General features: G+C 31.9%; 4 protein-coding genes and 1 non-coding gene across 6 annotated transcripts; all 5 read right to left on the bottom strand.

Moving 5' to 3' along the window:
- Positions 1-2,358: 2,358 nt before the first annotated feature.
- LOC149486747 (15-hydroxyprostaglandin dehydrogenase [NAD(+)]-like) lies at positions 2,359-3,419 on the bottom strand. The gene has a single exon (XM_089697856.1). It carries the CDS (start codon positions 3,402-3,404, stop codon positions 2,649-2,651), a length of 756 nt encoding a protein of 251 aa, XP_089553982.1. The 5' UTR covers positions 3,405-3,419; the 3' UTR covers positions 2,359-2,648.
- Positions 3,420-4,093: 674 nt separating this feature from the next.
- Positions 4,094-4,165, bottom strand: TRNAE-UUC (transfer RNA glutamic acid (anticodon UUC)). The gene has a single exon. It is a non-coding gene; the product is annotated as a tRNA-Glu (tRNA).
- An 8,052-nt stretch (positions 4,166-12,217) lies between these two features.
- Positions 12,218-23,905, bottom strand: LOC149486745 (cytochrome P450 9e2-like). Of its 2 annotated transcripts, none has more exons than XM_089698401.1 (11): positions 23,812-23,905; positions 23,038-23,240; positions 22,497-22,660; positions 20,316-20,453; positions 16,494-16,693; positions 15,648-15,783; positions 14,620-14,718; positions 13,863-14,084; positions 13,382-13,482; positions 13,131-13,299; positions 12,218-12,830 (listed from the first exon to the last, which is right to left on the bottom strand). In XM_089698401.1, exons 2-11 carry the CDS (start codon positions 23,235-23,237, stop codon positions 12,664-12,666), a joined length of 1,596 nt encoding a protein of 531 aa, XP_089554527.1. In that variant the 5' UTR covers positions 23,238-23,240; positions 23,812-23,905; the 3' UTR covers positions 12,218-12,663. The 2 variants fall into 2 exon arrangements, with proteins under 2 accessions (XP_089554527.1, XP_089554528.1); XM_089698402.1 differs by having other exon boundaries at positions 23,808-23,826.
- Positions 23,906-26,344: 2,439 nt separating this feature from the next.
- On the bottom strand, positions 26,345-36,882 carry LOC149486744 (cytochrome P450 9e2-like). Its single transcript, XM_089698403.1, has 11 exons — positions 36,810-36,882; positions 36,246-36,448; positions 34,915-35,078; positions 33,493-33,630; positions 31,539-31,741; positions 30,330-30,465; positions 29,392-29,487; positions 28,680-28,901; positions 28,216-28,316; positions 27,356-27,524; positions 26,345-26,645 (listed from the first exon to the last, which is right to left on the bottom strand). Exons 2-11 carry the CDS (start codon positions 36,443-36,445, stop codon positions 26,479-26,481), a joined length of 1,596 nt encoding a protein of 531 aa, XP_089554529.1. The 5' UTR covers positions 36,446-36,448; positions 36,810-36,882; the 3' UTR covers positions 26,345-26,478.
- Positions 36,883-49,442: 12,560 nt separating this feature from the next.
- Positions 49,443-68,675, bottom strand: LOC149486743 (uncharacterized). The gene is made up of 2 exons (XM_089698377.1): positions 67,717-68,675; positions 49,443-51,441 (listed from the first exon to the last, which is right to left on the bottom strand). Exons 1-2 carry the CDS (start codon positions 68,625-68,627, stop codon positions 51,195-51,197), a joined length of 1,158 nt encoding a protein of 385 aa, XP_089554503.1. The 5' UTR covers positions 68,628-68,675; the 3' UTR covers positions 49,443-51,194.
- Positions 68,676-72,089: the final 3,414 nt, after the last annotated feature.

Genomic DNA, 72,089 nt, shown 5'->3' with positions numbered 1-72,089 from the left:
AGCACAAATTAAACTTGAATCTACTGGCAACGAATTTCCTATTCAAAGAGGTGTACGCCAAGGAGATCCTATATCACCGAAGTTATTTTCAGCAGTGCTGGAGATGATTTTCAGAAATCTTGACTGGACCGAAAATGGCCTCAATATAAATGGAGAAAATCTCAACCACCTGCGCTTCGCGGACGATCTAGTTTTATTATCAGAAGATGCAGGAACTCTGGGTGTAATGATGCAGCAACTATCGGATGAAAGTGCTAAGGCAGGACTGACAATGAACTTAACTAAGACAAAAATTATGACGAATTCTCAACGAACAGTAACAAACGAACTAATAACAGTAAACAATGAACAAATAGAATTTGTAAATGAATATATATATTTGGGCCAACTTATATCGACAGTGGATTGCATGAATAAAGAAATAGAACGAAGAATTAATAATACTTGGAAACGGTTTTGGTCTCTACGGGAAATAATGAAGAATAAAGATATACCTATGAAAGGAAAAAAGAAAGTGTACGAAATATGCATTATGCCATGCTTACTATACGGGTGCCAGACATGGGCGTTAACAGATTTACAGGAAAATAAATTAAAAGTCTGCCAAAATTCAATGGAACGGAGTATTCTGGGTATAAAACTAAAAGATAGAGTGAAATTAGAAGAAATTAAAAATAAAACTAAATTTAAACATGCACTCACAACTTACAGACAGCTAAAATGGCGTTGGACAGGACATATGTTTAGAGAAAGTAGAGAGAAATGGACTAAGTTAGTAACGGAATGGTATCCAAGAGATAACAAAAGGAATAGAGGTAGACAAAGCAAAAGATGGGAAGATGAATTTAAGAAAATAGCCGGTCCTGTATGGACCCGCTTAGCAAAAGATAGAAATATATGGAAATCTTTAGAGGAGGCCTTTGTCGACAGACAAGCTGTTCCTTATAAACATCCTGTTGCCGATAATATAAATAAAAATTAGAATAAGTAGAATTAACTTAGTTTTTAAGAAATTGGCATGTAATAATTTTAAGAAAAGTAACAGCAATAAAGGCTATTTTATTTTATTTTATTTATTTATTTATTTGTTTGTAACGTTACATTAAACAACTTGACCAGTTGTCTAGTCATTCAATTAAATCTCGTTATTCAATGAACGCGCTAGTTAATCAATTAAATAGCAGATTGATACAGATGACTGTGACACATAATAATAATAATAATAACGTAACAACAGATTAACGTAATGTTTTTCATAGAGATTTATCGTTAAATGATATAGAGACGTTTTCAGTATTAGCACAAATAACTAAATAGTTTATTGGGAAAAGCTAATATTAATCTGCAAATTGAAATATAATAACTAGAGTTTTATGGTAGACTAGCTTTCCGCCCGCGGTTTCGCCCGCTTTTTCAAAGAAAAACCGGCATAGTTCCCGTTCCCGTGGGATTTCCGGGATAAAATCTATCCTATGTGTTAATCCAAGTTACCCTCTATGTGTGTGCTAAATTTTATTATAATCGGTTCCGAAGTATTTGCGTGAAAGATTAACAAACACACACACACACACACACACATGTACACATCCTCACAAACTTTCGCATTTATAATATTAGTAAGACAGATATAGGTATATACCAAATTAACGAATTTCTTATTTCTCATTATAAGAAGTAAAATAAAAGCAGCGACGTTTATTAGGGTTTTTTAGATAATATCAAGAAAAAAATAAACTTCAATAACAGTGGCATTATTTAATAATTGTGTAATTATATTATTATTGTTTCATAAACTCATGCTTAATCTTTCGTATATTTTGGCAACTTTGGTGATAAAGATTTATCTATAATTATACCAATTATATAATTTTGTGACTTATCGTTGTGAACATATCCATTAATATGTATAATCTATATATATATATAAATGAAACCCGTTTCGTTGTCACGGCATCACGTTTGAACGGCTGAACCGATTTCGATAAATCTTTTTTTACTATATTCCTTGAAGTACGAGGATGGTTCTTATGTAGAGAAAACGTAAATATGTACCACAGGCGAAGCCGGGGCAGACCGCTAGTAATATATATTATGTCAACTAGTATTTAATAAACAATTACGTTATTATTTATGTTTAGTTTGGGATTTTAATAAAATGTATTGAATTCAATTGTTACATAACATACTATTATTATGCATAAGATTATTAAAATTGTCACTACATTACTTTCAAGGTAATAATAATTAATAGATAATAATAAAAATAACATAAATAAAACGTATTTACTCCACAAATCGTGACATGGTACCTAATTATTAAATTATTAATAATTTAAAAATATATTTTTTTATTAGGAAAGACTCATAGAATATGTTATAATAAAAAAATATAGTCAATTAAATTATTTTAATGTTACGTATATATTGTTTTCATTTCTAGTAAATTATTTTATCTGGAGAGTTCACTTTATCAATAAACTTCCCGCTGATTCATAAAATTGCACTCACATAAAATTATAGACTACATAATGACAACAATGATTGAAATGTCCACATTCCCAATATTTTACAATTAAATACAACACATAGATATATTCACTGTGCAATGCTTTATTTAATAAGTAGACTTATCTAAAAACTAACTTAAACTAAAACTCAAGTTTTTCAGCCGGCCTTCCACCCTCTACGAGCCAAACGGACCCGGAATCAGCTTTCTGGAATATCTCCACGGTACCTCTTCCAATGTCTTTGGGCTCTTGCCATTCGGTATCCTTAATCTCTTCCAGCAAGTCATCTAAAGTTTCATCTTCCCTCACGTTGGGATATTTAGCCATGTTCGTCGTCGTCAGACCCGGACATAGAGTAACAACTCGTACTCCCGTCCTTTTATAATTATATTCTTGACCCAGAGATTGCGAGAAGCCACGAACAGCAAATTTAGAAGCGTGATAATAAGGTATGAGCGATGTTATCCTATATCCATAGATAGAAGATACATTAATGATAGTTCCACCTTTGCCTCCCTTATCCTTTCTCATGTGATCGAAAAATTTCATCGTCCACTCCATAAGAGCTGTGACGTTTACATTGATTGTTTTTTTAATATCTTTTTCAGCTAGGACTCCAGCATTGTTTATGACAACATCAACATTTTTGGTCACACCCAAAACCTGTTCGTAGACTTTGTCCAGATCTTCTGTAACATCACATTTGAAGAATACAGCTCTATCTTTTCCGAATTTGGCCTTTATTTGTTCAAGGGATTGGAGTCCTTGTTTTTCATTGACGTCCAGCATGATGGCTAGTTTGGCGCCATTTTCTAGGAAGTGTTCGATCATGGTCAATCCCAGGCCATCGGCAGAGCCGGTAATAAGCACGACTTTTCCTTTCACGTCTCTGTCCATGATAACGTTTGATAGAGCACTAACTAATCAAAGCTTGCCCAATGCCCGCATCTATATATAGACTGATGATATTATGTCAATATTATTTTAGGGTTCAGCTAGAGAAAATATAAGCATGGTTGAATTAAGCTCGTACATAATATGCATAGTGAATTTGTTATAAAAAATGTTTTCTCTTATCACCCTATTGGCTAAATACATAAACGTAAGAATCCATCATTATTTATCTATCTATTGATAAATAATTACATCATAGGTATTATTCATTCAAATGGTTGGAGTAAAATATTAATTATCATTATCATTAATTACACAAACGTAAAACGCTTAATAGGATTATAATATAGGAGCGAAATAAATGAAATCTTGATATCTTATTTCAGTTTAATTGCTTTTTTAAGACGGATAGAAACAAATAATATGCCAAAAATATAAAAAGGACAATTATTATCTTTTAAATTATAAAATTAGGTACTCTGAAGAGTGAAGAAAAGTTGTAGTTGTTGCTTACCTTAAATTATAAGTAAACTTCTTACTCTTCATCATTTGTTTAAACGGTTTTCTTTTAACAGCAAATAGATTTATTACTTACATGTAAAATATTGTACGGAACTCGTAGATGTTATACAAATTAAAAAAAATCAACATTAACTCTTAACTAATTGAAGATTAAATAAATAAAAAAATATTTCCCGTACCGGGAATCGAACCCGAGCCTCCTGGGTGAAAGCCAGGTATCCTAGCCACTAGACCATACGGGAGATGAGAATTGAGAACAAAATGTTTCATCTTTTTCGTGCTCCACTGGCCTCTGCAAGAACAGAATTTATTTTGACCTTCAGTATATTGGAACATTATAATAGATATACCTAATCTTTCTAATATATATAAATCTCGTGTCACAATGTTTGTCCTCAATGGACTCCTAAACCACTTAACCGATTATAATAAAATTCGCACACCGTGTGCAGTTCGATCCAACTTGAGAGATAGGATAGGTTTTATCCCGGAAATCCCACCCGGGAAAGGGAACTATGCGGGGTTTACTCTAAAAACGCGGGCCAAGCCGCGGGCGGAAAGCTAGTACATATATTATATAATCGTTGATAAATCGTTTCTACTGTTTTCGTTATATTATTATTTATTATGTTTATTTTTACAAATCGATCCCAGATGGAAATAAACCTAAGGCGCGGGTCAAACACAAGCGGCGCGGGCGCGGGCGTGCCATAAGCGCACCTCTTGAATCTGTTTTGCACCACGTCCTTCTTATACATTTTGTATGAAAGAATTTTGGAAAGGCGACGAGGCGGCACGCCACGGTTGCGCCGCGGGCGTACCGCAGGCGTACCGCAGGCGCGCTTCCCCCATCGCATCCAAATAGAGGTCAATTCACGGTCATACACAATCAAAAACAAATCGGGTGGTAGTAGACCGGGAGATACTGACACAAAATTTCGAGTCATTTTTCTGTTACAATTTTTACAAAAAAAAAATTTGCAGATTTTCGGCGGTATGGCGACCATTTGGAATCGTCCGAAAAGTATGGCATGGCGATTTTCATAATTGGCTGCACGACGATGGTTACCTGTGCAAAAGTTAGCCTGGTACAAATGGTTGAATTGTTTTTTTTTAAATCAACACATTCGCGTCGGTATGGCGGGCTGTAAGTCACACCGGAAAAGTATGGCATGACACTACCGCCTACTTCTTTTTTATGGGCTATCGGTAAATTCTAAAATTTTTGTGTTACAAATCGTTTGACTTCGCTATTTTTCCGACGAGTTCGACTAACGCCCACGCGACTAAGCCGCCCGCGCCGGTACCAGCGTTCACACCATCGTTTTTCTTTTTGTCATTGCGTACTAAGACCCCTGTAGAACCGCCATCCTGTTACGAATGACTCGAAATTTTGTGTCAGTATCTCCCGGTCTATAGGAGACGGTAGCCTGTCAGTCAAAAATGTGTTCTCTCTGTGTGGAATTATATAGAGCTGCTATTACATACCCTTCTTCGTTTTGTTTTTAAAGGTGAATTGAATTAATCGATGAAATGATTTACACAGGTGATGGCAGTAGGGAAAGTGAAAATGAAGAAGAGCATAATGAAAGTTCCCATGTATTTACAATGTCAGAAATAAAGATAATCCTGATTTTGATTGTGTTTTTTATTTATTTGTAATTGTAATAATATTGTGGAATGATCAGTACTGTAAATACTTTTGAACTGAGATTTTAATGATAAGATTTATATGGTTTAAATGTAAACCTGTGTTTGAAAACCATATTTTATCTATACTAATATTATAAAGAGGAAAGGTTTGTATGTATGTATGTATGTATGTATGTATGTATGTATGTATGGTTTTAGACCCTGAGAAAGAACATAGGCTACCTTTTATTGCGAAATATGTACCACGGGCGAAGCCGGGGCGGACCGCTAGTACAATATAAATTTTGTGTTATTTTAACCTTCTTTTCTTCCATCATTACACCAGTACTACTTTAAAATTACTTTAAAAGTACTATAAAATTTTCCAAGTAAATTCCAACATTTTCAACAAAGATATATTTGCAATTGTGGGGTTATCCTCGCTATTTACTTACAAGGAATTATCAAAACAAAATCGTTACTTTCAAATTAATGTTAATCTCTTTTAGCACAAAAAACATAATTTTACTAAATTATGCATGAAGAAAATGCATTTAACCACTCTATATAAATATCATTTTCGGACGCCAACAGCGCGCCCGATGCGCGCCGGCAGCGCGCCCGAGGCGCGCCGGCTGGCGCGCCCGCGGTGCGCCCGATGCGCGCCGCGCCGCTTGTATATGTCCCGCGCCTTATACAAACTATTTTTATTGTTTTGATGACCTTGGAATCTTTACTGTTAATGACGTTCAAATATAATTAATATAATTCAGAGATTTTCTGTTTGGTGTATTACTATTCAATGAAATACTATTTATTTATTTATTACTATTTATTTATTTATTTATTTATAGCATACCTAACATAGAGCTAGAGCTAGAGAAAGAACATCTTTATTCAGTGTAGTTCAGTATTAGAATATTGCGTAGAATATTTTCGAACGTACTAGGAACAACGAAAGAATGCTCTACATACACAGAGTGGGATTAGAATGAGCACTCGCTCGTTTGATGTAAATGCACCGTCTTAAATAATTTATTGTACTACTAGATTTCCGCCCGCGGCTTCGCCCGCGTTTTCAAAGGAAAACCCGCATAGTTCCCGTTCCCGTGGGATTTCCGGGATAAAACCTATCCTATGTGTTAATCCAAGTTACCCTCTATATGTGTGCTAAATTTTATTGTAATCGGTTCAGTAGTTTTTACGTGAAAGAGTAACAAACATCCATACATCCATACATCCTTACAAACTTTCGCCTTTATAATAGTATTAAGATGCTTTCTCAAACCTTAATCAAACCTATATTCTCAATTCAGAAACCGACTGTTAGAAAGGATGGCCATTTACATAATTTCTATGACCTAAAGGCTAACATTATTTCGTATCTATACTAATATTATAAAGCTGAAGAGTTTGTTTGTTTGTTTGTTTGAACGCACTAATCTCGGGAACTACTGGTCCGATTTGAAAAATTCTTTCGGTGTTAGATAGCCCATTTATCAAGGAAGGTTATAGGCTATTTTCATCATGCTACGGGCAACAGGAGTGGAGCCACGGGGGTGAAACCGCGCGGAGCAACTAGTAAATAATATTCAGAGGCATACATACATTGCCCGATAGTAATAAACAACATTAACTAAACTAGATTATTATTTATTACATACGTAGATATTATGTATGTTTAATCTTATAATAGTTAATAAATTAAAAAAATATAATTATTTACCGATAACATATCTATTTGTTTAAATTTTGTTTATCATAATACACAGTGAGGTGAAAGGTGATGTAGCTTATCAGTTTATCTTTCTCAGAAAAAGATTTACGTTAAATTAATACATTCAGCCACCGGATTATTTAGTTATTCGTTTATTTATTTATTTAACTCTTCAATACATACAGGAAATTTTGTTAGAATTTTACACATTAACACAGTAGTATCACTACATAGTATAAAACAAAGTCGCTTTCCCTGTCCCTATGTGATATGTCCCTATGTCCCTATATCCCTATGTCCCTTTGTACGCTTAAATCTTTGAAACTACGCAACGGATTTTGATGCGGTTTTTTTAAATAGATAGAGTGATTCAAGAGGAAGGTTTATATGTATAACTTTTTTTTGTCATTTACTTTTTACGACAAATAATGGATAATTTTCGAAGCGATTATAACCAATACAGCATTAATCCTGAACCAATTAAATACCTTGAATACATTGTTCATTTAATATACATCTATATGGCCCTTTACACCGTATGATTTAAGTGAATATTTTCGAAGATATTACAGATTTAAAAATTCCGGAACGTAGCGTTTGCGGCGGTACCGGCCGGCCGCCATTGCACCCGTGCGAAGCCGGGGAGGGTCGCTAGTAGTTTATAAGGCGGCTTAATTAGATATGATATCTCTTTCAAGACAACCAAGGCCTTGAACCCTATATCCATACTTAATTTTATAAATGCGAAAGTAACTCTGTCTGTCTGTCTGTTACTCAATCACGCCTTAACTACTGAACCAATTTGCATGAAATTTTGTATAGATATATTTTGATACCCGAGAAAGGACATAGGCTACTTTTTACCCCGGGACATAGGATAGGTTTTATCCCGGAAATCCCACGGGAACGGGAACTATGCGGGTTTTTCTTTGACTGCGCGGTCGAAGCCACGGGTGGAAAGCTAGTGTAAAATAAAAGATTCAGTAACTGACAAATGACTTGGTTCTATAATATACATGTATAAAATCTGTGTTTGTTTCATATTTTAAGAAAAATATTTTCATAATATCTCGGTATTGTAAAAATGTATTCAAAAAGTAAAAAAAAAAAGTAATGTTTATACAATATATTAGTATTTCTGGAACGTTCGATTTTAATACAATTCGATGAGATTTTAGACAATTCGGTGCTTCAATACGCGTCAATACTATTTTTAAGCTATTGCATAGCTTTTACCTCAGACTTAGAGCGCAGCGACCTAATGTAAAATTTCCGTAACGAAAATACTTAACACCCCCCACTCCAACCGGCACAGCGATGCGATACTATACTATAGCTTTACCGCGGCAGTCCTCGAGTGCCACACGTATTTGTTTTACTTAGATATTATCGGCTTGCATATAAAAGATATTATTTCATCTTAATTTATGATTGATTTTAATATACAATATATTATAATATTTGAATATTACTGGTACAATTAAAATGCGGCATTGTTAAAAAAGGAGCAATGATTGATCTACAATAATTTCAAGATATTGTGCACGTATTGTATGTTTTCTTTGTTCTTATTTGGATCTAATCGATATAAATTGTATACTGAACTCATAAAAATTAAATTCGAAAGTTTAAAATCAGCATCAAAATTATTAAAAGTCTATCATAAATAGTATAATCTAGATAAGTAATTTTTAATCAAACAAAAGATAGATAAATACTGGTGCATATCATAATATCGTCGATACCGATATGCATTTATATACTCTTTTCATTAACCGACTTCAAAAAAAAGGAGGAAACCGAAAGAATTTTTCAAATCGGACTCTTCAGGTTTATAACATTAAACTTTTTTTCACTTTTACTTACAACAACTTATGGTCCTTACCTACAACATAATATGTATAACCATGTTATCACACGATTATTGTATAAGAGAATAGAACAAAGTTACATTATTAAAGATATTTAACATAAGATAATCTATACTAATACCATAGACAAATATAACCTATGCTAATACCAATAATATTATACAGCTGAAGAGTTTGTTTGTTTGTTTAAACGCGCTAATCTCAGGAACTACTGGTCCGATTTGAAAAATTATTTCGGTGTTAGATAGCCCATTTATCGAGGAAGACCCACAGGAGCGGAACCACGCGGGTGAAACCGCGAAGCGCAGCTTGTATTAGATATAATACACATTATTAATTATTATGTAGCTTCCTACACGTAGAGACACTCATATTAATACTTCTAGAAGCCTTTTCTTACCACACTGCTTTTCACGCCAAACCGATGTTCATAATATAAATAACACCAACCCACATAGCACGAATATATCAAAATTGCGAGCCAGAACCATTTTACAGCCATAGCACATAATAACAACTATTTATTGTTTTTTATTCTATTTTATTTTTTATTTCTTATTTGTTTATTTCTTTATTTGTAATGTTCTGTGTTTTGTTATTATTTTTGTCAGTTGTTGTGTGTGTTATTGTTTGTAAATAAATGTGTGTCTAAAATAGTAATACACCTTTACATTTATAGATATGATTTTAGAAATGCATGAAATGAGAAATGCACCTGCTACGCTATCAGCTTCAGGAAAAATTTATAGTGAATTTTTCAATACGTGTAATACATTGCTTTTATTGTACTATAATTCATTATTCCTTGTGATTTTTAACCAGCAACGTACAAGATAGTCTAAATTATCTAGTTAAATCACTTCTTATTATCAAAGGTAAATAAATATTAAGCTGAATAGCATAACTTTAAGTACCATTGATTTATGGTCGTTTTTTCTAAGTTTAAGTTTCATCATTTTTTGTAATTAATTTGGTTATATGTATTTTTGTTATATCAAAGGTGACTGATATAGTGATCTATCAACGCACAGCCCAAACCACTGGACGTATCGGGCTGAAATTTGGCATGCAGGTAGATGTTAGGACGTAGGCATCCGCTAAGAAAGGATTTCCCGAAATTCTTGCGGGAACGGGGAAAAACGGGGATGCACGTACAAAGTCGTGGGCGGAAGCTAGTTTATAATAAATGGTTTAATTTCTGTCTACAATGAAATATTCATATTATACTTCAATAAATATAATTATCTATAAGGAAAACAACATTACAGATAGATGAGCAAACATATTATAGGTAAGTATGTGTTTCTATATTCTATATAATAAATTTGTAAATAATATGAAATCATCGACGATAAGAGGAAAATGGTTGATAAAATATAGGTAATATACTATTATAAACTTAGACTAAAAAGTTAAAATTTAGGGTAGGTTAGCACTATTTATTTATGGTTAAGTTAAATATTTTTTAGTGTCATTATATTAAATTATACTAGCTTACCGCCCGCGGCTTCGCCCGCTTTGTCTAAAACCTAATAAATTATATACTAAAACCTTGCTCTTGAATCACTCTATCTATTAAAAAAACCGCATCAAAATCCGTTGCGTAGTTTTAAAGATTTAAGCATACAAAGGGACATAGTGACAGAGAAATATGACTTTGTTTTATACTATGTAGTGATGTCTACCGCGTTGTTCCGCTCCTATTGGTCTGAGCGACGAGCGTGATGATAAATATAATATAGCCAGAGATATAGTCTTGCTCTATAGATGGGCTATCTAACTCTGAAATAATTTTTCAAATCGGATTCGTGAAAGATCTTTGTAATTGCTAGCATAGAATAAGTAGGCGTTAATAAATCAAATAAACAATCATTACTGCATCTTTCATCTTAAATTTACATTAAAGAAATTTTCTATTTTATTAAGTACTAACTAGCTTCCGCTCACGACTTTGTACGTGCATCCCCGTTTTTCCCCGTTCCCGCAAGAATTTCGGGAAATCCTTTCTTAGCGGATCGATCGGATAGCCTACGTCCTAACATCTATAGTCCATTGAAATTTTACATTTTTTAGGCCTGACCTTGCGTTTTTTAGAGGACGCAATTTTATTTTTTTGATGTATAGGGGGGGGTCAGTGTGAAGCTAAAACCAAGTTTGTGGGGTCGCCACCCTTGTGCCATGGCCGCCATCTTGAAAATAGCGGTTGAAATGGTTTTAACGATATATCTCTTAAACTATTTATCTGATAATAAAACAATATTAACATTATTTGTTGCAAATTAAATCTCTACAACTTTGATTCAGTAACTTTTTGTCGTAGAACTATAAATAAAAAAGTTATAAACGAAAATGTTCAGAAATTATATAGCTATTTATATTTTTCAATAACACTTTTTTATCATTTTACGAAGAAATGATATAATCATATAAGACTATTTTTGTAGATTGAAAAATATAAACATCTCTAATTTCTGCACATTTTCGCTTATAACTTTTTTGTTTATAGTTCTACGACAAAAAGTTATTGTATTATTTTATTTCACGAAGGTCCAATAAGTAGACAAATTCACAGTACAGTCATTTATTCATAACGCTTATAGTAAAAAATAACAAACTTGAAGAAATTATTATTAGTTATTACATTATATCTAACTAGCGACCCGCCTCGGCTTCGCACGGGTGCAATGCTGATACCACAGACTAATAATAATATACTACGCTGATACTAAATACACTACAGAAAAACTGTGAACGTTGTATTATAAATTAGTACCTACATTATTTTGATAAAACTCGAAGGGTTCAGCCTGCGTTTGCAATGTAAGCGGAAAAAATGTAATTTTTTTACGACATCACATTAGAAACCTCAAAAATAACAGTACTTCTCCACTATTTGATGGATGTTATTATACATAATTAAGTATAAACCTTCCTCTTGAATCACTCTATCTATTAAAAAAAACCGCATACAAATCTGTTGCGTAGTTTCAAAGATTTAAGCGTACAAAGGGACATAGGGACAGAGAAAGCGACTTTGTTTTATACTATGTAGTGATGATGATACCTAATAACATCCTTATCACAGCATAATATAAAAATATTTATTTATTATTTATAAACAGTATCTTGTTTTTTAATCAAGTAATGATATTTACCCCCCTGGTGATTTTCACTTTTTGGGGCTTTACACTCTCAATTCCCACCAATATACATCCATTGATAAAACAATATACTTAGGTATACAAAAATAAAAACTCGTCATAATATTATAATATTATCACCTCTCTCACCCTTGATTTATAGTGATTTTTGCAAATTCGAATCTCATATGGAACGATCTTATATTATCTAACTATATCTAAGCATAAAAAACACCTAGTTTAAGACTACCGTTTAAAACTTTCCAAAACAATTTTGTCCTTATGTCTTTAAAAATATATTCCTATATAAAGAGCAATTTCTGCTCCATGTAAAATGAATTTAAACTTTACACACTTAACAATAGAGTTAATTTATCCGTTCACTGCCTTATTTTGAAATTCAACCAATGTCCTCCAGCAAGACCAAGGTTAAAGTTTGCCAATGACAGCTTGCTTGGGATACACGTCTTACTGCAAGGTGATACATCCATGTGTAGAATAATTTGATAAATTAGCATTTTTAGTTCCAGCAGCGCAAATCTTGAACCTGAAATGAACGAATATGGTCATTAAGGTAATGGTACTAAAGTATAAAATATATCGGCCATTATTGTTCGTGGAAAATGATATACCAACTGATGATATATTACTAAAGAATCAAGATTTAACATTACACTCATACTATCACTAAAATATTAGGAATGCTCATAATAATAGCACAGCCGGGTCCCGGGACAATTAGTTCCCAATATAACAAATGATAAAGTTTTTATTAATAATAAGGCTACCTAATATTTCTGAATGCTTTATTTACAACGCAATCAATATTAATTATTAATTAATTTACCAATACAATTCCTGGGTCCACCACCAAACGGCATATACGTCATTGGATTGATTTTGTCTTTATTCTCTTCTGAGAAGCGTTCAGGGTCGAATTTTTCAGGATTAGGGAAGAATTCGGGATCGCGATGGATGCACCACATTGGTATTAACACAAACTCCCCTTTGCGGATCTAGAAGTTGATAACAATTTTACATAAGAATGCACCTTTATTTGTGCTGAAGAATAAGAAGGTATGAAAAAGGTGTACTCACAATGAAATCTTTGGTTGATTCGCTATTAGGCTTTCCCATGTTGTAGTCTTTTGCGCAAACTCTGTCGAGCTGGAAACCAGGGGGCCACAATCTGAGCACCTCTGCAATTTTTAGGAAAGTTTGAATTAGTTTGAAAATTAAACGCCCCGTAACTAAAACTTTATTTTGTTTTTAAGCTATTGCATAGCTTCTATCGCGGGCCTTGAGCGCGGGGACCGAATCCAGAAATTCCGTAACGAAAAATCCTCACGCTCCCCACTCCGACGGACACGACGGTGTGGCTTGAAGGCATAGCATGCAATAGCTTTACCGCGGCAGTCCCCGAGTGCCACACGTCTTTTTTTAAAGTAGCTTCTAAACTTGCATTCAGTAAATGATTAATCTCTTATTTTGCAAGTCTTTCTTCCTTTAACTACCCCAAATTGTTAGTTGCTATCATATACATTATACAATCGACTCGTTTCGTTTACAAATAGAATACCTGAAACCACCATATCCAAGTACGGTAAGGACTGTATCGAATTGTATTCTATCTTGCCGTTATTTTTTGCTGCGTCTTCTTTTATTTCCTTCGCCAGTCTCTCCTGAATCTCTGGGTGTAACGCGAGTTCGTGCAGAGCAAATGACATAGCAATAGATATGGTTTCAAAGCCAGCTATGAAGAAGATCACTGCTTGGGCGATCAGATCGTTGTCCGTCCATTCTGGAATGGGCAAATTCGTGAATATATTGCAAGTTTTTAAGTATTTAGTTTGGACAAAAGTGCTAAAATATGGAACGTTTTAGCACTTTGATCCGCTGGTCCCTTAAACGGTTATTGTAATGTCGTAATTATTATTTAGAATGAATAAAGTAATTGTAATGCTTTTATTCACAGTTAATTGTAGAAAAAAATCTTATCCCCAATTAGGTAAGGAGTATTCAATTTAGCGCATAAGCTCTTTTAAATGCGTTTTGAGAGTTCGGCCTATGAGCGTTCTAGTGAGACATTATTTTTTCAAACATTAAGTGTTCGTTATAATATATAATCATACTTAATATTATAAATGCGAAAGTAACTCTGTCTGTCTGTCTGTTACTCAATCACGCCTAAACTACTGAACCAATTTGCATGTAATTTGATATGGAGATATTTTGATACCCGAGCAAGGACATAGGCTACCTTTTATTGTGAAATATGTACCACGGGCGAAGCCGGGGCGGACCTCTAGTTGTAATATAATTTTATTATAATTTACCTCTTTGTATTGTTCTCTTTCCAACAGAGGACTCCTCCACAGTAGCAAAGCCTGCGTCACGGACAGCGTCTTTAGACTTCTCTTCATGATTCAGTCGACCTTTGAGTAAAACAATAATAAATGATTACCGAGCTTAACGTTATATATTTTTTCGAAATCTAATATTAAATTGTAAAGTGTAATTACTGTAGCTCTATGTACATACTTGATGTTCATTAAAAACTTTCAATAGTTTAAAAAAATCCATAATAAAAACGTAAATAATCATTGAACTATATAATCGCATTTCATGAAATTGCTGAAAATAGGTATCTAATATTATTGCGCAGTAATATATTACCACTCTATAACACAAACATACATTTTATCTCATAATTACTCTAATAGCACTTAAAACAAATTGTTTGCTACGAGATTTATTATCATTGTAAATATTATAAGTTATACACTTCAAATAGATGACGACAATACTCAAAGGTAAATACTATTAAATATTATTTGTATAGATGAGGTATGTAAATGTAATATTATTTATCATAAATGCACTCTTATTGCAATAGAAATGAATTTACCCCAAACTCCAACCACTAAAGTACTACTAGTTGCTCACTTGTCGAGAGCTGAACTTATTTTCATACAAATTATGTGGAGTTCGCAGCGGAGTTATTTCAAAATAATGCTGGCTTATTATTACATTTTACGTTTGTCCCATATAATTTATGATATTGCTGGATAAAATTGCAACTTTTCCTACTACAGCTATCTAATTCTTATCACCCACAATATTCTCGTTTTATTTTGTGATTTCATCAATAAAAAAAATTCAAGAGTCGCGAGCGTTAGAGGATTCTGAACCAATTTTGATTCTTTGCTGATGTTGGAAAGCTGTTACTTCCATACAAATTTGGTCTAAAACAATTCTGACAATTTGAGGGTGGATTCGTTTTTTGCTAAAAATAAAATATTCTGAGAATTTGAATGTGGATTAGCTTTTTTTAAAAAATACTTATTGTAAATTGTAAGGGTACCTTTCTTGGCTTCCATGAGGAGATGTATCATGTCAGGCCGGATTATTTTATTAGCCTCTCTATTGCTCATGGTGTCCATCACCAATTGTGTGAAGAAACGTGTAGTTGCTTTTGAAAACAGCGTCATTTTCAGCCTCTGAAATATCATTATTGTATCAGTATAATTTACAATGAAACGGTGAAGGAACTTATAATAAAAAAAGAAATTGTTCTTACTTTCAATTCATAATTACATTCCGGTATTTCATTGACAATAATAACCTATTTTCCTTAGCTACGCCATAAATAACTTCGCCTTAATAATTCACAAAAACATCAAGAAAATGTTTACAAACAGATTCGTTTCAACTTCAGCCAATTATTCGTATTCTGGCGTTTGATTAATGTCCCCAGAGGTCAATGACTCATCAAGGTTAAACGGACAAATTGTTTTTGGGACCGTCAATTTCTGGCGGATTGTTTTGACGGTCGAAATCGCGATTGAAAGGTCAACGACCTTTATGTAGATTCATACCCGATCCTCATCATGCGTATTCCTGACAGGATTTTTATTGGAATATTTAAAAAGTCCCAGTAAATGATTTGAATTCTATTAAAATTGAATAATTTCGGATCACAATTTTTTATACAAGTAATAAACATGATGTTTAAAACTTGAAAAACGAAATAAATTAACTATCTAATACTCCATAATATTATAACAAGGTTTCCTCTATTCAAAATCAGGCCAAAAAATGGAAATACTGAACAAAATTTCTTATAATATACCTTGTAAGCGTGAATAAATACACAAAATTTGCTACAAAACATGTACAAAATCTATCATATATCTAAAATATGTCTCACTTTAACAAGGCCAGGGAAAGCTGTGTACGCAAAGAACATCATCATCTGACGTATCTTGAATTGGGATGCTGTCTTGCCCATCTCATAGAACTCATTGTTTCCTTCATAGGAATCCACTTTGAGACCAAAAGCGCATGACGCGATGACGTCATTGGTGAAACGAGTGGTTATGTCCTTACAGTCGACTTCTATTGCACCACCTAGAGACAAAGAAAAACATAATTTGTAACCACCTTTGATGTGATGTTAGTACTGCTCATAGAACATGATATATACCCTATACTACTGAACTAAAAAGTAAAACAATAACGTTGCGTTAGTAGTTGCCTCGCAAAACTTTTACAACGCTACTTTTACTAAGATATTATCTCAGTTTTAACGCGCTAATTTCAGGAACTATTAATCTGATTTGAATGATTCTTTCAGTGTTAGATAGCCCATTAATCTAGGAAGGTCATAAAGCATATCATCACGCATAGGTCAAAAGGAGGTGGATAAAGCGGGTAAATCCGCGGGGCACAACTAGTTTAAGTTAAAATAACCAGGATATAACTGTTTAAAAAGGGGTGAAGTATTATCAGAGTTCATTTTATGTGAATTATTCTAGAATAACTTTTAAATGTCTGGAAAGTTCTGAATGTATTACAATCAATACAATATTATCTTTAGAAATGTCACAGTTCATAAAACTCTTTTATTGGCTTTATATAACGTACCTAATATGTAGTGATTTTTCAATGTAACCAATAGGCTAAAATTAGGACCGTCATAACATAAATTAAGCTCTTTCGAATAAAATTAAAGAATGTGTAGGTATTCACGTACAATCTATACTATTATAAGCTGAAGAGTTTGTTTGTTTGAACGCGCTAATCTCGGGAACTACTGGTCCGATTTGAAAAATTCTTTCAGTGTTAGATAGCCCATTTAAGTATCGAGGAAGGTTATAGGCTATATAGCGCGGAGCAGCTAGTATTATATAAATTGCTTTCAAACATTATCTTCGTAGTACACTACTATAATGAGATATAGTATACCTACCATTCTACATAAATTATGGGCTAAAATAAATATAAAAACAAAATTTAGAGACACAAGAATAATTGAAGACGAATAATGAGCTCACAAAAAATATCACTGCAAACGACTGCAACAACCGGAAATAAATAAACATAATTTGTATATTATAAACAAAATGTCCGATAAGTATCAGTCATTATTCATTATAGAAACGTAAATAATAATATGAAAAAAACTGTTTTCATTGTCCACTGCGCAGATGCCGTGTTTTGATTCAAAGGTCGTGTTTATCACCGACAGGCGACATGCTCAAAAAAGTATCACGTATTAGTTTTTACCGCGCAAATTCGTATGTAATTTGAACCTTCTGTATACATTGAGGTATTATTACTACGTATAGAGAGGACACCACGAACAAAATCTGTGCGACAAGCGCGGCGGCCGGCGCGGGGCGGCTAGTGAGTCATATACATTCAGTTTGTAGATAATGATAAAAAAATATGAATAAACTTATCAATTAAAACCAATCAATGTAACAAAAAAAATGGTTTGAGATGATTGACTCTAACTCGTGATAAAAATAGTGTAGTAGCGATGCCCTCTCTAGTACGTAGTACATAGTAACTCAATGTCTGTTTATTATTTTTTTTAGTATAGCAAAAACAAGACAATATTCAATGATTTGATTCTATGAAAACGATGATACTTACATGTAGATTGTAGATAGAGGTGTTCAATTCCCAAAAAAAAAGTGTCTGACTTGAAGAATTGACGGAGACAAAAACTATATCGCGATAGTTCTAAAGTTACCAGAATACTCAATACTTATAATTTTAATGTTTTTAAATGACGTTTATTTACTCCTAATGTTAATGTAGATTTATATTTATTCTTTACTCGAAACATAGTTACAAGTAGTAAAAACTTGATCAAGCGCTACGAGGAATCTTGTTTCAAACCGGCTCTACAACTTAAATATAAAATCAGCTGTTATTTAAACTTTAATACGTACTTATACAATGACTTTGCATAATTTATAGTAATATCAATAAAAAATAATAACATAACGTCTTACTCAAGGACACAGAATAATAAACGAACACATTGTAGAAAAACAAGTCTTCTACCAAACAACTAAATGAATGCTTTACATATTATTTTTCGTATAAGTACTATTTCTGAATAATCTGTTAATTTTTATACCAATTGGATTTAAGTAAATAATATACCTCTTCTATATCTTTAAAAATATGTGTATATTTTTGTTTTAAGAGTACGATGTAAGAACCGGTTATAATGAGAGTAGATACTCGATAATTTTGAAAATTGTATGGAGGTCACTATAATCTTATATATAAAATTCTCGTGTCACAATGTTAGTCTGCATACTCCTCCGAAACGGGTGGACCGATTCTCATGAAATTTTCTGTGCATATCGGGTAAGTCTGAGAATCGGCCAACATCTATTTTTCATATGTACCACGGGCGAAGCCGGGGCGGACCGCTAGTCTGTATATAAAATTCTCGTGTCACAATGTTAGTCTGCATACTCCTCCGAAACGGGTGGACCGATTCTCATGAAATTTTCTGTGCATATCGGGTAAGTCTGAGAATCGGCCAACATCTATTTTTCATATGTACCACGGGCGAAGCCGGGCCGGACCGCTTGTAATAATATAAATTACATAATATGAATCTAGGGGATTTTTCCTCAAAATGATGTCATTTAAAGACAATAGATGCATGTTTGTCTCATAAATCAGAGCCTGCGATCATGAGCATACAAATTTTATTAATTATAAATATATGCACATATTTCACCCATTCTATACAAGACTTGAATCTTAATTTCAATTATTTAGAATAAATACCGTATAATAATAAGTGTTTTCTTTTATTTTTGCAATTGTTCTTATTAAACTACCAAATTATACACAGCTTTTCAAAATCGAATAACTACAGAATATTAAATATACATACAGTAATCCATAAACATATCTAAATCTTATAGCAGATAGTTTTTGCATTGGAGGCAAAAGGATAACTCTATGGTATTGGCATTTTAGTTTAAATAGGGATAAAATTGAGCTTTTATAAGATCTTTAATAATACACCTCGTTAATACATAAGAAAACGGTGATTGCTCATTGGTTTAGCACAGACAAACTGCATGTGCAGTTTTGTGGGACTTAGACTTAAGTTATTGTAATAATTTGTAAGAATAATTTCAATAAATAAATAAATAAATAACGACTCCCTATAATATGGAATGCAATCGAGTATTAGTACGCGCTAATATCATATAGAATTGCATATACTAAATCCCCGTATTCATGGTAAACATTAGTTTAACAGCACAGTTGCAGAAACATATGTCAACAACATGTATATCAACATAATATGTCAACTCTGTTGTTGCTGGCAACACTGCAACTTTCTGAGTTGATAACGCATGTTGAAAAGTTGAGCGACACCGCTTAAACATTTTCCAGCTAGATTTATTTATTTATTATTGGATAAAACTTAGAGTAGTTACTTACTTTGTTTAATTCAAAAACTATATACCTACCTACTTTTGATACAAAACTTGAAATGTCAAAAGACCAACCAGAGCCTTAACAACCTGCCTTACCTACTGAATAAAGAATTTCTACCAACATGACTACAACGAGTGTCATAATTCATAATTATTTATTTGCTCACAAACATGGTATAAAAAGGATACAGAAAACATAAACACGTTCATCAACTATTGCTTATGTTTACGAAGCTTTTCACAAATATATTTATTAGAGATCTTACCTCCAGCAGCTTCAATCCTCTTCTTCAAAGCGCGTATCATCTGGTTCCCGACTTCCTCCATGAAGGGAACCATAACTTTTATCTTCGAGCTGGTGAACGCTGGACTCATTGTAGATCGCATATCTTTCCATTCTTCACCTTTAATAAATTTGTTATTACCTTGTTGTTATTTTAATTTTTATTATCGAATTCTCATTAGAATTTAGGATGTATTTAGACTAGCCGCTTGCCCCGAATAAATGATTAGACTTATTCTTGAAGCATTTTTGAATCACTACAGTTTTACCATTTACCCATATTATGTTCTGCTAATGATTCAAACAATATGAAGGTCTTTCCTCTTTATCGTATAAGGAGACATGTGTTTGAAAACATCCTTTATTTGGTAACACACGAAAGACTATCGCGACATGTTTTATTTTATGATAATTTTATAGTTAAAATTAATTTTGTTTATTAATTAGTAGTATTTAATCGCTATCAACGATATATTAATTAAAATCAAATAAATAATACGATCTAAGAATACGATAAATATTGTGACCTATGTCAATTTAATTCTTAAAATATATTGATTTCTAAAAACTATTAAGTACTTATGCAATATTAATTCAAAATATGCATACGGTGTAAATAATACTGTAATTAATATTATTGTAAATAGATAGCTAACATCAAATTTGTTTTGCTTGCAAAAGCTTTTTAAAAGCTTCGCTTCTACAGCTATTTATTACAGTCTTTAATATAACAAAATTTACCTGGGTCATAAAATAAATAATAATTAGATAGGTAATTATTAATGCGGGTGAAGAAAAGGTGAGTGAGAAATTATAATATTAAATATTATAGGACATTAAATATATAAATAAATAAATAATAAATATTATAATAAATATTAAGTTTAACAAGTCCCTTGTTTTAAATATGATTAAGGTTTTCTTTATTTGTGTAGTGAAGCCTACAACTTTCTATGAAAATATCACAACGAAAACAAAATATAATGAGTTCCGCTAATGCAAAACCTTGAAAATTTCACGAGCGTACTAAAGTACCAAATAATTATTGACAATCTGGAATTGACACCTTTTTGGAAAATTGATACTTCATTATGCTTTTTAATTAGCTTGTTAATTATCGACTTAATTAGGTCAAAGCCACGATCAAAATTGAAGAGCACTTAAGTGCCTCGAGTAAAATTTTAATCAATTTTTCTCATAAAAATGATATTTCTAGAGTAAATGGGCAATAAACGTAATACAATGAGAAATTATTGTAAAAGTTTTAAAAGGTTCCTTCTACAAAGAAAATAGCCTAGATTTTCTCTTATATATCTGAAATTTTATCTAAAGAAGTGAAAGGTAAGGTAAAGGAAATATTTCAATATTTATAATAGCTATTTATCTATGAATAAACACATCACTAATTTAAATTTGTTTGTTTAGTTATTACTTATTGTCTAGAAATTAGAACTTAGACTCTAGGTATTGGAGTGTCGCATATACTAAGTACTTATGTTACCTACTCGTTTTATTTTAATAATAAATTTACAAATGTTTTTACAATGATGATTAGATAACCTTTGCTATATTTAAAACTTAGATAGTGAAATAAAACGGGAATATTATTCATTGTGTTTACAAAAATAAATATACTAATATTATAAATCTGAAGAGTTTGTTTATTTTGCTTGGCTGTACGCGCTAACCTCAGGAAACTACAGATCCGATTTGAATTATTTCAGTGTTAGATAGCCCACTAATAGACAGGTCCACACATATAAAAGCATCCTCGCGAAGCATTTTCCACGGGAAACAGCTCAGTGCGTGTGCCACGTGCCTCGACTAAGGAAAATGGCGGCTGTCGTTTTCCTAGGCTAAGCCAAGTCCACAAAGACCGAACTGGTTCGCGCAGCAATTGTGTGAACCTGCCTATTATTTATTACTAGCTGTGCTCCGCGGTTTTACCCGCAGTGCTCCGCTCCTGTTTGTCTTAGCGTGATGATATATAGCTTATATTCTTCCTCGATAAATGGGCTATCTATCACCGAAAGAATTTTTCAAATCGGACCAGTAGTTCCAGAAATTAGCGCGTTCAAACAAATAAACTCTTCGGCTTTATAATATTAGTATAGATATCATAAAATACTGCATGTATTATGCCTAAATAACAATTATATCTTACCTCTCAAAGAGAAGAGGTTTCTCGCGAATATAGGTTCTACCTCCTCGTCTGTGAACCCGCGATGATCGAGGAAATAGTCAAAATCCTTTATAGTTATCTTTTTTATCAAATCAATGTCTTTTACTAGTACAACTGGATTCATAAACTCAAATTTACCAACGAATCTGTAACAATGATGAAATACAAAATTTTATAACCTAATAGCATGCGATTTTTAACTAATGTCAATAATAAACACAAATATTATAATCGAAATAGCATAAGGTATAAGCAAATATAGAACAGTGTTTTCTCTATTGCACAATAATCGAAACGTATTCAACTTTTTTCCAACCATTTTGATATAATAAGAAATTATTTATTTCCTTCATAAAAATTCTAAGTTTTCATTTGTTAGGACAATTAGCTCCATTGTAATTTTAAAATTAAACAACTTAAAAAGTCTATGATCTAAACAAACACAAAAACATGAAAACAATTCTTAAAGTTATAAACCGTATATAAACTTTTAGTGTTATAAAGATTTAACAGCTTAACCAACCTTTCATTAGGGAATGTATTGTAATATTTCTCCAAATCATAAACAAAATGGTACTTCCTCGCTATGACTGGCCACATGTTCCCAACAAGGGGAATCGGGTCGATTTGCCTAACTCCATTTGCTGTGAATCTTGAATAAATTTGCCGAAGATATATGTAAATTATGGCCAGGATCACACCCGTCCATATTATAAAAATCATGATCTGTTGAAATAATAATACTTTAGTATTTGCGAAACATTTGCACAAAATTTCTGAAAAGACCAACGTTAAGGTAGCACCTCACTTAAAGAGAGCATTACATTTTCTCAATAATTGCTTTCATTCCTATACGTAGTATCTATACGTCTTATTCTTTTGAATATTATAAAAAAAACTTGTGTTAGAGCGCTGTATCATGTAACAAATAAACTCGGTGACCTTCTGTGACCTGTAAATTGTGATTTGTGCGCAGTAGTAATCAAATAAGCATCTAATCTGATATTATATCTAGAGATCTAGTTAATGTTTTATGTTTACTATAGTTTACAATAGCTGCTAGATGATTGTTGTATAGACAATTTTGTTGAGTCTTGTTTCGAAACTGTGGGAAATTTGCACAAATTGTTCATGCATTTCCCACTTTCCAGTAAGGATAAATAGTATACAAATTGATTACAAATTATAATAGCAAATAAAGTTTTAAAATACTTGATTATAAAGGATGCTAAAAATGTACAGCGCTACCAGATTACTAATTAAACAAAGAATAAATCAATAATCATAAAAGACTTACTGCTTATCAGTACGTAATGTTTGTTTACACGAATACCCAAACGAGACACGTTGGCAATGAATTACAACACGTAAATAATACAAACCAGACAGCGACAACCTGTTTTATTTGAATGAATACGTTGACTTCGTTATCGTAGTACAGGGTGCTTGATTTTATATATATTTATTTGCATTATTTTATAGATCTTTCGTTATATAGAGTCAGTTAATTCGATTTGACATTTAATGAATATGAATTTTTTGTAATGAATATGATCAAAAACACTATGATACGTGCTCAAGGATCAACTTGTTTACCAATAGCTAAGCAAAGATAATTTATAAATAATAATTGTTATTAATTACGACTAAGTCAAGGCCAAGGATATACATCAAATTATTGCACAATCACTCCTTTATAATGGACCTTTCTTATGATTTATTATGCTTTCTTAACTTTCGAAGAATGAATGAATAAACGAATGAAAAATTTACTTATTATAAATATAAAAAATGTTCACAGTGTTCATGGTGACCTCGTCGCTAAAAACGATATCTGCCAGCCAACATATAAAAGAAATGGTTCACTATTTAAAAGGGCGTAGCTATTCCATACTATGCACATTGTACATGGCAATAGGTACACGCTACATCTTTTTTTATTAGCACTTCATAAACAATTTCATCACAATTTCTAAATAGTTTCTTCAAATAATATTTTGTTGCGCAACAAGAAAGGTTAACCCTAATAGAGAATGTCCCCTAATAGGATTTAGAGGGATTTAATAGGTTAGGTTTATGTTAGGTCATAAAATATTGTATTAGGCTCCTTAGCTCAAATTGACCCGTAAAATTGTATGAAGACGAATAGGCCGGGTTCACACAGAGCGAGTAGCCTGGCGTAGCAACTCAAAAGGCAGTAAGGGTCCACACAGTGCAGTAAGTAGATCCACACTAAAATTGTATGAAGACGAATAGGCGGATTCCCACAGAGAGAGTAGCCTCACGAAGCAATTGCAGCACAAAGCAGCTGAGTTAGTGTAGACGTGCCTTAGCCGCGGAAAACGGTGACCCGCAGAAAATGCTTCGTGAGCCTATTGAGGCTTTTCGCTTTGTGTGAACCCGCCTATTGAGTAGTAATTCAACAGGCGGATTCGCGAAGTATCGCTGCTTCACGAGGCTGCTCACTCTGTATGGACTCGCTTATTGACAAAGACTGCCTTGTCTTGCCTAAATTTCATCGATTAACGTCTGCTATTTTAGATTCTATTTTAATCTCCTTACTAAAACTAGTGCCAGCTTTAATTTGATACACAGTTATTCAGTAACAATCTAAATACAAAATATATATCTTCTTACCTATAGGTTGCGCACTATACAATGACTGCAATGCAATCATCCAGTCATTCTCAACTGTGTTTGTACGCAGTACGCAATCAAAATTGGTTTCAATTGGTTTAGGGGAGAGTTAATGAATACGTATTTGCGAAATATATTTATTTTTATATATATTTTAATCAAAAACCTAAACTTCTTTCAAATGATCAGATGTGCACAAAATGATAGATAAATTACAAAAAAAAATGTATACAAAAAAATACATCCTAATTGAGAAACTCCTCCCGTTTTTGCAAGTCACTTAATAAAGATAAAGAATGAGACAATCAACCTAACCTCTACTTTTATTCACAAAATGAAAAAAATATTTACTCCTCTCTATACTACTTAAATTATAAACAAAAGACTAGCACTGATTGTACGATTCATAAGAAAAAACTGGGCAAGTGCGAGTCGGACTCGCGCACCGAGGGTTCCGTATAACCTGTTTTTTATAGGTATGTTGCAACTGCAAATTTATACTATTCACAATTTTTTATTTACCTGTGCTAAAAGATGTTACTTCGCGCCAAATTTTAAGATTGTGTGTTCGCGGGAAGTACCTTTGCAAACATGAAAGGCTGTATCTTTCGATTGCATTGGTTAATAAGTTTTATTTTCATAGCTTAATTATTCAATATCAATATCAGCTTGATACCTCCACGCGTTCCTGAGGAACGGAAAAAGGATCTTGACAGACTGACAATGAAGTGATCCTATAAAGGTTCAGTTTTTTCCATTTGTAGTTCGGAACCCTAAAGATGCTAAAATGCTGCATCATGCTGATGCGCTTAACTAGTGTCAACACTCTTGATATGAAATAAGATTAGCTTTATTGTTATTGATTTGTGTTTGTTTAATTTAGCTCGTGAACGTCGCAATTGTCTAAAAATAAAACAATTAAATTTTATTAACAACGATTTATTGATAAGCAGAGATAGTAACAAACGTTTATCCAAAGGCATCATATATTTTCATTCACTTTGTCTCTTAATATGCATACAAAATAACAAATATCAAAATAGTAACAAACACCTTTCTTATTTCGCAAATTCATGTTCTCATCTTTGTATTTTGGCAAAACTTGATAAAACATTATAGTTTTTATATCTAAACATGTACATTGTTAACAATTATAACTTAAAAATATAATTCTTAATTTACTTTTTTTTAATACAATTTATTCACATTTATTCCTAACACTTATATACAATAATTCTTACAAATTAGTATTCATGAAATATTTTTTTTTTAGTTTTTGGCATCACATTCGATACGTTATTTTTTCTTCATTTAATATTTTTACAATTTATTTTCGTATACTAAAGTTCAGCCAATGGCCTCCTTCCATCCACATATTAACAGATTCTGAAGAAATTTTAGCGGGAACTGGAGTCCTTGCTGATGGGGTTAATTCCAAATGCAGAAGAATTTGATAGACCAGCATTTTCAGTTCGCACAGCGCAAATCTTGAACCTGCATTATAAAAAAATATTAGTGCCAACTTGAAAAATTATTAATAATATTGGGATTTGGTTTATAAAAAAATGTTGGTGTCAGCTAAATGTAGAAATTTACAAAGGAATAAGAGAGTAGATATCATAGTCATAATAGCAAGATATGTACATATCTATAGCTTAATGTATATTTTGTTTGTCGATGATATTCTTGAAACTTGATATATTGTGTGAAGTGTCACTTTAGACACTTAAGTGTTAGTATTACTGGTACAAGAAATCAATAAACCGATCTTATAGACTACAAGCCCATGTTGAAAAATTTATGGGTCATTTGAACCACCAGGTGACCTATCTAGAACGATATAAGAGCATAAAATAATAAGACTCAGCACTATGCCGTCACTTGTAAGCTGTCCACCTGAGTGCAGTGAGTGACAGTGCAGTGCAGTGTCACTTTCTAGCCAACTATCTTCAAACAAACAAACACACTTTTATATTTATAATATTACTAGCTGTATCACGAGTTTTCACCCTCCTACGAATCTGCTGGCATAATCAAGTATTTCTACAGCTCATATGTTATTCTGATGTATAACCTATATTACTGTAAAGTTTCATCCAAATCCATTTATTAGCTTTTTCGTGAAAGGGTAACAAACATGCATACATCAATCCTCATAAACTTTCACATTTATAATATTAGTAGGACTAAGTAAGGACACGTACCGATACAGTTCCTAGGTCCAATACCAAAAGGCATATAAGTCATAGGTTTGATCAGGTCTTTATTTTCGTCGGAGAATCTTTCTGGATCAAACTTTTCTGGCTCAGGAAAGTATTGAGCATTACGGTGTATTGCCCATGCTGGGATAGCGATCACTTCTCCCTTACGAATCTAAGACAAAGTTATAGAAAAAGCATTATAATATGTGTTACTGTATATAAACAAAAAAAAAGATGGGTTGCACTCCGGGAGTGCCGGCAGAAGTGAAAACTTGATTATTAACGTTGAGCATGTTTGATATTACGTCTTACGCTTTTTCGATCAGGTCACGTGTCCTGACGTGAGTTTAAGATTTTATACCCATTACAGAAAAAGTGCTCAACGCCGCTAAAGAAGTTTTCACTTAAAAAAATTTATGCCGAGCATACGTGTCAGAAGTGAAACTTCTTCAAAGATACCAAAATCGTCGCCTTACTGCATGACGTGACGGTATTGCCATGAGGCGACCTTGAAATGTTACTCTCAACGCGCCTAAGGAAGTTGCACTTCAAAAATAATAAGTTCAGTCTCAAAAGAAAACATTAGATATAGAACAGAAGAAACAAAATTCTCTAGAATTTGTACTAAAATATAATTTTATTTACTATCTTGATTTTTCGAAATAAGTGTGAATGTTACTTACAAGGATTTGATTATGCTATTTATTTGAAAACGATAATTAAATATTTGACAAAAGAAGATTCTTAAAAACTAACTATTACATGTTTTTAAATTCTACAATAGGTATATCATAAATTAATTTCTCACATACAAGCAATACATATATGGCTTAAAATACACTATTGCAATAATGAGAACTTACAATATAATCCTTAGTGGCTTCCTTGTTAGCTTTTCCCAAATTATAGTCCTTTGTGCAAATTCTGTCCAACGACGCGACGGGAGGCCACAACCTCACAACCTCTGCAATTAATCAAATAGATGAATGGAAATTAATCAAATTTTTACAAATTGTTCCAGAAACACACAGTAATTGTATAGCATAGATACCCTATATACAGAAAAAGAAAATGCACTCCCCACCGCCATCCTCCCCACTCCCATCCTCCCACCTCCCATACTCCCCATTGCCGTCCTCCCAACTCCCATCCTCTCTACTCCCGTTCTCCCCACTCCCATCCTTCGATTCTCCAACTCCCATCCTCACCACCACCATCCTCTCACCTCCCATACTCCCCACTCCCGTCCTCCCAACTCCCATCCTCCCCAATTTTTTTTCCTAAAGCCAAATAGCCAAATATACCAAAAAAAAAGTCTATATCTAACCTGAAACAACCATATCCATATACGTCATCTTTTGAATAGCATTGTAATCCAATTTTCCTCCAGTTTTCGAATCGGTTTCTCTAATTTCCTTAGCCAATTTGTCTTGGACCTCAGGATTCAGAGCCAGTTCATATAACGCAAAGGACATAGCCACAGAAATTGTTTCGAAACCAGCTATGAAGAATAGAACGGCTTGGGCGATTAGATCGTTGTCTGTCCATGCTGGAAGGAAATAACAAAATGTATGAAAATAATCATACATTTTGTCCTTTTATATGGCATACGCATAACGACATATGGTGGTACAATTTTTTTTATGTCAGAATTGGCAAAGGAGCTGATGGGTCACCTGACACCTCAGGATCGAACATTGAACGTTAAAAGACAAAGTTCGATATATAAATGTTTTATTGGGGAAGGAAAAAAATAAAAAGAACCTGCTTCACATGGTACTATTTGATGCCAATCTTCTGTGTACCAGTGCAAGTAAATTTCATGTGCTTATTTTTTTTTTGTTTGTTTGAACGGGCTAATCTCAGGAACTACTGGTCCGATTTGAAAGATTCTTTCGGTGTTAGATAGCCCATTCATCGAGGAAGGCTATAGGCTATATATCATCACGCTAAGACCAACAGGAGCGGAGCCACGCGGGTGAAACCGCGGAGCGCAGCTAGTATTAGTATAAAATATTAAAAGTAATTCCATCAAATACCTCTCTTATTGGTATTTTGGCCTACAGCCGATTCTTCCACTGTCGCAAAACCTGCTTTCACATTCTCCTTCGTATTGGTATCGTGAATCAATCTTCCTAAAAATAAAAAAAAACTTTCATTCTAAAAAAAGAGAGTGTGTGTCGAGCACATGTGTCAGAAGTGAAACTTCTTTAGCAAGATTCAAAGATACCAAAATCTTACTCCATGATATGATGGTATTGCCATGACGAGACCTTGAAATTTTACTCTGAACGCACATAAAGAAGTCTCACTTCAATAAATTATATTGAAAATAAATATTAATAGTAAATACGAGTTTTGCATAGGTATAAAATGCATATTAACATTGGTCATTATAATTTAATATTGAACATTCATTTAAATAAATCATATAGAATTTATTAAATTACGTGACAATCGTTAAATAGTTCGATCCGATTATTGTAATTGATACCAATTAATAATTATATCAATTTAAATTATCACCCATTGATTGTAAGTTGGATTGTACTTAAAACCGATAACGATTTCTTGCATTGTTTATATTTATTATAAGAGTAAACACAAGCAGTTCCGTGACTAGATAAAAATAATAACAAAAGATTAGATATATCAAATCAAATCAAATCAAATCGTTTATTCATCATAAATACAATTAAATACATAATCATTATCTTAATTAATAAATCCTATAAAAAAAAATTATACAAGGATATTATAATAGAACCTGTTATTTAAGATATGAACTGCAGGCCTACACTAAGACATATTGTCTTAGTGTATTCTTCCTTATTGAATTTAAATTCATAAAATTGTATACAATTTTAGCCTAACATTATAATATTCTTATACTGTAAACAATATTGGACAAAATAAGCTTGACATCGCGAAGAAGATCCAAGATTTAATATAAATGACGCTTTATTATAGACGTTACCTTTCTTTGCTTCCATTAATAGATGGATCATGTCTGGTCGTATTATATTATTTTCTTCTCTGTTGTTCATTGTATCTAACACCAAACGAGTGAAGAATTTCGTTACTGCTTTTGAAAATAGCGTCATTTTTAACCACTGAAAGAAATAAATAATTTAGTACCGCTTATATTATAGACGGGGGGATGGAGGAGGCCTTCACCCTCACAAACGAGGGGTTCTTGTATTAGAGACAATGTAAAATTGTATAATTAAATAGATTTAAAGTTTTTTATATTTTGTTAAAATATAAGCTTAAGATTGAATATTTTTGTATGTAACTTTTTGTAAGAAAGAAAAGGCTTTTTTATTTTTATTTATTTTATTACATTGTAGACGAGCCTAGTATAAAAACTAAATGGTCTCGGACGAATTCTACCAATATCCGTGGCCACATAAGCCACGGGCCCTTCCTTGGAGGCCGTGGTATTTATGAAAGATTTCCCCACTTAAAAAAAAAGATAAAAAGTAAATGAAATATAGCATTCGCATATAAAATGGCATATATTGGCATCTTTTTTAATAAGTAAATCCAGAGATTTCCCCCAACAACGTAACATTTTCATTATTTCCCAAACTCTTCTCTCATCTCTTTTTGAAAGTAGTATAGATAAACAGGTAAGCCAGTTCTAGAACCGTGACATTGGTGAAACAGATACAATTTAACAAAATAAATAAACTGATGCACTTCATAAATTGAATAAATAGTTCAACTGTTATTCTATGACGTCTCAATTTCAATTGCCTGCACATTGCCTCAACTACTTGTGACAATTGTCCAATCATTCGTTGAAGGTCAGACTTTGGTCAATTGTTTAAATTACACTGGTTTTTTGGATGATTTTATTAAACATTTGTTTTTAATATTATTTTAATTAAAGAATCAATAACATCATACTCCAATCATACAAACTTCAAATACTTAAACCAGACTTTAAAAATAGATTTTACCAGCGTATTTTGCCAGCTCCAATTTCATTAAATAATATTTTCGTACAACTATATTAAATAAAAGTGTCTCATCAAATATCTAATAGGAAATAAATCCTCTTCCCACGCTTCCAGGAATAGAAACAATAACGTCTTTACATAAACAAATTTAGGACAATTAAGAACAAGGTCACAATTCCTGGAATAAATAAACTACCTTACAAGCTAATAAACTAGCCTACCTTAACAAGTTTAGGACAAGCGCTGTAAGCAAGGAACATGAGCATTTGCCGGAGTTTGAAGGAAGAAGCAGTTCGTCCCATCTCATAGAATTTATTGTCAACATCGGTGTGAGAGTCTACTTTGAGCCCAAATGCGCAAGACGCGATTACGTCGTTAGCGTAACGTGTGGTCAGGTCTTTGTAGTCCACTTCTATTGGCTTTCCTGGGATAAAATTATAATATTTGTGAGCGAGTGAGTTCATAATATATATCTCATAGTTTCAATAGATAGAGGATTTTGATCAAATTATAACTCCTCTGTGCCATAACTTGATCATGTATCATTGAAAAAAAAGAGAAACTCTCTTTGGGACTCTTCTCGAAGAGAGTTTTTCTTACTGATGTAACATGGTCACTTGTAATATAAGCACAGATTATTAAATACATAGTTGCTGCATAACTAAGGGCTTTGAGTATATCATAAGGCAAAACATAAGATAAATCTATGAACGTCTGAGTTGCGTGTTGGTGTTGATCCTTTGCAGATTTGTCGTAATAAATAAGATATGGAATAAATATTTTTTTTTATTTAGCAACCTTGACATTAGTTAATCATACGCATTGTATTTTGAGTACACAAAAGAACGTTATCAGCTAAATGAAGAGGATATAGATAAAAGTATGTAATTACGTCTCTAAAAAATAAATTAAATTAAAAATAGATCTGTTTGGAACAACTTTTAGTTTGATTAATTTAAAGGCAGAAACAGAAATAAATATAGATTTATTTATAGAGTGGAGTAGATTATCCAAATGTCGATCAACTGAATGACTTGACTTAATTGATAAATAATGTCCTCTGGATCGAATTTCGGAGAACCTTCCAGTCTTAATACATTACCAGAATGAACAGAAATAATTTGTTAACTTAGCTTATAATGTTTATCGATTTGAAACTATATTATTACGTGATAATATTATAATAATGGTGATAATTAAATTTACTACTTATTTTTGTTAATCAGTCAATGAAAGAAAGGGATTAGTCAATGAAACCATCCAAAGAAACTAACATAAATCTCTATCCCTAATACCTTACTGTAAAACTATTAATAACCTTCCTAATATTAATCCTTAAGATTCATTTCGATTAAATCTAGACAAAGTCTCATAAAATATAGTTTCTGAGTGATGTTTCACTTCGAATGAATCTTTACACGGTCTAGTGTAGTTTCTTCGTTCTAAATTAATACCAACTCAAGTAAAACCAAATAGAAGTATCATAATTCAAAATCAAAATAGGTAAACATTAAATTCGCTTTTCACCTCCAGGGGCCAAGTCCTAAAGGCAGTTATTATGTCGTTACCTGGCACAAAGCTACTAATGAGAGTCTCGCTCACTTTTATAACTTTATATTTTGCAAACTTCTATAGCAAACATATTTTTGTAAAACTTCTGGTATTTTGTAACATTCTGTGTTTTATGTCGAGTGCTGGAATGGCTGAAGTTGGCATTTAATGTTTTTTTTATGATTGCAGGTTATTTTTAATGTAACCACCTTCATTTTAATACCTATTAGCAAAAGTAATAAATAAGTAGGTATTCAATTTATACTTCAGGCACTGATTTGGTAGGTTTACGCAGGTTCTTAGGTATTTAAGAGTGACCTTTAACGTGCCCAATTGATACCTATAAACTGTTTTCACTGTATATGCACTGTGCAGTAGATTGCACGCGCAGGAGAGATTCCTTACATAGAGATTCGAATTCTGCTTTAGTTAAAAATGACGAAACAGAAATTGGCAATATTCTCCCAAGACCAACCAGGGATGTAAATTGTACAAAGGTCACTACAATAACTAAATATCCATATTACAGGATAATTATTGTACCATTAACTACGACAACATTGATGATCTATTGCTAATGTTTACCATGAATTCAAAGCTTTTCCCTATATTTACAGATCTTACCTCCAGCAGCTTCAATCCTCTTCTTCAAAGCGCGTATCATCTGGTTGCCGACTTCCTCCATGAAGGGAACCATCACTTTTATCTTCGAACTGGTGAACGCTGGACTTAATGTGGACCGCATGTCTTTCCATTCCTCTCCTGATAAATGTTTAACCAATTAGACAAACAAAATTAATAATCAATTTGACAACAAAATTAATAATCAATTTGACAAAGGAAATTATTTTTAACAAAAACATAAACCACCTTCAAATGGCCAGAACTGGACAAAATATAAACGGTACCAAACGGCTTTATAAATCGGTTCATCCAGTCAGAAAGATCTGAGGTAAAACACACAAAAATACGTCAAATCGAGAACCTCCTCTCTTTTTTAAAACCGGTTGAAAAAAACATTTTTTTTTATTTGATAGTATGGGAATAAAATAATCTATACCGATAAACAACAGAAATTATAGATACCTATCTAGTAGAAGATAATTATGCATATTATTAGCGCATAAAATGTTCTGGATCATTATGGAGTGGATGAAGAAAATTCAAAGTACAGGAAACAAATCATTCCTTTCCTGGTTAACGAAATCCATCTCATCTAAGAAGGGCGGGATTCGCGACTTTCTTAGCAAATATCTGACTACTATAATAATCTGACTGACTGAAAATAAACAGAGTGTAAATATGTATAAAATGGCGCTACGCTACAGATAAAGAATATAAAAGTTTAGAAATATTATACCGTTTTGAATAAATCTATACTATAATATTATAAAGCTGAAGAGTTTGTTTGTTTGTTTGTTTGAACGCACTAATCTCGGGAAGTACTGGTCCGATTTGAAAAATTCTTTCGGTGTTAGATAGCCCATTTATCGAGGAAGGTTATAGGCTATATTTCATCACGCTTCGGGCAACAGGAGTGGAGCCACGGGGGTGAAACCGCGCGGAGCAGCTAGTATTTCATAAAATGGTTGTCGATGTTTCCAAGTATGAAAGTGGAATGTGGATATAGCGGGAAAAGTTAAGTTAAAGTTATATTCGTGGAAATCGCATCGCGTAATTAGAATTGAAACAGAATTTATATTTTCTTGATGATAAAATGTCTTTTATATTTTTATGCAAGAGCTCACAAAGAAACTGTGCATGTAATGATTCCGAGAAAGTTCTTTGTTAACTCAAATAAATATTTACTAGCTATCTAATCTTAAACAGACTGTAATATTCTTTTAAATAAACATTTATATGACAAAAAAGAGCGTTTGAAGTATCTGAAGTGAAACTTCTCTGACAAGATTTAAAGATACCAAAATCGTTGCCTTACTCCATGACGTGACGCTATTGCCATGACGTGACCTTGACATTTTACTCTCAAGGCTCCTGAAATTTCACTTTAACAAAATAATTGAATACAAAGGAATAGAAACTTACCTTTCAAAGTAAATAGGTTTCTAGCAAACAAAGGTTCCACCTTCTCATCAGTGAAGCCTCGATGGTCGAGGAAATGCTCAAAATCCTTTATTGTTATCTTCTTTATTAATTCCAGATCTTTAATTTCAACGACGGGGTTTAAAAATTCGTATCTACCTACAAATCTGAAACAATTGATTATATAAAAGAAAATATAAAACCATAAATCACAAATAATTGTATTTTTTTAGAAAGGAATTTCAGTGAATTTAACGAAACTATAGTCTTGTTATTATAATCAAATTAATTATTATTATATCTATTATATTATATTATTATATCTATTATATTCCATCCATTCTAGTCACACATAAACTATATGTCAGTATGTAAGTATAAGTTTTTTCACACTCAGGACTCTTTTGTTGTTGTTGTTTAATGTTATTACTTAATTTCAAATAAAAATATCGTAATTTTTAATGTTTGAAAACTATCCAATTAGATTTTGATTAGTTTTCAAATAATACGCAATTCTTGTATCTTTTATAGGAGTTGTATAACCGATTAAAATAGATTAACATATTTTAATGTAAATTATAAATAAATACACGGCATACATTATAATTAGATACCATTACATAGAGAAACATTATATGCAATAATATCGAACTCACTATCACATGTTCAAGGACAACAATTATTATTTACATATTATTTCATATTATATTTTTTTTTTATAATATAGTTAATGCGAAAATAACTCTGTCGGCTTGTCTTTCGTCTATCTCTTCTTCACGCCTCGATCACTGAACCGATATTGATGAAAATAGGTACAGAGATAGGTTGAGGCCTGAAAATGGACAGATTTTATCCCGGAAATACCACGGGAACGGGAACTAGGGTTTCCTTTGACGCTCTACGCAAGCTCTACGCAATCCTCATACTAACTAGATTTTCATTGATAGTCCTTAATTTATTTGAACTTCTGTCTGTTATTTGAACTTTAAAATTCCATAAAATTAAAATCAAACGGTGATGGAAAATATCGTTAGAAAACCGAATCAAAAGTTCGTTCTTAGCCAGCGTGGAGTATGACCTAAACCCACATAGGAGGCTCGTGTCCTAGCAGTGGGAACATAATAGGCTGATGATGAGATTGGTGATGGTAATAAAATAAAAAAAGACGTGTGGTACTCGGGGACTGCCGCGGTAAAGCTATTGCATGCTATGCCTTCAAGCCACACCTCCGCGCCCGTCGGAGTGGGGATCGTGAGGTTTTTCGTTACTGGATTCGGTCCCCGCGCTCAAGGCCCGCGATAGAAGCTATGCAATAGCTTAAAAATATATTTTACCTTTCATTCGGGAACCGTTTATGTAAATCCTCAATCAAATAAATGAAGTGGTATTTTCTCATCAAAATGGGCAACATATTGCCAAACAAAGGCACGGGCTCAAGTTGTTTCACTCCATGCCTTGGGAACTTGGAATACACTTGACGTAGGTATATGTACACTACGCCAAGTAACACGACCACCCATATTAGGAGGATCATTATCTGTGGAAAAAAAAATAGAATTATGTAGTTAGAATAGGAATAAATAGCTCGAAAATTATTAAAAATGCAGACTTCAAGTAATAAAATAGAATAATTCAGAAAAAAACATTTACATCTTAAGAAATATTACAAATAGTTATTTTAAATAATAGTAGCAATTAATATTTTAGGATTTTAAATATTATTTAACCATGAACACAAACTTAAAATATTACATACACACCAAAGAGACAACAAGATTTTAAAAACTACGCTATATTTAATTTCAATTACTCAAAAAACCAATTACATCGCTCATTAGTATCATTAAAAACACATAATAATAACAAATAAAATAAATAAAACGTAAACAATCACTCACATTTTTTATCTTATATACGGAGTAACAAGTGCAAGCTCTGATTACGTACTACCTTATGGACTTACAGTTTTATATGTGTCTGCTATCATTATCTACTTTATACGTTGAAATACATAAATATATATGTATATTCTGTTTGTAGAGATGTTTATCTAGTCTATACAATTGCAACTCTAATGATATATATATACAATCTTCTTATATATAAAAATGAATCGCAAAATGTGTTGGTAAGCGCATAACTCGAGAACGGCTGAACCGATTTCGATAATTCTTTTTTTATTATATTCCTTGAAGTACGAGGATGGTTTTTATGTAGAGAAAACGTAAACATGTACCACGGGCGAAGCCGGGGCGGACCGCTAGTTTAATATAATTTTTTAAGTGTTGTAGTTTGTATGTAATATTTTCATTAAGGTTTGAGTTCAATTGGCTTGACTAACCGGTTGGCTTGGTTGGTAGTGGCCTGTGGCCCTGCCTTTCAAGGCCAGAGGTCGTGGGTTCGATTCCCACCCGGGGCAAATATTTGTGTGATGAACATAGATGTTTGCTCTGTGTCTGGGTGTTAATTATCTACCTTTATAGGTATTTATTTAAAATTATATATGTATGTTTATCAGCCATCTGGTTTCCATAACACAAGCGAAAGCTTAGTATGGGATCAGATCGTGCCGTGTGTGAAAATTGTCCTGTAATATTTATTTATTATTATTTTCAAATATTTAAATATCTTATACATATTGTATAAACGAAATTAAAGTCTGATTGTATTATCGAGTGAAACACGATTCTAAATTATTATCAATGATTGTATAATCATTACTTTTCATTGAAATAAATAAACTGCTCCTATCGTAAATATTATGTGTGATGTATTCGAATTAGTTTCCTTTGGTTCTTTACTTATAGGTAACTCATCAAGTTTCCTATCAAAAACTAATATCGTCCAAAAAGGATAATCAATATTTTTGCCCTATTTGAATTTGAATGCCGTAACAAGATAGGCTATTGACCTTTATGTAGATTTAAATTCTCAAAGGAATATCAGATTACCGATTTAATGTTAAAAACCCACCGGGATAATTGAATCGAAAATAAGCTCTTAAAAAGGAAGTTCCAAATTTAAGGGAAGGAACCTTCAAAATTTAACTTCTAAACAATCAATTAAAATAAACAGAATAGGTGTTAAAATAAATTGATAGACGCTTTATTAAGGTAAATTAATTGTCATGAATTTTTCTAAAACAAACCGGATAATTTTGATAAGTCTCATTAATGTCGGTAAAGGGATATACTTAGATAAAAGTGTTTACGTTTAGATATTTATTATGTGTAAATAAAGTTTATTTTTAATTATATCATTTTAATCTTCTTGTGGTGTGAGTGTGCGATATGATCAACCGCAGCCTAATAAAAAAAAAAAACAATATAAAATTATTATTATTATTATGAAAATTATCATATAAGGATCCGCATTCACTCCACTTGAAAATCCCGGACCCATTCTTAACTACTCTTATCGGTTTATCTTATTCCATATCTAATCAATAATACTTATTAAACTTTCTAAACCGGAACAAAATATTGTTTATGAATTTTATCATTGCATAGTACATCCTCCGACCGCCTCCTTGGTACAGTGGTTGGGGCTTGAGCGTAGAACCGAGGGGTCCTGGGTTCGATTCCCGGTGGAGACGAAGAAAAAAAAAATGTCTTGGTCTGGCAGGACACAGAAGGCTGATCACCTACTTGTCCCTAAAGAAAATCGATCAGTGAAACAGATGTATGAATAATGCATCTGCCCCTTACCCCACTACGGGGACACGGGACTTCACTTTATAGTACATCCTTGTTAATAATCGATTCGTTTTAAAACACGCAAATTTTTCAAGCATTTGCTGAATTAATAAACGTATCAACAAGCATCGAGAGCGAAGACGCGGACGGAAAGCTAGTTACAAAAATTTTCATTATGTATTAGATTTTTTAGTTCTGGCGGCCGTGGGATAAGGGTGGCGACCCCACAAACTTGGTTTTAGCTTCACACTGACCCCCCTACACATCAAAAAAATAAAATTGCTTCCTCTTAGGCGCGGGACATATACAAGCGGCGCGGCGCGCCGCGGGCGCGCTGCCGGCGTGCATCGGGTGCGCTATTGGCATTTTGTATGAAATAATTTTGGAAAGGCGGCGCAACCTTGGCACAATCGTGGCGTGCCGTCTCGACGCCTGTCCAAAATTCTTTCATACAAAATGTATAAGAAGGACGTGGTGCAAAACAGATTCAAGAGGTGCGCTTATGGCACGCCCGCGCCCGCGCCGCTTGTGTTTGACCCGCGCCTTAAGAAAAAAAACGCAAGGTTAGGCCTAAAAATGTAATGTAATGTTTCAATGGACTAGTAAAACAATACATAAGCTAAAGAGCATTCAAAAATCGAAAGTTATCTGTATCACATTTGACGTTTAGGTCCAGAGAAAAGAAATTAAAAAAAAGCTTTTAATTTTTGAAAATTTGGAAGGTAAAAGATTATACGACGCATCGGCCAAGATTACTGGCGGGATTACGTCGCTCGTTTATCAACTTCATCTGGGGACACGCTTGAATCTAACGGCTGGTGGTATGGGGCAAAGGCTATGGCGTTTAAATAAAATGTTGTAGTCACAGATAATATAATACTATGGTTGTAGTATATTGATTATATGCATGCTTTGAATAACTAGCTGGCTGGAATAAAGCATCGGCTACTGTATTTTTTTTATTATAAAATAATAATTGTTAGTGTGTTTCAGGAGAAGGGGACAAGGATTAAAGATTCGTACTTTTTATGTTATGTGTTGTGCCTGTATTAATCCCCGATACTATATTGATGGTCCTTTTTTACTAAGCGGGTCTACACAGCGCGCAGCCTCGCGCAATTACGGCGCGATGCAACTCAGTATGAACGTTGCTCGGTCGAGGAAAGTGGCGTGTGCCGTCTATTGATAATTTTATTCTGTAAAACATTTTTAATACAAAAATTATTATTTCCCGCTACACCTCATGACTTGTACCACACAATCGCTACCCGTGACGAGCGACAAGAACGGGGCGTCCGATAACTAACGCTCAAAGAAATTTTGCGAAAAACCGATTTGGTTTTTTTTTACTCACCTTTTTCTATCATTTGCTACATTAAGAATAATTGGTTTTCTCGAAATAAATGACAAGTGCTTATATTGAGTTTTTAATTTATTGCGTCTAGAAATAGATTTCGTTTAGTTTTCGATACTTACTTAAATATACCTACATTTATTATTTTAAATTAAAATGTGGCTTTTGTATGTATAAACTTTGTATAATGTATTCACATTGAAACTGGCTGAAATTTTTATGAATTTTAAAAGAAAGGGATTACTTTAAATTCTATAGGTAATGTACCGTCGGAATATGTAGGTAATGTTCTATATGGTAATTATTCAATTCCTATTGAAAGTTATGTTAGGCCTTAAAATTATTATAGAGATTTCATAAAGAAACCAAACGTAACACATAATTTATAAAACATTCCGTACATATTATAAAATAGTGAAAAACATCGGTAAAAATGAATTCAGGTGATGCGGTTCATAATTAATTCAATTTACTCAAATTATCAGACGCTTGCAACGTTTTCCGATATTAACACGCGTCATTTAGTCCGTTATTTCATCGTCAAATTGAATATTTATCCAATACTTTGGGTAATAAGTATTTAATTACAAGGGATGAATTTAAATGTATCAAAGTGATAAAAAGAACACCGTAATTAATTTACAACCACACTAATTGTGAAGCACTGACTCATCTGCCTTCAAAACGTCGGGTGTTTGTTAGAAAACAATTTTATTGTTAGAAAAAAAGCTTACGCCTGACATCTTTCAACTATTTTCATTACAATTTTCATTAAAACCGATAGTTTCAGTGGTGGTGATTAAAGAGTTTGGTATTTGGCACGTAGTTATAAAGGATGAAGATTGTTCACTTCGAATAATATTTAACTAAATGTATATTTTAAATAATTAGGAACTTATTGCAGTCAATAAATATGTTGTAAGTCTATCTGAAATACGTTACGCATTGACAACAACAAAATATTTAACAATCCATGAAAATTTTCGGAGAATATCCCGCAATCTATAGATAAGCTTTGCCCAAAAAGCAGTAGGCTCTCTACCTAAACAACATTACCAAATTCATTTATCGAGTTATAATCATAAACGCACTAATATTCCGAAATAACTACGAGTTGAACCAAATACCTCGCATACTAAGCGTTCGAATGTTCCCAGTACTGCTTTAATAATTTTCTATACAGCAATATTAAATGGTTTGAATTATTCAGCTTAAATTAATAGAGGCATATCCGGGAACTGGGATACGATTAGCACGTTTAAATTCACGTGAACACGTTGTTTCCTTGGCTTTTGTAGGTGGGTTTGTTTTGAAGTTAGTGTTATATAGCTTTAATATTAACTCAAGAGATTGATAGGTAAAGGTGCTATATCCATTTCTGGGCAAGATTTTACGGTATATTTTCTTACCTAGATAACGTTTTAAGTATTCTGTGGTATTGTGTTATTACCTCCATAGATTTTAAATAATAATAATTATAAACCCTAAGATACACATAATGTACAACGTAACTTGGTAGATATTCGTAGGATTTTCAATGTGTTATTGGGAGCTTAAAATATAATGCATAATTTGTTAGTTAGAATTGAATTTGAGTATAAATAAGTACAATATCTATTGTAACTAGAGCTTACAGGATATGATTCATCATGACATCTTCAGCAATCATAAAACAATGTCTTTCAATGATATTTCAAGTTGTACGATACTGCAACAACTTGTAAAGATAATTAACAATAATAATAAATAGGTACTACCAACATCTCGAAACAACACTCTAGTTACATAACCAAATCAATAGATATTCTTATTACCAACACAATACACAATATGAAGCAATAATCTCATAATCTCCAGCATGTGTGACGCTGAATTTAGTTTCAGTTCTGAATTAGCCTAACTTTGGCTTCGATTATTACCTTTGTTTGCTAACGAATATCAGAGAATCAGGTCACTTCGAGACCGGACGCGAAATGCATGACTAATGAAACTGGACATTGATTAACTAACACATGTAAGTGGATTAAGATGAAATTTGGCACAGATTAGACTGGATTAGGTAAAACCTTTTTAGGTGAACCAAGCAAGTGAAAACGTGAAGTTAATGGACTTTGACAGATATTTATTAATTTTTATGTAGTCTTCCAGTTTGTTGTTGAAGAATTGAAATGAAATAATGAAATGAAATAAATTTATTTGTCCATTTTATGTTTGCACTGTAATTGCACTTAGGATTCCATAACCCATATTATGTTACTGAGGAATAAAATATTAGAGTTTATTTGTTAGTCCACTGCCTGCCAGTAGGCCACTGTTAGTGACTAGAATCTTTTTCCCTGGAACTTTGGCTATGCTTAAACAGATGGAATAACTCTACAAGAAAAGGCATTTTGATGTGAAACTTCCTAAGCGATGAGAGCAAAATTGTAAGGTCGCGTCATGGCAATACCGTCCCGTTCCGTAAGGCGATGATTTTGGTATCTTTGGAACTTGCCAAAGAACTTTCACTTCTGACACGTGTGCTCGGCACACGCTCTTTTTTATCGTTGTCTTATTCACAATCATAATTGCTCTTTAAAATGTGTGCTCTTTACAAAAGCTCTACACATGCGTAACATCAAACATTCGTCTGAATGCCTGTATCTCATTATCACAGCTCTGTTGAAGTTATAACAATCATATTGTCTATAGCTAATTGCTCCGGCTTTGTGCCTCTTGTGCTTGGAAGCGCTTTGTTTCTCAAACACTCTTGAAATTTTCAGTGACTTTTCGTGGAAATGTTTTTAGTTCGCCGCTTTAGAGTTTTGGGGTTCCTTGTCTTGCTTTTCGCTGTATTTTTTTAGGGGTTTGGTTTAGAAATGTATACATCTTGTGGTAGTAGATTCTGTTCACAAATTAATTTGATAAATTGGGTAAAATAATAATTGTAAAAGAACAACTGAAAATGTGATGATAAAACATTAATGGTTTAAGCCTTGTTTAAGTTAATATTACAATAATCTTTATATTCATAAATTCATCCTTCAAATTTATAAATTGGGAACCTTTAAAATATAACTAACTAGCTGTGCCTCGCGGTTTCACCCGCATTGCTCCGCTCCTGTGGGTCTTAGGGTGATGATATATAGCCTATAACCTTCCTCGATAAATGGGCTATCTATAAACGAAAGAACTTTTCAAATCAGACCAGTAGTTCCTGATTAGCGCGTTCAAACAATCAAAGAAACAAACTCTTCAGCTTTATAATATTAGTATAGATATAAACAATATTAATTAAATTGAATATAACCAAAACACAATAGCAACGAATTCAATACTTTAGAATTATGAGGAGCCATTAAAAAATCTTCATCAATACAAATTAATGACAGAAAAATTGCTATATCAAAAAGTTGCAGGGTTTGGGATACCAAAAGAGGCATCAAATGACGAGACATATTGTAAATATTATACGGAACATGTACGGAACCCTCGTATATATTAGTATAGTCTCCGCTGTCCACTGTTTAACATTGCTCACGGCGTCGTAGGAGTGTCTCACTGTGCTGCTAGTTCTGAATTTAGATGGCACGTTATAGCGTCCGTCTGTTTTCATTCTTTATTAGTTGCGACTTTTTATAAAAATATTTCAATTTAGCTCTTTCTTGGCTTGAGATCTGGAGATTTCAAAATGGAATATAATAGTAAAATTGGATAAAGTCGGCACGAAGGCTTGAGCATGGCATTTTTTTGCCTGAAAGTAAACAAATGGCACGAGCATTTTCTTATTTTACAATACAATTTTCTACAATAGACTGAATAATATTTAACGACTTCCTATACTAATACGGTATATAGCTCTATGTGTGGGTAATATCGCATGGGATAACGTTCGTAACAAAATATGAACTGTTCGCTTAAATATATTTTTGTTCTTGTTTCAGGCACGAATACGAACACGATTGCACGTTTTACACGGGACCAGAGATATTATCATGAACAAGACCCAAACCTACACACAAATAAGTATCAAACAGCCAAAAAACATAGAATGATTATGTCATAGAAAATAGATATACATAAGGCATTTGTTAATAAGGCAGGGGAATCCATACTAATATTATAAATGCGAAAGTAACTCTGTCTGTCTGTCTGTTACTCAATCACGCCTAAACTACTGAACCAATTTGCATGAAATTTGGTATGGAGATATTTTGATACCCGAGAAAGGACATAGGCTACCTTTTATTGCAAAATATGTACCACGGGCGAAGCCGGGGCGGACCTCTAGTAACCTATAGATTAAGTTAAAACTACTACCTATTTACCTATGTATTTTATATTATTATTCAAGATCATGGAGGTCGTCTGTATGTATCTTATTGATTTGATTTGAGGCCACTGTCTCGCGTGAGATACACACGATTTAATTTAACTATTTGACTCATACCTACCTTTTTGTATTGGTATAACGTAGCTTTTTAGAAAAAAAAAGTTGTGAGTTTTGTAACGAATGTAGATTTTAGTTACAAGAATAAAACATAAGTTATTGAAATACTTTCCATCTAGTATCTTATTTATAAGTAGGTAGGTACGTATATTTACTAAAGAAAACTAATAAAAATTACTTACCTTTTTCGTAAGAAAAAAAAGTGTGTGCGTGTAACCTTTACGCGCGATTGAAGTAAAACTTCTTTGGCGTTGACGACATATATCACTGAAATGATTAAATATTAACTTAAATAAATAAATAAATATTATATTATAATTTAATTATATTTATTATTCATGTGCTTTACAAAGATTATTTAAATGTTATATTAATATTATTCATTCGAAACAGGTAATTGAATGTCATAATAATTTCTTACGTACGAAATTATAGGTTTGTGGTAACTATAATGTGAAACATAAATTTTACTCTCTAAATTTGCTACTTTTCTTGAAAATACAGCATCTATCGTTGTACCGAAACGCGTTGTTGAATGAAGTCGAGAAGTATTCATAGATAAATCAAATTTTTCTTCTAAAAAATCAATTAACGGCTGAGATTCCTGAGAGCGAAAAACAACATTAAAATCTCCAGTTAGAATCATCGGTAATTCATGATAATTACTATTTAAAAGTCGAGAACCTTCAATTGTGAAGTGAAGTAATTGCTGATGAATAAATTTTATGATATTTGTCAGGCTAGTATTTGTAGAAATATAAATAACAACGATAATCACAGGTTGGTCATTCGTATTAACACATCGAACCAAGGCGATGTCACCAATTTGTGAAACCTCATCGGAAATTTGTGATAATATAGTTGGTGAAATATTTTGAATTGGTGTTACATTGTTCAGTGTATCTGTAGATGAATGATATACAGCTACTCCACCAGCAGTTGAGTTGGGTCGTTTGTATTGGGTAACGCAATAAAAATTTTCAATAAGAATTTGTTCGTCATTTTTCATCCAAGTTTCGGAAAATAACAGCAATGTGGACCTTTTTAATACTTTATCATTCAGATCAGAAACATGAGCACGTAAACTTTGGCAGTTGAAGGAAAATAGTGTAATGTTACTCTCATTTACAAGGTTATATAATTCTTCCTGTTGTGTTATTAGGCGAGAATTTGAAAGTCTTTCAAATTCACACTGTAAATCAACTATTCCCCCTGGACGCTTTCTTCCATGATAAAATTTGTTGTCATCGGTGTTTGAGACAATGAACAATCCATTTATATCAGTTACTCGTGATAATGCTACATATAACAGCTGCTGACTGTGACTTTTATTGTATTCATAAACGATTTGATCAAAAGTACCACCTTGAGACTTATGTATTGTAAGCGCACAAGCAGATACTAATGGAAAGTGATTTCTCTTTGCAAATATTGTCTTATTTCTATTCATTGGTACAGATGACGATCTTCGTAAAATTGGGACTGCTGTTCTACTAATGTTTAGAGTTTGAATATGATGGGCAGCTTTTTTCCTAATTTTCTCTCCTATCTTACCAGGAAACTCAAGCCATAAGCGTATGATGTTATCACTGTCATCACGTTCAATATACACTAACTTTCCAACACAACCGTTGGCTAAGCCATCAGATACATCAATATTGGTTGTAATAATGTAAAATTTGTTAAGAACTAATATGATTTCATAAGGCGATCCTCCTGTATCAATAACTGACATTTTATGAAATTGTTGGCGTACATATGCTTCTTGTTCAACTGAATGACAACCTATAATAACATAACAACTAATGACATATCTGTTGCTATGGATACTACTTTGTCTTCAGCAATATTTAAAATAGATTGATTATAATCCGCAACATGTTTATTTTTATTTTTAATTTACTTATTTTAAAAGTAATAAATAAACAAGTATATTTAGAGATTTTCAAAAAATTTTGCAATTTAAAATAATGTTTTTAAAACTGTTGAATTTTTCATTCACTTTGCTATTCACAATTGATCCGTTTGAAAATTTGAAAATAAATAATCCTAATTGATTATGATATTTGCCAATAGCTGGCGTATAAGTCAAGAAGCGTGTAGTATATGACATATACTTACAACCAATCAGAATTATTATTTTTAAATGGCGGAAACTACACAGACTATAGTAAGCGTTACTTCCGTCAGAAAAAAAATCTGAGTTACTCCCTAGTCGCGCCTAAAGAAGTTTTACTTCAAAAAGTTAGGTATTATAATATCATATGAAGCCGATTCAAAACGATTGCTCATGATGCCACTCTTCCCCAGAAGCCTGAACTCATCTGCATAATAATAAAGAAACTCTTATTTAATATTGGTATTTAGCTAAGAACGATTTAAAGAACAATTTTTTATTTTATTCATCGTCAAGTATTACGGCTTACTTACCCTTTGAACCTGACCTATGTGTTATGTTATAAAAGTAGGTATTAAGTATTAACGTAATAACGTACCTTTAATCTACATCCATTTCAGAATTGGAGTATCATGAAATATTTTACAATAATGTAATAATAATGAGTTTATATTGGATTCACTGTTAAGACTGCACGTAATACTTAGTAATATTCCGAATTTCAATGCATTTTACTTGCATTTTATCAAGATTTTACCAGAATTTTGTTTTCCTTTTTTATTTCTAATAAATTCTTAATTTAAAATTTTTAGACGCCTGAAAAAAAAATTAACCAAAGACAATATTTTTTTTTTTATAATAATTACGATCTTTCCATTTTTTTGTACTTTTTAAATTAACATATTTTATATTTTTAACTTGCTTTAAAAACAATAAAATACTAAGTAGTAAGTAATAATTTTAATAGCAATAAATATTATATTCTTTCAAACTTAAATCTATAATAGCGCCATCTATGAACGGATATTTGAAGTTCAGAGTTTACCGTGATTCAGCTATCGGCCACTAGATGGCAGTGTAACCAATTAAGTTTTAATAAAAAATAAGAGAGGGCGCCGTAATCAACATAGCGTCATCTAACATGAACGGATATTTGAATTAGTTGAGTTTACTTTGATTCAGCTAGTGGCCACTAGATGGCAGTGTAACCAATTAGTTTTAATAAAACAAGTAAGAGAGGGCGCTGTAATCAACAAAACTTGTCCTCGTGTGATAATAGATGTCGTTACAGAACCGTTACATATTTAATATTTTTTAACTTATGTACTAAGTAGATACCAATAAGAATGCAAATATAACAATTACTGACCATACTCAACACTGATCTAAGAACACAATGGTCAATTAAAAGAAAATAGTCTGGGATACTTTTTTTTTTTTTTTTTTTTTTTTATAGTGGGGAAATCTTCCAAAGATACCCACGGCCCCCGGGGATGGAGCCAAGGGTTATGTCGGATTCTTACCGACTAAAACCCCACTGTGTTCCGTCGAGCCGCGCAGTTAGCCGGGGCCGCGGGTACTCTTAGAAATCGTCCACGACAGGGATACTTTACCTTGTGCCTAAGTTTATGAAAAGGGAAAATATATTTTTATTTACTTATCAATTAATATTTAAAATTACCTAAAATTTAAGTTTAGAAATACATATTATTATAATAATAATTGTCATATTATATTTTTAGGGTAAGAAGCAGCATCATAAATAATTCATTCTCCGACGGCATAAGTACCTACCTAGCCTAGGTAGTATTGTTATTGCGTTTATCTTTCAAATATTTTTATGAATTAAATAATTCTTTTTTTAAAGAAATGGTCAATATCTGAACAGTAGGTATATTAGTATGCAGTAGGCCAGTAGATAATATTTGGAATTGGATGTTCTCAATTCACTTACTAAAAAATTACGTTAGACGTGGTTAGACGATACCACAGTATTACAATATATTTCCTAATACCTATATCCCACCAAAAACATAAATTGTAAAAATGGGAGCCAAGTCCAATCGTTGACTTAATTGCCGAAAAAAGAATAATTCAGATCTAATTGTATGCCAAGTTCTGTAGATAGTCCAGAAATTTATTTACAAAGATGTATTACATTCTTAGGTGAACTGAAAACTCAATTGTTCTATTTTTCCTTATAGAACAAAGTTTATTCCAAAATATGACTTTTTTTATTTGAATAATAGAATTATTTTCACAAAGCAAACAACTGATGACCTATTGAACCCCATAATTTGATCAGGCTAGTTCTGTCTATATCTAAAATTCTCAATTTTGCTCTATGTTAAGATTGTATAATAGTTTAGTGCTTTTTTTTAGGAAAGCTAATACAAAAGTGGGACTAAATAATAATTATAAATATGAATTTTTTTTAAAAGGTGTTTCCAGAAATACTCTATTGTAATTAATAAAAGTTAAATGGGGATAATCTATAAATAAAACCATAAAATTCACATTCATATTTCATGTATTCTTTAAAATTCACATATTTTGTTTAAAATTGCACGTTCAACAATATTAAAACTACAATAGATTATAAAAAACAATTTTTGATAAACTTAAAAAATATCTAAACAAACTAACAACTAAATACATACTGGATATTGTCGTAGAGCATTATATTTTTGAAGTGAAACTTCTTTATCGGGGTTAGAAAAAAATTTAGTGTAACATTTCATCGTTACGCGTGACATTTTTCCGTTACGCGCCATCTTGATTCGACGTATTTCTGTTAAATTGCATAGGTATAGTAAATTATTTTTTGAAAAATAAGGTCATAAAGAAGTTTCAATTCTTACGTGTGTAGACTAGTACACGCACACGCAGGATTTTTAATTTCCTCGTTTGATAGCCGTTAAAGTGAGTAGAAGCGAATAAACTGATAACGTTATATTAATTAGCAATTATGAAAAAAATAATTTTAATTATGCCATGATAATGGACACCTGCTATATAAATAAATATGTAATTTAAAAAATTGTGCTTATTTCGTTATCGATTAAAAATGCTTTACTATGCCTTTTGAGTTATATTTTTGCTTGAAACTTACTAACAAAGGCTTTAGATTCTGCTCAAAAATGAATAACATTGCAATCCTGAACAGATTTTGTATTAAAATTCAAATGTTCGTAATTAATATACCTACTTATATAGATACTGAATATCTAAAATTATACATAAAAGACAAGTAAAATTATTGAGCACAATTTTATGTATATAAATTCTTATGCCTAACTATATAATATAATGAAAACAGTTCGGACAAGGTTAATTATAGTAATACATGTATTATGAAAAAAAAACGTTTTAATACGGAAAGCAATTAATTAATACAATTCGGTATATCAAATTTTCTTTTTTTTTACTTTTTCTATTTTGAAATGAAATAAGTTCTTCTCGGATAGTTTTTATATAACTTGAAAGTACTGTAAGAAAAATTAGTTTTATATTACGTACAAATGAATTTGTTCTACAGAGCATAATAGTATATTATATCTAATATTAAAAAAAAGCTTAAAATCTCATATCTTGAATTATAATCGAGGTACGTCTATATTTTATCAATAATCGCAGTTATTATGCATGGTTTAACATGTAAAAATGCTAGAAAAAAACAACTATTAAAATGTGATGTTTTTAGAAATTTGTACTTCCGTTACAGTATATTAAAAGGCGTGTTATTTAGAATAAGAAAATAGGGTAGGTACATTCAATTAAAATAAATAAATAAATAATTATGTATTTTTGTTTTGTTTTATGCTCTGGTGATGATGATAATGTTAGTTTTACCTTGAAGCCATTATTATAAAACAATAAAAATTCGGACTTAAAAAATAAACGCTTAGATTAATTATAACTTAGTATTTACATAAATAAAAGTAATTTTACAAATTTACTTTACATCACAGCAATTGCCTGAGAGTTATAAACTTAAATACTAACGTATAATATATTATATTAAGAACTCCACAAGAAAAAAAATCATGTTTTTTTTTTGTTTACTACATTATCTTTGGCCTACAGATCTTTACACTTGTCATTCTAAATTTTATTGCACATTCGCGCCTTTTTATCTTATAAAATATAATATAATCTTAAACACTGAGAGACGTGTCTTATGTATTTTTCTAGAAAAAAAAACTAATGTCAAATAATTAAATATCATTAAGTACATTAAACGGTAAACCACTTCACAATATGGCAACATAAACTTACAAAATTCGACTTAAACAACGTGATATAAATAATTCTCAAATACGTCTTACAATAAAACTGGAATGTTTTTATAATTGATTAATCTAATAACTATTATTAAACCTTAATATTATGGTAACAACAATAATTATTGAAACGTCAAAAATACTTTATCAAAAATTCGTAGCTCTGAAAAATCGCTAAGACGTAAAGTGTACATCGTCAGAAAATACACTTAAACACTTAAAAAAATAATATGGACACTTCAACAAATCGGTTTTACAACCTTTAATTGACGGGACTAACCTTTAACAATCTTTGTTCTGTATACAACCATTGAAACTATTCCGATTCCTACTCTGAGCTTACGTGACCTTTCAAACATTTCTCGTAATATCTATCTAATTAATCTCCTCCATAATACCCTAATTCTTTCTATCATTGAAAACAATTAAGCTCTTGGACAATCCTCTTTTCATAACCAAACAATATCCTTCCATTCGACGCCCACCACGTAGCGCACTTAATACTTCTCTAACTACGAACAGCATTAGAAAGAATTGTACCAAGAGCGTACATTAACATTAACACAATCCTTCCTCCTCTGAGAATCAAATTATTGACCAAAATGTTAACCATTCCGAAGCTTAACTACGAATTTGAGAAGGTCATGTCGTGAACATCCAATTCCGATTTGACTTTGACGAAGTTGGGGTTGTCGGTTCTGAAGTCTGGTCCTTTGTGTCCGAATTGGTAGACGAGGCGCGCCGTGGGCACCGACACGAGCACTGACTGCCGGTAGTGGTACCGCATAGCTCTGCTGAATTTCTCGAACGTCATGTTGTCGTTTTGTTTCATCTGACCCCAAAGCTTCGCAACTTCATCTGGTTTCACGAATCTGCAAAGATAGAAAATAACATTAGTACAGCTGTTCTGATTTTCTTGACAGGTGCTTCCCCTGTTCCTGCCGCTGATAAGGCATTAACGATTTAGACAATTTCACCCTTCCGCATTCATTCTTATCAAATAATGACTTCTATTTCTAAGCCACTGTGGCCGTAATTATTCAAAAACAAAGTAAGAGTAATTTTGCTTTCTGGTACATTTTTAATTCAAGGTTTGTAAAGCAACTTGACAAGGTTAAAACTGATGATAATAAGACTCACGCGACGATTGATCGGTTATTAGAAAACAATGCAATTAAATTCATTAAAACATTGTTAAAGGAAGTGTGCATTACAAATATATTTCATGGTGATTCTTATTAGCGTTGCTTTATAATAAACAAAATTATCAAATATCAAATACGGGTATGACGTTGTGTTTTGCTTTCGAAACATTACTTGAGACTTTTTCATTTCCAGCACTTGCCAACAGATTGTTAAATATTTACTCCATAAAACAGATGATTTCGAAGCACCATTGGAATAATAATTTTCAAGTACATTTGAATAATAAAGTATTGAAACGAGGCGTAAGCTAGACAAGTCATAACAGAGTCAAGTTCGACGTGCATCCAATACAACCTTGCATATAATTTGCAGATCATTAAATGAATTCTCAGGTAGTCTGCTTAAGGTATATAATAGGAGTAGGTATAGTGTCGAGTAATGATGCAAAATGTCCAGCTAATTGTGATCGGAGTCAAGGGCAACGTGTTGCAGCCATTATCAGCGAACAACGTGACGATAGCAAACGTGCAGGCTTGGTTTTAATATTTTTAATTACGTTACATTAGACAGCTTGTATGTACCGTAGCAGGAATATCTAATGGATTTTAGATGTGGTTAGCAACATCATAGCTAACTGGGAGTTTGGGAGATAGTTTTGGACTGTGAAAAATAGCTCATTTTGTTTAGTATCAAATGATATGCTTGTTGATCAAACTGAATTTATTTGATTATAATAATTCAGTTTATATTATGAACACAAGTGCAAGCCTTAAAAATCTGACCTTGTCTTGAAGCAAATAAAAACTTCAAGCAGATGAATGACGACTACCTACTCGTAAGCAAATATGAACAATGTTTAAAAAATTTAAATTTGTATTAGAACAGACGATTTAAGAATATTTGAATATAACTAATGATGAATCAAATAAAGGTGCAATAGAAGATTATAAAAATGCTAACAATATCATGAATCAAAACTACAATAAAAAAGAACAGTCGAAGACCCTAAATTACATGATTGATTGACGTCGAGTTAAAACATAAAAATATAACAATTTTATAAATAACAATAAGTAGATAAAAGCCAGGATTGCATTGAAATTTAAATAAAATCAATAACGGCCCCAACATCGCTAAAAGCAACAATTAATTGTTGATTAGTGTTTATTTCCATAGTTAGCATTGAAGTGCTAGGACGATTGGAACTCGCTTTATCAACAAACTGCCGTGGTTTATAGATCGTAAAATCAGCTACAGCTGTTGCTCACCACTCATGGCATTGAATTCTTGTCTGTTTATTTCATTATCAATTACGTTAATGAGGTTAGGAATACAAAATCATTTGCTAGGCAATGCGGATTCTTTCATTATAGCTGCTGTTGCAATCATTTCATATTTCTCGTTAAAGATTCTAAGGTAATGTAAATGAGTATCATATTTAATTGATCTATCAGTTACTTGTGAAACAGCTATTTGCGATATCTCATTAATGCTTTCAAATCAATTCCGACATATTTAAACACAGTTTATTTTTAGTCTCGACTCTCGCGTTACCACTAATTTAAACACAAGACGCGGTTTCAATTACGACTGACTGCTATTCTTTTAGTTCTATTAGCTGGCTAATTAGATTTTTTTCATTCATTACCGATCATGTTTAGTCACATCCTGGTCGTTGCTTAAACGAGTCGTCAAATGGTTTATTGTTGAAGTGTCACGGACTAGTAAGGTTACATGGTCGTCATTTATTGTTATGGCTTTGCGTTTAGTATGCAAAGAGTGTTTATAGTCCACATTTCTCAGTACGAAGTTATTACTATCAACAACGATATCTCTTTTTTATTTTGCAAATGCTTTTAAAGTTCTATCTGATTGGCACTTGAAGCGTTTATTGTATTGTATGTTTTTTGTACACATTATTGTGGTCACGTTCGTTTTGAACGGTATTTATACTCTACGATACCGTCAACAAATCGATATCCTAATGTGTATGAGTCAATGTGTCTTCTAAATGTTTAAGCTTTTCATCAACTGCATCAGTTACTATTCTTCAAAAATGTATAGGTACATTAGTTATATCGGATTTCTCGTGGTCCTTAAACTGTATCGTTTCAGTGCTTTGGATACCTGCCATTTCAAAGCACTAGGATGCGTCTCACGTAGGCCTGTTCCTTGGCCCAACTGATGGTGCGATATACCACAAGGCCGGACCTCGACCTCGCAGAGGCGCGGCCAGCATCCAAATTTGTATGAATCACATACTGTGATACTAAGAACAGTTGACAAATCTTAATGTGAACTTGTTCGTGTACATTGACGAAATTACTGGTAGCTACAAGGTCTAGATCAACAATTTTAGTGACATGTTCTACCAAAACACTTTATAAAACTTTCCCATATTCAATAATATTTGTTGTTTTATGTCAAATTATATTTAGGACTTCAATATTATCATGACCTATTGCATGACCATCTGTTCATGTAAACACAAGCAAAGTTTCATTATGCAATTCAATATATTTTGATGCCTTAATATGTAAAGTATTAAACTGCACATAAAAGCATGCAACTTGGCATTGTGACCGTCAAATTCTACTTTATGACCCTCAAACATATATCACTGTCCATAATAATATAATTTCTTTTATATGACATGTTATTGATATTAAATTGGAAGTTGATGATTCAGAAGCATTTTGTAATCGAATTTTCCATGTCATTTCATAATTAATATTAGCAGAAACATTTTTCCATACTTTGTTTTGGCTTTGAGTTTTCAAAACGATTAACACTAAAACATTTTGTTATTGTTACACAAGGATTTTCTCTTTACTGCGAATACTGGATTAAGCAAAACTTGGCAAACAATATACATTTTATTATTACTGTATTTATATTCCACATGACTCTAAATTGACCTCATGCTAATCCGTTAAGTGATACAACACAGATTACCGTAAAGGTGTCATGAAAAACAACTTAATAAAACATTATGTTGTTAGTAGATGTAAAAATGACCTCAATTTAAAAAATCTGTCTATTATGGTTTAAATGACATCTGAGATACAATCTGCAGCTTAATAATTTTGCAAATACTTCTGTATAAAGATTTATATTTTGCAGAAAGCTAAATCTGGTTCTAAAACGCGTTTACGTACTTTCTTTTTTGCTTTTAAACTTATGTGAAGTTTATGAGTATTGAGTAATAGAACAAATAAATGTTTATAAGCAGTGATGGTTTTTATAATTAGCAATTTAATTCATTGATAGAACCTATGCTATTCTTCACTAACTATATTGTTTTCTTTGAGCGGTTAACAGTTGCAATATTGTTAAACTCTATACGACGAGTCAGTTGACATATATTAGTCCTTTAACTGTACATTATTGTTTAAAGTATCAACACTGTTTCATTTGTATTCGAGGTTGCTACAACGTGACTGAGCCGTAAACATGTTTTTGCAATTTTTAAGGATTCCTGGCCTTTGTGCGATGTCAAAATCTTTAATGGAACTTTTATTTTTTAGTATCTTAACGGGCTTCTTTTCAAGATTAATGTTTACTTCTTTGAGTTTGTATAAAATGTATCTAACAATTTATGTTAATAATTTTATTATCCACTAGCTTTCCGCCCGCGGCTTCGCCCGCTTTGCCTAAAGGCTAAAACCTAATAAATTATATACTAAAACCTATCTATTAAAAAAACCGCATTAAAATCCGTTGGGTAGTTTTAAAGATTTAAGCATACAAAGGGACATAGGGACATAGAAAGCTACTTTGTTTTATACTATATAGTGATGTAGATATGTTTATCAGCCATTAATTGTCTCATAACACAATGTCCTGAAAATATTTATTTATATTTATTATAATAAAGAAATAAGGAAATCTGATAAGTACGATAAAAAAAAGGTACATCAGAGTTATTGTTGTCATTTTACAAAGCTAATAATAGTGTAAAAACCTATCTCAATGATTAATTACTTAGAGCATGGTTGAGGAAAATGTGAATCTAGGTATTTTTGATACCTACGAGTGATGATACCACGCTTTTATATTAGCTTCATCTGTATTTGTGTATGTAGCTCCTTTAGACTCGATTTCGACTCGTTTCAAACGGACAGATTTAATTCATACTTTGTACTTACACTTTATAAGGATCGTGTCGGTTAAAATGCAATAATTTCCTTACTTTATCTTATTAAAGCGTGTTTTTAAGTATGTTTATTATTTTAATAATGTAAGAGTAATAACCATTTCTATGTAACGTAAATTGCAAAGTTTTTGTTCTTTTAAATTTTGTCGGTCAAGGATTCGTATCAAGTGATGCGTAATGCAAATTATTGACTTCTGCTGGTATGGAGTGACATTCAACCATGAAAGTGTCAAGCGATAGTCATATTTATTACAAGGGATGACGGTTTCATTTGCATTGTCGCAAATTTGGTGTTTTGTAAATCCCACGCCTATCGTAATGAAATATTTGAGGTTATGTGGAGGATATGTTTATTGCTTTATTTGGGCATATTGTTTTATGTATTCACTACTTTAAAGTTGTTTTTGTGTTATAATAAAAATTCGCAATGTGTTACTTTAATGTTAAAACTTTATTATGATTCTCTGACAATACAAGTCCTACTTCGATGACCATGGAATTTTTTTTCGCCACTTTTTAGGTACATCTTTCAGAGGCACAACATTCTGGTTGTAAATATACTGCTTTTTCTCTTCAGCATAAAATTGGTAATAAATTTTTTTTGAGACTCTACTTACTTAACTGTTATCACTAAAATGAACAATATTGACATATTCCTGAAGTTTTTAAATACGCCGCAAGATCAATATTTATTTTTTTGTTAGTGTTACCATGATTGTATTATTTGTATAACTGATTAGATATTATAGAGTGGAGTATTTTGTATGCAATAACGTGCGCGATAGTATCGTAGGTTAGGAACATAAATCGTTACTAATAAGTAATAACTATACATGCAAAATCGTATTCGTCACGTGACACGTCGCAAGCGATTTTAGATAGAAAATTAACATAGGCTACTTTTAACCGCGGTGAAACATCTAATTTTCTTCGTCTTAAATAATTATATAGACACATATTATTTTTTAAAACAATTTGATATAAGTACTTAATGCGCAAGTATACTTAACCTGAAAAATATTATGTTATGTTATACTTATGTCACTGTTTCGTGAAACAGCAACAAAGATGCTACCAACCATCCTTAAGAAGTTTAGCATTTATTTTATTAGTAGGACTACTAGTAGGATAGGTGTTCACTGTTCATGCATAGACAATATTCACATGAAAAATATTAACAAAAAATAAATAAATAAAAACCATAATTATTTCGAACTCCACAGAGCAACGGACGACGGGACGAAGCACGCCCAAACAAGGCGAACATGCGCCATTTTATTTACAGATCATACATCAAACCTTAAACAGGTTATACATACAGATTGTATGATAATTATATATATATATATATGAGTAACAATTGGTACCTGAGTTGGGAAAGTACCGATAAAGTTTGTAGACTAAGATACTTTGCATATGAGTGAAATCCCGTGGTTAAAAATCCCCTTGATTATGCAAATTGTATGAATTAAAATACTATACACGTAACTAAATTATTCATAGAAATTGGAATAAATTCGTTATTATTCATTTGATCAAAACAATTGTGTCATTTTTGAGGGTTTTTTTTTGTTGTAATATTGTCTCTTATGCACAAAGTATTAAATCTGTGTTGCAACTTGCAATCATATTATATATCGCCTTTCTGCTGGTATTGTAAAAAGAAAATATTTGTTAAATTCGTTAGTTTGTTATATATAAATTAGGAACCATTTTATAATATGTGTACCTATTCGCAGTATTTAGAATGTAAATATATCTAAGAAATTATAATAATATGTTTAAAGGAATGATTTTTTTTTCGCAATAAAGTTTCAAAATAATTAAAATAAATAATAAATAAATAAATAAATATTATTGACTCAAAGCTTTGACTAAACGTACGTACGTGGTTAAACGTACTAAAATAGAACATTATTAATTTGTACAAATCAATTTCAATAAGAATTGGTCTAAATAATTAATTGTGTTACAAATTACTTTCTCTTAGTCCAATACGTTTGGTTTAAAAATAGTTTATGGATATAAGTTATCTATGTTGTAATGAACAGCTGATAACGTTATCGTTAAAAGTTACAACTAATAGGGTTTTAGTTTAGACACAGTGTAAAATTTTCTATTCTCAGTCAAATTTATATAATAAAAAGTATTAATTACTTTATGGTTGATATTTTTACGGTAGAGTTTTTTAAATAGAATTATTAATAACTTACATAAATTAATAATTTAAAATTGTAAGTTTATCATTACGTTTTATGAAATATTTAGCCAATTTCAATCAAACTGCAGAATACAATTTCCCTTGTATTAGGAACGATCAATTTAATGATTGACTTGTTACTTATATCTAAAATACTAGCTTTCCGCCCGCGGCTTTGCCCTCTTTGTCTAAAACATAATAAATTATATACTAAAACCTTCCTCTTGAATCACTCTATCTATTAAAAAAAACCGCATCAAAATCCGTTTCGTAGTTTTTTCATACATAGGGACAGAGAAAGCGACTTTGTTTTATACTATGTAGTGATACTGATTATTATACATATACGATATACATTATACATACTATATTAGTAAGAAGTTTTATTATAATCTAAAATTTCTTACTAATACAGCTAATACGGATTCTTAGAAACTACCCATCTCAGATTTCAGAAAAATGTGCAATTATAAGCACAACAAATCAATTAAGCAGTAATTTTCGTGTCTCTACGTCAGTACTGTATTTTTATTTTTTATAGTTCAAAGAACCGATTATTCGTTCGAACATTGTTTCCCTTTTTAACAGTGGACCGAAATAACAAAATTGAACTTTATAGCAAACAAGTTAGGGTTGAAATTAGCAGTTTTTAAGAATTGAGTACTTAGTTCTGAAATTCGTAATTTGAATTTCAGGAATAACAAATGTGTAACGGAATTTCTTATACGTTTCAGAACATTTAAATTTTAATGTTAGGTACCTACTAAATCGAATGAATAATTAATAAATAATAGTTAAAATACCTATTACTTATTAAACCTACAAACCGCATTATTAATTATTATTTTAAAAGAAAACCTAACGATAATTTTTGCTAATCAAAATTATAAGTACTGATTTCCAATTTATAATTGCGATAGCATTTTTATATATTTTCCTCTTTAGATATAACTTTGCATGTGGCCACTTAAACTTTATCTATAAATACAGACCAATAAGAATCTTGATAGATTCAAAAGAAAACGACCAAAATTTTTTATCCAACCAATGAGCGAGGCAAAAACAACTGGCCACAGATAACGAATAAAAAAAATGAATTTGAAAAAAGAACGCCCCAACGGCCAACAGTACAAATGTCAAAATATTCGAATGTCAATTTGTGCAGATCGATCGTTCGCGAGATAAATCACATTTACAATTTTTTCCACGTTTTCCTCATGCCGTCTCGCTCGCACCAGTCAGATGCCATCGCTTCTTATAATTGCAACGCTATTTTTATCGCGCGATAAGGTCGCGTCATATTAGTGTTTTTTTCATGAATTGTTACATCAAAATAATTATGTTGGATAACTAAATGTTATCAATAAACCGAAAAATTTATAATAAACATAGTTGATTTCCTCAAACGTCTCTTTAGTGTCAATAAAATAAAAACGTGGAAAGAAAATCCCCGAACGAAGCAGATACTTATAAGAATTTGAATTAATTTTTATTAACTAGATTTAAAAAAAAAACACACTGTATAACTGTAATGCATATTTTGTATGTTAGTAGAAATGGTTTTTTAATTTTTTATTTACTTGTATATAAAGCAAAAATTAAGGACAATTTAAAACAAGTGTGAACACAGCGTTAATCTCATTAATGCGTCCGCGCATACAAGCATGTGTGTGTGAAATTGCGTAGCAGATAATATTCGAAATTCTGAAATATAGATAACTCATAACACCTGCAATCATCAAATCTGTAGGTAAACATTCATCAGTTAACGATAAAAACAAAAACAACCGAGCGATCGAATGAATCATATTAATTGATTATGATATAACATTAAAAAACCTTAGTCATTTTCTAATAAACCCATTCACCCACATGCCTGCGGCATACGTCACTAGTGTACTATACAGTACTATATCAGTGTGAGTGAGTGTGTATGTGTGCGAATCGACGCAGGGAAATCCCGCTGTGCAAATTGTTGTATCACTTTATTTTCAGGGTTCCTCGAAACTCGTGTGATTGTTAACAATGTCATTATAACCTATCGTGGATTTTCAGTGGTTATTTATATTATGATATAGGGTATTGTTTTTACTTTAAAAATAAATCTTATACCATTGCTTGTGATAAGAATATATTTTTAATTGTACATGTCTTCTTAGGACAGAGATAATGTGAAAGAAAATTCTGTGTTACTGAAACTTTTTTTTCTTATGAGAAATCAGTAAGTAGAAATCTTACTGGATTATTTATTGGTACTTACTTATTAGATGAATTAATAATTATTATTATTGGAACAATTAACACATAACATAAGCTGTTATACAAATATTAATCCAACATACCATGTGAAGCCGTGGATTTGAACTAATAACACAAACACATGAATAAATATACATTATTTTATATTGCCATATATTGTGCAAAGTTCCAAGAAATCAGTATAAATGATGCCAAGAACGAATGAAGCGTGTATTTTATTCAAAAGTCGGCTTGTGAAGCAATATAGGTAGGTACATAAGTTTAAAAGGGGGTATTTCACATAGGAAAACGGTATAAACATAAAGAAAAATAATAATTAATAGATAATTAATAAATAAATAAAATTAATAACTTTAGTCGTTCATACAGCAATTATTAAGATGTAATTCAATGATATTCTGGCCTTTAAAATAAAATAAAAAATGGAATCCACATAATTTTAAATCTGTGTAAACATGAAATCACATAAGAATATTCCAACGCTTTAGAATTCTTCTACAGAGATGCCATAATAGAATCTTTGATGCTCTTTGAAAGCAAATAATATGTAAAACATTTTTTATATAAATAATAATCCCAAAAGATTGTGGGTGTTTAAACGTTTACTTTCATACATATAGATACTACATAAATGTATGTATAGGTAGTTTTAGAGGAATAATCTTTAGTGTTGAGTCATACTGACTTTTTGTTTGTTTATTACCTAATCAATCGATTATTGACTGTTATGTAAGTGTCAGATAAATGTTTCATAAACCATATCTTATAAACATAGGAATAATTATGTATTTAGGTATATAAATACAAGGGGCTTTTTGTTTGCAAAAGTTTACAAAAAAAATATAATATCATATTAATATTGTAATGCTGAAGAATTTGTTTGGTTGGTTAGTTGAACTCGGTAAACTTTCTTGCAGTGTTAGGTTTATCAAGAAAAGGTTATACGGGTAAAACCGCGTTGTAAAACTATTTAACTATAAAAATAAGATTCTTACCGAATATATTACTTAATTTATACAACTTAAAACAACAATAATGAATTATCACATATTCCTAATTTACACAAATATTAATTACAAGTTTCAACAATTAACATGTCAATTCACATTAAAATAAAATTATGATTATAGAAGCCTATTCCAAAATATTATAATCAGACATTGAGATAATATTACTATGTATGGAGGAGACACCACGAACAAAATCTGTGCGCCATTTTTTTGCTCTAACTAAGTTTTAAAAATTATTATCTAGTTAGGTACTTAACGATGAAAGTTATTCCTTTGCACTTTTCCGTATTATTTGTATTATTTGTGCAATATCGTAACACACACGAAGGCATGTTTGATGCGTTTCACTTTAAAACCATTAAAAAATACCGCTCAACATACGTCACATGACGTATGTTGAGTGGAACATAAGTGATGTAGGCGGTGTCGTCTCCATATTAATATTATCTCAATGTAATCAGATGTTTTTTTCAAATCGCGCCATATTTTTATTCAAGTACCTACCGTTCTTACACGTGTAGATTTTTTTGACATAATGGGTCATAAATATGTTTTTTATTTACGGTTTTTTGTTCGCTTATGAGTTTGTTTGGCAAAGATATTATTATGTACCTACTTCTTATATGTTATAATTTAACGAAGTATATAAAAGACTTTCCGGAAGTTGAGGATGTGAATTCATTTGAAGGACATGTTTTTTTCAATTATTTTGCAGTTGCATTATTATTTATTATATTTTTTTCAAATAAAAACTTAAAAACAAGATTATGTCCTTTAAATAATGTCCATAATTAACCGACAAGAAAATCAAATCTGACATTTAAAGGTTCCTCAAACATTAATGACCCGAAATGATTTAGAAAATAAAATTAAGGAGCTATTATAAACCTATTATCAAAATTAAGGAGAAAAACTGTTAGTTTCAAAGATTTCATTCATCTAACAAAGTAACGAACGACCGAAAAACAAAGAAAACTTAAGGCCGATTGAAGCAAGCCTACCCGGAAGGGGGGTCTACTAATCAATATAATAGAGCCACTATGAGAAAAAAATGTTGATACATATACCTATGTAGATGTTTTACGCATCTTTCCTGGCAAGCGAAATTCGGCTTTGTTGCTACAGGACTAGAGTCAAAATCGGAAAGGATCACTCTACACGCGGCTGCCCTAGTTATAAATAGATTTTCACGAAAAAGAAATGTTACAGGGACTTTGGTGCAAGCTGTGTACAGAGTAATAATGTTCAGAGAGTTTTCTAATCATCGGTAGTGTTAAATGAATATATTTTTATTGTAAATAAAGTTTTTTTGGAAGATTTTGATGTGTGAAATATTGTACATCATGTTTATATATCACCCTTAGGGCTGATTTTTCAATCCTTGGTTAAAACTTATTCGTCGAATAATGTATAAAACTACCATTTTAAAAACGTATTCTAATTGCCCGTATTTGACAGTTTACGTGACGTTTTTAATATTATCGTGTAATACTTTATTGGACGGTTAAGTTTTATCCAACCATTGAAAAATCGGCCCTTAGTAATTTATGTTTTATGTTACAATCCTAGAAAACATTACGGTATACAAATCACCATTTTTAATGTATGACTTCAATAAGTAATCATAATAATTACTGCACGAGAGCCAATTAAGCACAAAACTAAATTAATTACACCGGATGAACTGACGCGTTACATTATGTACATATATGTATATGTATTGTTTGCGTTATGGTCAGCTTATATTATTATACTAATTGGTTATTATTAGGCCGTGTAAACAAGGACAAATGATAATGTTTTATGTCAAAGTTACAGTGCGATAGGCTCACCCATGTCTTACCATACTTGTACGTACTACAATAATATTATAAAGCTGAAAAGTTTGTTTGCACGCGCTGAACTCAGAAACCACGGGACCGATTTTAAAAAAATATTAGCGATGGATAGTCCAGTTATCAAGGAAACTATATATATTATGATCATCACGCTAAGACCAATAGGAGCGGAGCAATGCGGGTAAAACCACGGGGCGCAGCAGTTATACATATAGCTCGAATAAAGTAACACCAAAATATATACACAGAAAGGCTTCTTTAATAAATAATAATAATAAATAATGTTTTATTATTATTGCGCTCTTCTTGAAAGATGACTTCTTATACATGCGCGCCGCTTTTAATTTGTTTTTCTTAAGAGAAAAACTGACGAAAAATTATTTTTATAAATATTATTTATCGACTTTAAGTAGTCACCATTCATCAATCAGTATACATTATCTTTGATATGTCATTATTATCACATATGAACGTTTCGGTGTTAACTTAAAAACTAATTATTCATTCTGATTATTTATCGCAATATTTATTGTCTTTTCTATGACGACGATAAGGCGCATCTTTCTGATAAATGTGATGTATAATATTATCAATATGTATCAGGAGAAATGTTTATTAAATTGATATTCAACTTTATCTGTTTCAGACGGTATGTTTTTTATTCAATTGTTTTATCTACGATGTTAATCCGAGCAAAATATTTATCCTCTAGCCTCTCATACATTGCACTAAAATCGATTAAATCCGCTTTATGTTTAAAGAAGAAGAATAAAATTTTTGAATCTGAACATATAATTTATTTGTATATTCATTATCATTTAAAACATTGTACCTACTTCCTGAACTTAAAAAAAATTCAATGCCATATAGCGCCTGCATGCACTGTATGTTATATCTATGTATATTATATCGTATAAGAACTAAGATCCTTAAAAACATTAATTAGTCTATATTTTTTTCGGTTGCCTCTGTGTCACATTAGTCTCGTTCTAATTTCTCTGGACCACACTCTCACAGACGCAATTAAGGCTAGCGTACACGAGCCGTTGGGGGTGCGCCACCCCGTGAGGGGAAAAATGCGAGAGAAAAACGCGCCGAGCGGAAGCGGCGACACGTGACTCGATGCTGCCCGGGGTTGCCATGGCAACCGCTCCCTTTTTATTTTTATCCACATTTCGGTAAAAATATTCTGCGTATGAAAGTGTTTTTTGGGAATTCGTCTTCAAATACATTGCAGTTAATAGTTGGATGTGGTAAAACATAAAATTGTATAACACAAATGACCTACCCTAAATTTTACCGTAAAAGGAAAATTATTCAACCTATTGTATATGCTCAATGCTGTTCTTAAGGAAAACGTAATTTTTTATCATACATATCATTATGTAAGGCCATTGATAAAATATATTACGGTAAAAGTAGTATTATTTGGCAAACAACGTTTTCTTCCTTTATTCGTCCTATTCATTCTAATTATTCTATTAAAATGTCTAATATAACCTTAAACTGAACTTTATTCCAAATATATGAAACGAAATATCAAAAAACCCAGCATTTTCAGAGAATTCTTTAAAAACATTTTTAAGAAAAACAAAGAAGCATTTGGTAATTTTATCTATAGGAAAAATTCTTAACACCTACGCCAAAGAAAGCGGTACCGGAAGTGGAGAGGCGTCCTTGAGGCTCCGTGGCAACGAAAAAAAAATCTATAACAAGAGGGGTGGCCTAGTTACTATACTAGCCCGGAGACATGGCTTGTACTCTATTCCTTCTCCTTTCTATATATTTAGTATTATTTTGTACAGTCTATGTATTCATTACTCTGTTTTAAAGTTAGTAAATAATACACAATATGTGCACACATTTTTAGATAAATTGCTATACTAGGCTATTTAACATAACCCTGTTTTTTATTGATTAATGTATATTAGAGTTATCATTCTTTTTTGTTTAAACTTAAAGATTATGTTTCTATTTATTTCGCTTGCAGTGCAATATATCTACGGGCCTTATATCTACTTAAAATTTGTGTACAAAAGCTTTTTAGTTATATAACTATTATATTTTTGTTTACCAAAATTGTTTGTGTAAATAATCGATTTTTTTTGGCCGTTGGCATAGCATAAAAAATGTTAATTTGTAGTAGGTATTTTCGAAAAATACTTTATCAAATTTTGACTTTAGAACAGGTTTTCTTTGTAGCACGAATCTTTATAATCGATTCGAAACAAATTGTAAATTTAAAAGTTTTTATAGCGAAACGTATACACTAATAATATGTATATTGTGTACCTACAACATTAATAATTCTAATAAGTTACACCATCTATAAGCGGATATGTATTGTCTGTTATTCATAACAATAAAATTGAATTATTTGCAATAAGTCGACTTTGATTTCAATGATAATTTTTAGAATTACATACACAACATTAAAAGCTAACAATTTTAATTGAACTTAATAACCAGACTATATGTATTCCACGTAAACACGATTATGTACTATGTTCTAAGAACACTTAGGTTGAAAACCGGTTACAATGCGAGTTAATAAATACCCAAACATAGAAAATAATGTTTACATTGCACACATGCTCACAATTCAATATACGAGCATTTGTATATAATACACATACATTCGGTAGGTGTGTCCTAGTTACGTAATGTTACTTAAGCAGAGGAATATTAACATAATTCTTTTGAGTATGTGTGTGTATGTATATGTGTGTGTAATACCAATTCGCCAAATATCTTTAACGTTAATTCATTTCGATTTGTGTAATAATGTCCTATAATATTTATAATATTTATTTATTTATTTATTGAGACATGTCATATTTTTTAAATGCTCTTATATATTTTTAACAAAAATCATTTAAAAAAAAACGAAGTTGAAAATAGAACAACCTGTTCCTACAGCGAATTTGACATTTGATTATCTAATGATTAAATATAGTGACCAATAGTGACAGAAATAAAAGAAAATGCAGTCATATTGGACTAAGCTTTTGCATATGTGATTAATGAAAAAAAAACGTAAAACCTAATAAAATAAAAATGAAGGTCAGAATCGCGAAGTTGGAACACAATTGCCCACAGCGGATGATGCTACACCATTTGAGACTTTATGACATTGTAATAAAACTCAATATGTGTACATCACAAACGTGTGAGCCATTAGCAAGGACAGGTCCACAAGGTTAAGGCAAGCATAAAAACGTGGGCATGAGAATTACAAGCAAAAGATGTAAAAACTATAAGATACAACAAAACTAAGAGTCGTTACTTTGTTGCATTTATACCGAAAATCTCATTATACCTAACATGGTTTTTTTAGAAAACTGAATATAATAGTAATTCATGGAGATGTCCAATTAGTTACTTTCGCAATGTTTAAAATATAACTCATTTCATGGAAAACTTCTCTTGCTTTACATTACATAAAGAAACATTAAAAAGTATTGTTATTCAATAGTTTTCAACGTTAATACGAAAAACAAATTGTAGAGATAAAAATTTAATTTAAACATAAGCCCTATATATTTCAAATCGCTCTACGTAGTTTGAATTTATGTAGAGCTTTAAAAAAATAATAAAGAGTAAACAACAAGTCTCAATCTTGATTCATAACCAGTCTTAGTTCAACAATTATTTTGTTATTAATTTCCGATGATGCAATTCAACAAGCAGGTATAAAACATCATAACTGAGAAAATACAATTTATCAATTTTCATAGTTAGTTCTTGGAATGTTTTAAAATATGAAAATAAAGAAAATTGTTCAATTCTAGCCTTTTGTTTTTAAACCGAATGAAGAATAAACGGTCACATGTAATTATGTTATAAACTCTACATCGACTCTACCAATTAAAAATTTATTATTTAATAACAAATTACACTTAAAAGTATCTACTCAATTACTAGTTAATCGGATCTAATTATTCTTAATGGAATTGTCAAGTTCTAAGAATTTTATAGCATTTTTTAATGGCAGTTAGGTATTTTCATAAATAATTAAATAACTACATAATATGCATTAAAGGCAAAACAAGTCACTTTACTTATATTCCTTATAAAGAAGTTGAAAAATCAGTTAATATTTTATCACGTGTATTTAATCTTAACTGTATGAATCACTTTTCTCATAGTTAAACGTAATAAGGTATCTAGATAGTTTTACTGTAATTTGTAGTAGATCACTACTCCTTTTCAATTTAATAAATTAAAAAGTTGTTCATTTCAATTTCAATTTCGCACCTTCATTAGTTAATTGTTCTAAAGTAATTAATATGTATTTACAGTTTATTGTCGAGTTAATGTTTTCTATGATAAAACAATGGGTCCTAAAATGCATTCATCGCAGCCATCAGCACGTACGAGAGGTATTGTTTCAACGTTTCATATCATTGCAATTAGCATGTGCCAACCCACGTGTTTTAAAGGACCTAAATGCATTCAACAACAGAAATTCCAGTCACGAACACTTGTGCAAATCACATACATAAACAACAACACTAAATTCATGGAAACTAACTCACCTGAATTTTCCTTGCGAGTAATCCTCCCATTTTATTATAGATGGACAATATTTCTCATCAAACAATAAATTTCTTAGGAACTCCGGGACGGACACGCTTCGTGGACGCTTGCCAACTTTTCTGCCGCTGCCTTTCGGCCTGCCGGGGGGTCTCTTAAACAATTTCCGCTTGTCTTCGTCATCACTTGACTTGCTTCCATCACTACCGTAGGCACATTCAGGTGATGCGGTTTCCGGTGATCCAAAAACATCCTCAGCGTCATCACTCGAGTCAGCTGGCTGCATAAAACTGCCGTCGTTCGGCTTATAATCAGACGCATATAACCTATTCTTATTGTGATCAATAGAGTCCAAATCCAACATAGTTTGCACAGATTCTTGATTTTGATAGGGATCCGCATATTTCAACACCGTGGAGTGCCGCAACATTTCTTCACTCAAGCGAATCTGCAGCTTATCATATAATATATCTGCTATCCTCCGTGATACGATGGGATCAATGCTAGGGTGCATCATTCTGTGAAAAATATCGTCACGTCCAAAGTTTTTGAACTCTATACCGGGAACTCTCAAGTTGTAAAAAGGTATATCATAGCAATTATATCCCTCGTTGACGGCGCAATCGTAAATCCAAGAGAAAGTATCATCAGCTGACCAGTCGATGACGCCTTTGTATCTCCAATCCTCCTGGCGGTAAGATTCGCGAAGGTTGACGAGATTGTGGTATACATTGGTGGCAGAATCAACTTCGGGTTCGGCGAGAACATCATAAGTGGTGTAATAGTTTCCGTAAGTGCACGTAGCGGATCCCTTTTTGAAAACTTGGAAGTCGTCGAGGCGCGCGGGCGCCGGCGACTGCGGCAGATAATAGTCACACATGTTTTGATCGTAAGGGCGCGCGTAGTCAATCATGGCAACGTGCGGAGTTGCCGGCGGTTCGCGACAGAATGGGCGGCGGGAGCGAGGTGCGCGTTATTCATACCGCGATATCTCAGCCCAGTTTTGTTTACTCTCGCTACTCGTGATCTGCGTGCTGCGTACGCTAGTAGGACACGCTTTTCTTGTACTATTGTTTTTGTTTACGAAAAGGCACTCAATTTTGGCAAACATGTCAATGAATAAATGTTTTGATATCCTCGATTATTAGAGGATACACTCGTGTTAAGTAATAACGGATATACTTTGATTAGATATGGAATTGTTGTATTGTATACAATTTGATAAAGATGATGAGACACTATTTCGTTATCGGTATTGAAATAAATATAAAATTGTGTTTATGTTATTATATTTTCCTAAATAAACTAATTTTCATTGCAAAAAAAATTTTATACTTAATATTATGATCATAATACTGAGATGCCTCAAAAGACTCTACGATAACAAATTAATTAGGTATATAAAGTCTATATTTTGATTGCCCAAAATTTTACGGATTGAATGAGTCAAAGTACATATAAATTATATTTTAAAATACAATTAATATACTGTATAATATATTATTCAGAACTTGAAATTAAAAAAAATATTTTCTGACTGACTCTACATGACTCTAGGTACATTATTAAGCATCATGACATCACAAAAATGACATTTTCTTGTATCTAATATTTATTAAATTAAATGTTGGGTAAAGTAAATTGATGCATAACGATATAATCTAGAGAATTAATTTTGAAAAATATTGATAAAAAAAGTTTTCATAACAAACGTTTATAGAAGATCCTAAAATTTTCTTGTTCAAATCATAAAAAGTATAAATTACAACTTTCCCTACCGCAATCTGAAATTCCATTTTTTTTTTAATTTCTTCATACAAAAATAGTCAAAACACGAAGTTCCTATGCTACAAGCAATTTAGAGCTTTGATGATATATTTTATGCGTAGGTAAAAAAATAAGAAAACTCGCTTTAATTTCTTAACAATTGGGATAAATATTTATAAAAATCACGGTTACTTTCTTGAAATTACTTCGTCGAGAGTGAAATATTCAATAGGTTGCTGATTAAACGAATTTATAAAACATATTATTTTAATCTGAAAAATCTATATTAATAAGTATACTATATCCACTTATAGTTTATACATATAATAAAGTTATATTGAAGTGAAACTTCTATAGGCGCGTTGGGAGTAAAATTTCAAGATCGCGTCATGGCAATACCGTCACGTCATGGAGTAAGGTGATGATTTTGGTATATCTTGCTAAAGAAGTTTCACTTCTGTCACGTGTGCTCGGCCCAGACGCTCGTTTTTTAATATTATATTACAGGCCTGTTTAAAAAAATGCGTGTACCGTACACGTGATTAGAATAAAACTTTTTAAAGTGTCTCGTTTTTCTTTCTACGTCATATTATTTTTTTCTCATGAAACGAAATCCACAATCGTGACGCTACTATCAATTTCTTTTTACTATTGTAAACTGCAATGATTGCGTTTTAAGGCCATATCATTGTAAAATTAGTATTTTACACCATCATCCATCCATCCATCATTCAGCCCGGATAAGTCCACTGTTGGACGTAGGCCTCCCCCGTACTGTGCCACAGTTGCCGATCTTTGGCTTTGCTTAACCATCTGCGCCCAGCTGTCTTAACTATAATCATCCGACCATCTAGTGGGAGGGCGTCCAACAGTGCGCCGCGCCGTCCGGTTCTTGGTCACCATTCAAGAGGCTGTATTCCCCAACGAGCATCGGTCCTGCGGGCTATGTGGCCTGCCCACTGCCATTTTAGTTTGGAGATTCTGAGAGCAATGTCAGTTACCTTCGTTCGTCTGCGAATTTCCGTATTGCGGATCTTGTCGCTCAGAGAAATTCCGAGCATTGCTCTCTTATTTTACACCATTCAATCAAAATATTTAATTAAAATAGTATGCTAGTATAGCTTTGAACTTTATGTAATAGAGTATTAATATTTTACAAAAATTAACCACATCGTAATTTGTTTGGATTCAGTTTTCAGCTGCAAGCAAAGGCGCAATGAAAAAAATAAATCAAATCAAATCAAACATATTTGATTTGATTTGAATGAAAAAGTACATTTTTTTTAATTATTTTTGATCGATAGTCGATATTTTTATAACTTCAAAAATAATTAATTTAACAATCACATTTTAATAAGTTCAATTGAAAAATGAAATTAAACATCTTCACTTCCCTTCAAGCACTTCTATCTAAAATCAGTTTATTAATTTCAATTCTTACGTTAATAAGATAGACATCAGAGGACAAAATATAGGCAGAACGATAAAAATTCAACCTAGATTAAAAAGTAGGCCATTATCGCCCCTTTCATTGTTCAGGCTAATGCTTATACAGTCACGTTTTCGTTACAGCTAAACCGCAATTAATCATCATTCTGTCACCGTGTTACGTACACTTAATGCAAGTGGTCGTTTCGCAAAATAACCGGGTAATTAAATGGCGCCGGCTAGTGAGAAAGTTTTTTAATGGTTCCTGCTTGTATAAATATAACTCATATCTCGCCTGATCAAGTAAACATGTTGAGTAATAAGTTTAAATCTGTTTGAAATTCCTCAGGGAGAAATGTGAAATCGTAAGCCTATAATTAGTTATTACTACATCTAATACTAACTTGCGATAATTAAACGCATCTTGTTAATCCATGGTTACAACTTACAATGTATGTATTATGCATCTTAAATTCAGATGAATCGTTACAATTATCTATACTCTTAAATATTTTAAAATGTATACCACAGTAAAGACAATTAAAACAACCTAACAAGTACCTAAGTATGTGAAAATAATCAAATTTTAAAACTAAATCAATTGAACTTTACTTTCATACTTTGTAGTAATTTCACATTGTGTCCGCATCTGGTCGCTATAACCTAAACGTAAAGGGAAAATATATTTTATTTTCTTTAGGGCAAAATTATGAAACCAACAGAAGACAGATTCCTGTTTTTTAGTTTTTGGGCAAAATAAAAAATTATCTGTTGTTTTTTAATAAAATTACCTTAACACAATAGAAACCGCGAAAAGTACTTCATTTATTGAACTTTACATTGTACGCAATTGTATGAATCAATGCGGGTTTCACATACAGACAGACTGATTGACTCCTACAGTCGTCATAGAAGATATATGATGCAATTCTACTCCATATTATCCACGAGGAAAAAAACAATTCCATAAGATTTTATTGGAAAATTATGACGGCTGAAACACCTCGACTAACAAATAATGTGTGTGGATTATATTGTTTAGGTATTTCTATTGACGTACACCTTGAGGAATACGCAAAGCCTTTGAAAATATAGGTCAAAGTAGTGCATAATAACAACGAATATAATTAGGCGGGTTCACACAGAGAGCGCAGCCTCGCGAAGCATTTTCCGCGCGAAG

Source organism: Colias philodice, chromosome 8 (assembly GCF_061535455.1).
Source record: "Colias philodice isolate Cphi_HAF_F1 chromosome 8, ilColPhil1 Martin Lab GWU primary, whole genome shotgun sequence".
NCBI lineage: Eukaryota > Metazoa > Arthropoda > Insecta > Lepidoptera > Pieridae > Colias > Colias philodice.
Note: the sequence above shows the minus strand (reverse complement) of the source record. Positions and strands in the feature narration are given on the sequence as shown.

Coding starts and splice junctions, on each gene's coding strand:
- LOC149486747 (XM_089697856.1), bottom strand. CDS start 3,404: ATGGACAGAGACGTGAAAGGAAAAGTCGTGCTTATTACCGGCTCTGCC.
- LOC149486745 (XM_089698401.1), bottom strand. CDS start 23,237: ATGATTTTTATAATATGGACGGGTGTGATCCTGGCCATAATTTACATA. Junction 22,661..23,037: donor AATACATTCCCTAATGAAAG/GTTGGTTAAGCT, acceptor TCATTGTTACAG/ATTCGTTGGTAAATTTGAGT. Junction 12,831..13,130: donor TGGACCCAGGAATTGTATTG/GTAAATTAATTA, acceptor CGTTCATTTCAG/GTTCAAGATTTGCGCTGCTG.
- LOC149486744 (XM_089698403.1), bottom strand. CDS start 36,445: ATGATCCTCCTAATATGGGTGGTCGTGTTACTTGGCGTAGTGTACATA. Junction 28,317..28,679: donor TATGGATATGGTTGTTTCAG/GTTAGATATAGA, acceptor GATTAATTGCAG/AGGTTGTGAGGTTGTGGCCT. Junction 27,525..28,215: donor AAGCCACTAAGGATTATATT/GTAAGTTCTCAT, acceptor ACTTTGTCTTAG/ATTCGTAAGGGAGAAGTGAT.
- LOC149486743 (XM_089698377.1), bottom strand. CDS start 68,627: ATGATTGACTACGCGCGCCCTTACGATCAAAACATGTGTGACTATTAT. Junction 51,442..67,716: donor TACTCGCAAGGAAAATTCAG/GTGAGTTAGTTT, acceptor CTATCTTTGCAG/ATTCGTGAAACCAGATGAAG.